This window comes from Leptodactylus fuscus, chromosome 7, assembly GCF_031893055.1.
Source record: "Leptodactylus fuscus isolate aLepFus1 chromosome 7, aLepFus1.hap2, whole genome shotgun sequence".
NCBI lineage: Eukaryota > Metazoa > Chordata > Amphibia > Anura > Leptodactylidae > Leptodactylus > Leptodactylus fuscus.
The window spans coordinates 25,000,070-25,072,158 of record NC_134271.1 but is presented as its reverse complement, the minus strand read 5'-3'; the positions used below and the strand labels follow the sequence as shown (position 1 = coordinate 25,072,158).

Below are 72,089 nucleotides of genomic sequence, written 5' to 3'. Positions count from 1 at the left end.
CACTATGCAATGTAATGGCGGTCGTTACAGTGTGGAGGTTGTGTACTTTCTGTATAGAGGTATATTTGGTCTATACATGATGTGTATTGTTTGGTATATTGTCTGTATAGCGGTAATAATTCTCCACAGTATGGCAGTACACACATAGCAGTTTCACAACTATATATATCTTTACAATTTTTTTTTGTATTCCTGATCTTTTGAGACTATATCAATGGCGATGGAAGTGCGGCCCTGACTACTGAAATGACTGAATATCATGGAGTTGGTATGTCAGGATATGGGGATCCCACTTTTAGTTTTGCCCAGGACCACACTTTGTCTAAAACCGGGCCTGCAATCACGTGGCATAGTGCACTGCAGCTCAAAGCTGAGAATGTTGTGGCAAGTTGTCTGGCATCTGCTCCTTATATACTGGATGTGGCTACCCATAATCCTTTGTGCTGGGCGGACATCATAGGAGACACCTCTTGTCACAGGTTTTGCAACGGAAGTTGTGCTTTTTTGAAGGTTTTTTGGTGACATTTTGCTTTAGAATTAGGGTTGAGCGATCAGGATCGGAAAAGATCGGATTCCGATTGGCAATCAAGTAAATTTCACAATTGCGATTGGTATTCCGATCCCGATCTTTTCCGGCGGGATCGAGGTCAGAGGTTATCTCAAGATCGGCTCAACCCTATTCATGTTGTGAAGTGGAGAGGGGTATAGTGTGGGAGAACCACTATTTTTCCCCAAGACTGTTGCAGTATGCACAGGCATTTAGCTTGTAGGTCCCGGACTGGAGTAAAGTTCGGGCCAGTCCTGCAGGGTAATCCATTCTAGGCTTGGAAACAGACCAGCAGAGCTCTGTAAGTAGCACAGGTGTGCTGGTTAGTCAGAGAGAGGAGAGAGACTGAAACACACACTCAACCAGTCTGGGAAAGCTCTGGCAAAAAGGACGCTGTTAAAGGGCCGGGTATGTGTACCCCTTGTTTACTTGTGAACCCTGTTTGTTAGGAAGTCAGGAGTAGGCTGACCCCCTGGTTAGTGAGGGAAGAACTCGTTTAGTAAGCCGCCGGACAGGCGTAGGTCTTTATTTTCATTTGTTTGTTTTGACATGCTGAGTTGCTGAGCAGCACTACCTGTACCTTTAAGCTTGTCTGCTGCAATAAAGACTGTTATTGGGAAAGAAACCAGAGCTTCTGTATCCCCCGTACATCACAATGTATATATCATTAATATGGTTGTGTGATCAGGATTGGGAAAGATCAGATCCCGATCGGCGACCAAGAAAATTTCACGATCGGGATTGGCTGGAAAATGATCAGAAATTGGATTTTAAAATCGATCCTGAAATCTCAAGATCAGCTCAACCCTATTTAGAATTGTCCCCCAAAAATTTCTGCCTCTGCTTCAATTTTTCAGGAAATTGGTCATCAAGGACTTGTAAAATTAAATTTTGAAGTTGATGAAGAAGCAAACTTTGTGCGGTTTTCACTATAGTTGTATTATGAAATATTTTTGAAACAAGAGCAAGTTTCAATATTTTATTAACAGATTCATGTATAGGAAACCTAATTACATAGGAATTTTTTTAAATGCCTTACTACTATGAGACTGAAAAACTTTTTTCTTTTTTCTTTTTTTTTTAACAAAAGCATTAGTTTTGGAATCGCTATAGTCTGAAACCCATAACTTTTTTTTATTTTTCCATGAATGGAGCTATGGGATGGCCTTTTTTTTTTGCGGGATAATGTAAAGTTCTCATTGGTCTCTTAGGATTCAAGCGACTTATTGATCGCTTTCTATTCTGTTTTTTGAAATATTGTAATAACATTATATGTCAGGTTGTTATGAATGTGGCAATACCAAATATATACAGTAGATAAGAGGTGACATATTATAAAAATAACAACAAATGTAACAATAACCATTATGAATGATAGATTGATACTATGGATAATAATATAACATAACAATAACAATAATAATAATTATATATATATATATATATATATATATATATATATATATATATATATATAGTAATATATAACATCCCAGCATATAGAAGTGACATATTAGTCTCCGGCACTTACAATGTTAATATTGTCCCACATAAAATCATTGACCTAAATTAATTCAGTCTCAGGATCATGAAAATATGGATCATCCAGACGATGCTCCAGATAATCCAGAATTTTAGGCTTGTTCTTATATTAGGAATATGTTCCGTATAATAGATACAGTTTTGCTATACAGTTTGCAGTACATACCTGTAGCTCTGGCTCTGGAGCTGTGTGAATAGTGAATACTGTAGATAATAGAATAACTCCACCGGACCTACAGGATAGCAGGAAATCTGACGAGAAGGTTGTTAACCACGTAAGTGTAGCAGGCAGATACCACAAGATCACTAGGTAGATAGATGACAGTATTTCCAGTTTGGAGAGTTGTATGGAGCTGTGCAAGTAGTTGGGCTTGTTCTTTCGCAATATGGTCACTAATAAAGGGAATGATTATAGGGTTCTGATGCAGCAGAGTTGTTTAGGTAACATGTACATGCAAGTCAAGAGGTTATGATAATTCAGTCGTAAAAAAAAATCACAGATACAAATGTGTGACTATATGTGCAAATCTGAGTTCAGTACATATACAGTAAGTGCAAAAATTTTGGGAAAAATCCTGGAAAGTAAGAATTTTTTGAAGAATGGAAATTGAGTTGAGTCTGCCAGTCACAAAAGCTCCCTGGTGCTTATTTCATATGGAGGCTTCAGGAGGACCACCATTTGAGCCCCTGTTTTCCTGGTCACTGAGGGTCTTAGCAGACAGGTGCCCAGTCATATTGCGCATATATATATATATATATATATATATATATATATATATATATCCTGAAACTAACCTGGTTGCTTAGAATTTTGGGTGTTGTTACCTCTTTAAGTGTATTATAATATTGTTGTAAGAGTACATGAGAACCGGCAGAATCCTTCATTATCAGACCCTGCCCATACACACTAAAGAATACCTGCCACATTGGTGAAACTCTTATTAAGGAAGACCTTTCACCTCTTGGGGCACATGTGGTGTAATATACGGCTAGAAAGCCGACAGTGCGCTGAATTAATCAGCTTTCACGTTCTGTGCCCCGGGTGAAGAGCTATCGGTGCCAGTACCATAGCTCTTCACTGCCAGAAGGGCGTTTCTGACAGCCAGTCAGGACTACCCTTCCTCACAGCAGTGTCTATTGCGCTGTACTGTGAGAGGGGGCGTTGCTTACCGCCCAGCGATGAAACCGCTCTCACAGTACAGCGCAATAGGCGGTACTCTGAGGAAGGGTGTGCCTGACTGACTGTTATAAATGCCCTTTTGACAGTGAAGAGCTACGGTACTGGCTCTTTGTGGCCGCTTACGCGAGCTCTTGTAGTAAGCGGCCACAAAAAAAATGGCCATGCGCAGGTGCAGTCAGCTCTTCCTGCTGGCAGAGCCAATTGCACATGCATAGAAAATTGAATGCCAGGCCGGAAGACAACACGTAAAGGCATAGACGCCCCCCAGTGCCGTTTGAGCGCTGGGGCCTGCCCTCAGTGCTGCGAGAGACGGAAAACGGAATATCTACCGAAAGGTGGCGCAGAGAAGACGTCTAAAGGTAGGAGAAGAATAGCCTTTCTTAAGGCTATTCCTACGTGTTAGTCAGAAAAAAGGGATTCTAATGATAGGACCCCTTTAACTAGTCTTTGCTCCAGTTTTCCACCAAGTTTGAGTGTGTAACAACAAAACTGACATTAAGCACTACCATTGTTGTGCATGTTACTGTACTGTCATTTGGAATCTATATGGTATACTGTATAGGGCATCAGTAGACGGTACTACTTCACAGAACACTGTCCTACATAAGACCACATTTCTGAAATATTACAAGTCTAAGTGCTGTGAATATAGAATATTACACGAGAATATTTATATTACGCTTCATGATGTTATAGCAGTAACCTCTGCCAAGGTTATAGTTATAGACTGTCCTGCCCTAGACAATCTGGATACACCTTTTATATACAGTATAAAACTTTTGTCAAAGCAGTGACGTGAGAATGTTTAGGTTGTATCACATATGGCACACGTCATTTCAGTAAGGGAGCGTTCACACTACCATCAGTGTCCGACAGGTAGTGTCCGCTGCTAATGTCCGTTCAAAATCTTGTGCGGACATTAGCAGCGGACAATAGCTGTGTCTGTGACATTTTTCATTCATTTAAATGGAGATTGGGTGCGTTGTTTTACAGTCCGTGCCTGTCCTTAAGTGTGCGTTCCTAAAGATGTCCGACTTTTCAAGCGGACAGAAAAACCCGACATGTAGGTTTTTTCAGCAGTACCTAAGAGTTCCCCACCTCTGTCTGCATAATCTCTGAGTGCTGCGTCTATCATTAGAAAAATTACTTTCATTCAATATTTAAATGAGGATTTTGAAGTCAAGGGGTTGGAGAACTAGATTATAAAGTCAAGATCTCCATGCCCCATTGCCCCCCTTCTGCCACACTGTAATACCCCCAGCTCTGGGCCGAATAGATCCTGAGCATGTGTAGTGGTTCTTAATCTCAGCACTGAATCCTGGTGTACATCTTTGGCTTCATTTCATCACTGTGTATGTGCTGGGGGACCAGTGGTGGGCTTGACTACCATTGGCCCTGGCCAGCTCCCTGTTGCTTTTTTATCTCTAGGTCATTACCTGCTGGACTCTGTAAAACCCCTTAAAGGGATCCTATCATACACAGTATTGTAGGCGGCCATTTTCTCGTGGCCTGTGGGCATGAGCAGTCTGCTCTGCTTGATGCCCGAGGCATAGAAGTCTGAAACCTGCACTGGAAGAAGAGGATGAAGAGGACGTTCCTGACGAAGATGGAGGCAGCACTGGTGAGAGTTCTCTGGCAGCATTAGGGACGTCCCCAGTTGTGTCTGAGTGCTGGGGCCCGCCCCCAGTGCTGCGAGAGAACTGATTTGCATACCGACAAGAACCGGGATTCCTACGGAACGGTGGCGCGGAGAAGACAACGAAAGGTAGGAGAAGAATAGCCTTTCGTAAGGCTATTCCAACATGTTACTAAGAAAATTGTATGTATGATAGGATCCCTTTAAGGCCTGGACCCCAAGGGTTGGAAATTGCAGCATGTCAATTATATCTAAGGAAACGCCGGCGGTTTGCCCATAGATTGCCCATAATTGTAACACAAAGTCCGTGGAAGATAACTCCCCAACTTTTCTGTTTAAAGCGCAGCGGGAAGAACCGCGATGTGTGATGTGTTGCCACCACAGTTTTTCTCGCAGTGCTTTACTGCTGTGGGGCATCCCATGGAGCCTGAATGTATGAAAAAAACTGTGCAGGTCTTCATTCTTGGGTCTCCCCAGAAGTGTAAAATTGTCCTGGTTCCTCTGTCTGCCACAGTGCTGGTTTCTAAGCCCACCTTTGTGAGTATTAAGGTTCTGGGTTTATTTCCTTTTATTTTAACATCTTCAACTTTCGTGTTTGACTCCTCATCTTCTAAACCCAGATGCATCTGGCTCAAACTAAACAGAGCAATTTACACTTGATAAAGGGCATGTGCGTGCCTGAAACGTATTGTGTATGTTATTCTGCCAATAAATTATCCGTACCTTAACTTACCTTGGAAGCGCGATTCTTGAATCCTCCCATCTTCACAGCTTGAGACTGGGATTGGTCCTTGACTTTAAAAAAAAATCTAAACTTATGAAAAAAAAAAAAATTCTTGGGCATCATCATATTCTGTAACTTTTCATACTTTTCTGTACATGGATGGATAAGGCATCCTTTTTGGGCCAAGATGTACTTTTTAGTTATACTATTTTGGGGAATATATGATGTTTTGATTGTTTTATTAAAACACATAGAAATATTTTTCCCATATGGAAAACCTGATTGTGGGGAAAAAAAATTTAAAAGAGCCAAACCACAATATATTGATTTACCACTCTGTGGCCTCCTCACAATGCTGCTACCTCTGCACTCTGCCACTGGGTGACTGTATTGGCTCCTCACGCTGCTGCAACATCCACACTGGACAGGTGACACAGCTTCTGCCTCCACGTTCTCACGCTGTTGGTCCTGCAATGTCCGTCTTCTCCTCCACTGTGTCCTCAGTCTCCACTGCAGGGACAACACCCAGTTCTCCTCCAGCACGCTGTTCTACACCTTATTTGTCTGGGCGAACACAGTCACACAAGGAAGGAACTCCTCCATTGTCTCAATCAAGAAATCAAAGACTGGCTTTCTCCAAGAGAACTTAAACACTATATGGCCCCATAAGGCTGAGCAACCTCCACATTCTGCCACTGGGTCACTGTATGGCCTCATAAGGCTATTGCAACCTCCACACGCTGCCACTGGGTCACTGTATGGCCGCATAAGACTTCTGCAATCTGCACATACTGCCACTGGGTCACTGTAGGGGCTCCTCACGTTAGTGCAACCTTCACACCCTGCTACTGGTTCACTGTATGGCCACTTGTACAATGCCAAGCACATCCTCCTTGAGTTGCAGTGGGAGAACAGCCTCCCAGAACATAGGCTGATATGCGATGCTTCCACCCATTGAAATTCAACCCTCCATAGGTTGGATTGACTATGTGAACAGAGAAAAATCAATAATCAATTTCTTGATGATTTAAGTAGACAGAGGTACTCCCATGTGTAGCTTTAACTTTATGGCCTCCTCGTGTTGCTGCCTCCTCCTCACTTGGAACTGCATGACCTTCTCATTGCTACTGCAACCTATACACTCTGCAACTGGGTCACTATATGGCCTAATAAGGCTGCTGCAATCTGCACACTCTACCACTGGGTCATTGTAGAGCCTTCTCACGACACTGCCGCCTCCCCACTCTGTCACTGTGTCACTGTATGGCCTCATAAGGCTGCTGCAACCTCCACACTGTGCCACTGGGTCACTGAATGACCTGATAAGGCTGCTGCAACCTCCACACTGTGGCACTGGGTCACTGTATGAGCTCATAAGGCTATTCCAACCTCCACACTCTGCCACTGGGTCACTGTATGGCCTCATAAGGCTACTGCCATCTCCACATTCTGCCACTGTCTAGGCTCATAAGGTTATTTCAACCTCCACACTATGTCACTGGGTCATTGTATGGCCCCAGCAGCCTCCATATTCTGCCATTGGGTCATTGTCTAGGCTCATAAAGCTGCTATAACCTCTACACCCTGCCACTGTATCCAAATAAGTGAGGTGTGCAGCGGTTCTGAGAGCGAAGCCTGTCAGGTGCGTGTCATGCTCACTCACTGTATTGTTTGACTACCACAGCGTACTCCTCGTGTGTTACGGCAAGGCTCAGTGTTCTACACCTCTATACAGGCTCTTTGCAGCCAGGAAATAGCTGCTTTTTAATGCCGCAAATCACTTCAGAAAGAATCAAATCTTTTTCTGAAATCCGGAATAGGGGCTGAATCAAATTTTCCAAAAACTCATCTCTTGTAGCTACACAGCCATTATAGAAACACCTTATTATACTTTACTGGTTTCGGGTATACATAAGTCACAGTATGAATCAGAAAATCTGTCTGCCAGTAATGCCTAGAATTGCACCGGAGGCCAAAAGTGAAATTAAGCAACCAGTTTTTAGTAACAACAGTATCAGACACGCCCTATCATAACATAACAAATAGGTGAGGACTTTATATTAAAAAAAATAATGTTTAAGCAAACATTATATATATATATATATATATATATATATATATATATATATATATACTGTAATTTCTTGTTGCAGCAGTAAAATAAATATTGTTCTGAGATTTATTACAAAGTACTTTGAATATTGTGGAATAAACTATAGTCCTCTCTCTACAATACAACCTCCTAATATAATGAAATAACCACAGGCGAGCGCATAGTTGGCAACAGTAGTATAATGGGAACAACAGATGATTTACACCATTATCCACTCAGCATTAAAGGGATCCTATCATTAGAAAATCACCTTTTAAACTAATGGCATGTTGGAATAGCCTTTGAAAAGGCTATTCTACTCTTACCTTTCATTCTTTTCTTCTCCCCGTCATTTTTGATAAAAGCTATGGTAATTACGATCATGGAGCACCAGGGGTGTTCTCTCTGTGCTCCGAGCACCCCCCACATCATAACTTTCCACCTCGCCTTAGCTCATTGTGTTCGCTCCCCTCTTCCTCTTCCCCGGTATCTTCTGCTTTTCGCAGTCATCGGACACAGCGCTGTAACAGACCGCTGAAAAATGGCGGCCCGGGCAGAGCGGACAACTCCCTTTAAAGGGGTTGGCAAAGGATTACAAAAAAGGGCTGTTTTAGCTGCATTCACAATATCATATTTGTAGTCCGTGGGGTTCTAGGATTGAAAGAATTTCCACTTGTCTAATGAGTCCATATTTGAGTTCTTTGGTTCCAACTACTGTGTCTTTGTGTGATGCAGAAAAGATAAGATAATCCTTTAATAGATAAGGTGAATGGATGGACTCTACATGCCTGGTTCCCATCGTGAAGCACTGAGTAGAAGGTGTGATGGTGTGGGGGTGCTTTGCTGGTGACTCTGTAGGGGATTTATTCAAAATTGACAATGACCCCAAACACCTCCAGGCTATGTAGGGGCTATTTGATCAAGAAGGGGAGTGATGGGGTGCTACGCCAGATGACCTGGCCTCCATGGGGTGAGCTGGACCGCAGAGTGAAGGCAAAAGGGCCAACAAGTGCTACACTGTTTCCCCAAAAATAAGTCATCCCCCGAAAGTAAGACATAGCAGAAGTTTTGTTGATTTTCCTAATATAAGGCACCCCGAAAGTAAGACATCCCCCAATAATAATAATCTTTCTGCGCAAAGATTGTATGAAGGAAAACATTGCACCTGGCTGAACATTGTGCGCGATGTTCCGTGTGCACAGGTATGCCGGTTGCTGCTGCTGCAATAAGTTGTATCCACTGTTCCTGCCGCTGTAGGATGACCTGGGAGATGCCCACTGTACATACACTAAGCATCTTATGCGGCAGGGGGTCCATGCTCCCAGCTCATCCCACAGCAGCAGGAACAGTGGATACTATGAATGGTATCACAGCAGAGGCAGCAGCCGGCTTTCCTGTGCACACGGAGCACCGCACACAGCATTCAGCCGACTGCAATGTTTTTCTTCATACAGTCTTTGCGCAGCAAACACATCTCAGCATAGCGCAGTGATGGCAGCAGCACACAAAAATAAAATAAGACATCCCCTGAAAATAAGACATAGGATATCTTTAGGACAAAAATTTAATATAACACTGTCTTATTTTCGGGGAAACACGGTAAGCATCTCTGGGAACTCCTTCAAGACTGTTGGACGACCATTTCCGGTGACTACCTCTTGAAGCTCATCAAGAGTGTGCAAAGCAGGAATCAAAGCAAAAGCTGGTTACTTTGAAAAGCCGAGAATATAAGACAGATTTTCAGTTGATTCACACTTTTTGTTAAGTATATCATTCCACATGTGATAATTCATAGTTTTGATGCCTTCAGTGTGAATCTACAATTGTCATAGACATGGAAATACAGAAAACTCATTGAATGAGAAGGTGTCCAAACTTTTGGTCTGTATTGTATGTATTATGTCTAATATATATATATATATATATATATATATATATATATATATATATATATATATGTATGTGTGTGTGTGTGTGTGTGAAAGTGTAAGCAAAAAGAGGGAAAATGTGTCTCTTTTTCCTGTTTTTTTAGTTACATATACACAGAACGCCATTATTCAATAATCAGAACTTTAATGCAAATCTTCAGCATAATATGTACAATAAATAAAAAAAAACAAACACAAGTTTAGCTTATTTTCATACGGGTACTGAAAACAATCTGGAAGTCATTATATCATACAATTTACACATGGAATCATAATTCACGGTGTTCATTGGAACAGAATACAACAGGAAAATACACCTTTGCCAGGACCTTGTGGCATCAAAAGGGTTAATGAGGCTAGACTGTTGTTGCTCAGTATGCGGGATCATAAACAATGGACCTTAGAAGGAGCACCAGGCAAAAAAATTGAGGTATTAAAGTGACCGAATTGAAAAACCAGGACATTATCCATCTGCAGGTTATAATACACTGTCACTTTTCTTTATATAGAATTGTCTGGTTTGACTTATTTCTTTACTCAAGTTGTAAGTCATGTTAGAGGGGATCTCTCACCGCCTCCACCGATTCCAGTTCTTAGCATCTGTTAATAGACTATTTTACATTCCAGAACAGTTGGAATTTTTTCTCTAGCCCACACCATTCCTGAGTAATCAATACTGTTTTGGTGCCTGATGTACTTCTTAGGCTCGGTACTGTCAAGTGGATGGTGTCAGGCAGCAGCAGCTAAGGGAGTGTGAACCAGAGATCCAACAAGAGACAGACAGCGCAGAATCACACCCTACCTGACACCGCCCTCTTGACAGTGCAGAGCCTAAATAGTATATCAGGCACCAAAACTAACAGCCCTAACAGAAGTATGATACACTGTGTACTGGAAACAGCCGGCCATTATCTTAAAATACTGATCAAGAAAGCCCCATTTATATTGTAAATTGAAGTTTCAATCCTCAAACCTCCCCTTTAATGCATGAGGCAGAAATACTATGTAGGTCTTCAGGTGAATGCGAAGGCACAAAGTGGAACAAAAAAACCTTAGATTTAAGGCCCCTCGTTATAGGGTTTTCTATTAGTATCAATGGCCACTTTCCCGACCAAAAAAAAAATCATATCGATAAAATGGACACTTTTGGTCACATTTTTGTTCAAAATGGAGTCCTAAGAACGAGATTGGTTTGGACATTAGTTTCCCTTCACATTCAGTGTAAGACCTTATATTCAGACGTTAATACTTTGTTGTTGTATCCGCATATAGATTAAAATAAGTGATCCATATGGCAGTGACATATTACCTTTCTGTTGTATTTTTACATTTTGCGTCATGTCACAACATGAACCTTTGCTCCCATATAAGACTCAGTTCACATCTGCATTTTAACAGAAGACATGACAGATTTGTCATATGACATGGGAAATCTATTCTTCACTTAAAGGGGTTGTTCAGCCCTGAATTGATTTGTGATCTGTAGGGGTGCACAGTAACTAAAACAGTAGTAATAAACCTTTACACATCATTGTATATGGCAGTGTCTACTTACTCTAAGATCCAGGGGTGCAGCTATTGGGGGTGCAGAGTTAGCAATCGCTACCAGGCCCTGGAGCCTCAGGGGGGCCCAAAGACCTCTCCACAACACAAGGAAATACTAGTATTATATATAGCACTTGGTAAGTGGGGGCCCCATTACATATTTGAAATTGGGGTCAGGAGCTTCAAGTTAAGACTCTGCTAAAACCTTATGGATCTGGATGAGCAAAACCATGTCATGGAATATGGAAAACTCTGGTAGAAATGAACAGCGCAAATGAAGCCCCAAAGCTGGGTTTATAGGCCTACATTGGGCTCATGGACACAAAAGTTCCAGGTCTTATGTAGAAGAGATAAAATAAGATAAAATGCAATAAAAAGTGAACACGTTTTGACATGAATAAGCAAATTTCAGTAAAAAAATAAAATAAAAAATGAAGCATTAGTCTCAGTTTTTGACTGAGGTTCCTTGGGCCTACCAAATAACATGATTTTGGGGCCCACCTTACAAAAACTGCTAGGAAATAGACTATAGTACTCTTCAAATTTGGGTGCCTTTTGCTGGACCATTATTGTGTTAGTGCCTGGGTACTCCGGTGGGCCAGTCCAACACCGGTCAGTCGTCTCACTGAAGAAGCTCAATATACATAAAACAATTAAAACACTGAAAATTTTTTGAAATATATAGGAAATATATGTAATTAATATATAGGGAAACCTTTGCAAATAAATAACATGTACAACATCCCTGCAAGGTTTACTCCAGCAGCATTGTTCATGCATATGGCTAATCTTAAAGGGACTCTCCCATATAAGACATTTATGGCATATCCAGAGGTGGGACCCACCCCCATCTCTATAATGAACCCCCACCACCACCTTCATGCACTGGCTCTTACCTGACTGTGACCTTGCTAAGAAAGCGGTCTTCAACTTATGAACACAGTAGTCCCCTGAGCTCCATAAGCGCAGAAAAAAACATGGACCAATGAGCTATATGGTTTCCATAACCCCTATTTGATAAGCTCAACCAGACTAACTGCTATGAGGTCTCTCATAGACCGCAGGAAATTCTGTTCTGTCTCACTCACTCAGTAGCAGCATGGCAGACGTTATTCAGCACTACAGAACAGAACTGAAGTGAGTGGAAGGTCTAGGGTGACATAGAAAGCTTACTATTAGCTGCAGCATCAGGTCTGTCCCTAGGTCTCCACTTTCCTCTTACTTGGCCCCTTATCTCTCTCCTCTCCATAGACTTCTATATGTAGTAACCTGACGGGAAACTATATGGACTCAATTCTGTAAATCAAGACAGATTTAGCAGAGTGTTATATGTGAGCGTGGGGGAAGGGGTAGAGAGAGCAATTTTGTCACTGCTCCTACTGCACGAACATGTACCCTGATCAAAATCCTGTATACTCACTGCTAGGGCACACCAAGACCATGACAAAATACATATATATAAATTGAAGCACATAATGTGCCCAAACATATATGCCACCTCTTGAAACAAGTGGGGAGTCAATGTAGCCATCTGAATGCAGCACAGTAGTGGGAGGCCTGCATTAGAGGTCATCCTCTCCCTGGTAAGTCCTCCTAGGGTGCCCCAATATCCATGACTGTTCTCAAAGTATAAAATGGTCCGAGTTTAGCAATGTTCCAGATCAAGAATGTTTTGTTGGGGGTCGCCCCAGCATCCTCTCTAGCTTTCAGGACGGGTTTGTGACTTCAGTGTGACATTACAGCCACCGGTACGGTAGACTGGTACATATTGCCTACCGCTGCACCCTCGGAGGACTTATCAGAGGGCCAGATTCATTAGTGTGCTATATAGACTCCCCACTTGGTGGCATATCTGTCAGAGTCGGGGTATGGAAAAATAGAGGAGTCAGAGTTGGTTTGGTTGGCCAAGTCCTGGTATTTTTGTTGGTTTGTGCTCTAGTGGAGAGTATATTGTCTTCTGATCAGGTTGTATACTTGTGTTGTAGGTGACATCAGCATTTGTTAAGGGTAACGGCTTTGTTCTACTGTGTTTTACATTGGCGAAAGTATAATACTAGGTAGTTCAAGTCACCCATGTAACATAAACTCCCATTAGTATTGTACCGTAAACCAGTACAGCCATCTATAGAAAACCTTCATTATTGTATGCGAAATATAAGACATTTCACCACTCGATAATCCTTTGTCACCATCTGAAGAGCTTCAAAACCCTTCCCTAAACGGATTTGTTGCAAGGGGACCATTCCTGAAGAGATGTCTTTGTGAAGACACAAAAGGGATTTTTCTACGCTCAATACGTTTATGGCAACAGGCAAAAATATACAGGCTGAATCTGGGCTATAAGAATGGACATAATACTAGGCTTCAGTTGCCAAGTGATAGGGTACCCGCAGTAAACGCTAGAATTCACAATATGCTTAGATGTGTGTTGTCATAAGAGGGTATAGGTGCTCAAAATTGGGAGGCTACCACCTTGCCAAAGCAAAAAAAGGGATTATTACTATTGTACTGGGGGCACAAAGGGAGCCATTATTGGGGTGGTATTATTGTGTGGGGTTTAAATGGGTCACTATTATTTGAAAGGGGGGAGAGAGATCCCATAAAAGTGAATGAACACCGGTCACACAATATTTCCTTCCATTCACTTTTCAATATTATCATTAATAGGTCTAGCCTTCATTTTACTAGGCTTCTCCTCGGCAGTCCCACAGACATGAATACGGGTATAGATTCCCCCCCAAAAGCATATGGGCTCGATGCCCCCTGCACCAATTATAGGAGATAACACAAGACCCTCATGATTAGTGAGGGTGTCATTAATCGGACCCCCACCAATAGGACAATTTATCATCTATGTTATGAAGGGCTTCTTTTTTTGTAACTATATAAAGGGTTAATTTTTCAAGGGATGATTTTTTTTTTCCCATGCAATACCTTTTCAGGGTATGTTTAATGTATAGAACAGCTTTTAGGGTATACACAGCGAAACCTGGCGTTGATTTTGAGATAGACTCCGCCTCCTATTGTTTTCAATGGGAGGTAGAGATCGAAGCAGGACACTGAAAAAGATAAGCATCCTACTCTTTCTTTCCGTGTATTCTGTGGCCGATTCAGTTACAGAGTCCACAGCACAAGAATCAACTACAGAAAGCTGTAACAGGTGCGTCTCGGTTCCCAGTCACAGGAAAGGGTAATGGAACAGGAATCTGAGACGGAGATCCATCTCAAAATCCTTCATTTTCAGCCCTGTGTCTAGATGCTATGATCTCCTCCATAGACAGCACAAGGAAAAAAAATAAGAAATTTTGATCCCGTGCTTCAGTCAAAGACATTATTAAGAAATACTGACCAATAGATCTGCGAATAAAGCTTGAGAAAACTTACTACTAACTGCAGCAGCATATTTGTGTATGTGCACGTGTGTGTTCTGCTCCTCTCCCGTTGGGTTCCCCACTACATAGGTAGATGGGACAAGATGGATTTAGCAGAGAATTCAGTGAAAGTGAAACGTTTAGAAGGGAGGGGGGGGGGAGGAGGCGAATAAGTATAGAAAGAAGTATTTTATCTACAAAGATAAATTACAAGATTTCTATTTGCTTCCACTATGGATTTATGCAACGTTTGTTGGCAGGTTAGAGGCCATTGGCATACAGTAAGAAAAGAGGGAAAAAGGAAATAGGATCATCATGTTTATTTCTCATAGATACATGGGAAAATTGGAGTTCACAGCAGCTGAGCCCCTTCTTCAGGCACCAACTAACATGTCAGACTTATGGTATAGAATACTTATATTAGGATTCTAATTCACGGAAGATTTTTCGGAATTTCATACGTCATTTTTTTACTTAGTAATACAAATTCATCATAAAATAAAGCAGACATGTCAACATAAAAGTTCTTCACATTGGGGCGTGACAACTGTATCCTTGTAGTCAATGACATGACATGTTGGTGTAAGGCCCCTTCCGGCCATTGCATGCAGGACTAGGTTGCTCATCCAGAGATCCATTTACCTCTTAGTATTGATACCGATTTTAGTACCATGATGATGAGAATGAAGTAAATCCAATGAGCGGCCAACAACAGTCATGTCATTAACCCTTTTGTTGGCATTAATACTACCTGTGGTATACACTGAGCACATCCAGAAGACAATACAATCCTGGATATGGAAATAGAACACCCAGGTCCGTCATGTTTGAGTCTTTACAGATGTCTCCATAGAAGGTTTGATGTCTTCTAATCTCTTCTAATACTTATCCACCTGGGTATCTGGCACTTGGCCGGAGGAGCGGAACGGGGGAACACATTCAGGTCAGGCTGTGACCTGCGATCCTAGCACAGGAAAAATACATATAAATAATATTAATAATAAAAAATAAATGTTAAATAATCTTTAAAAAATACATGAAGCAATATAAAAATACAAACATGTGGTAAGAAAGTGAAGATATTTTTGTTTAGCATAATTGTGTCCATAGAAGACCCATATTCACTCCTCTATGTCATGACCTGGGGACATATATACCAACAGTAGGATGCCCATAAGATAGGGCTGCACCTCTAATTCGGTGAGGTGAGGCAGCGGCCTCAGGCGGCACTCTGGAGGGGGCGGTAGCCAACTTTTTATTTATTTATTTTTCCCCCTGTATGATAATGGGTTCACATAATGGTTGCATATTTTGGCATTCAGTACAGAAAGAGCTTCACCCTTTTCACGATCTTTGGATTAATTCTGCCAAAAATACAGTTTTCATGGGAAGGGGAGTACTGCTCAAGATCTTGCCAGCCACAAATGGTTTACTTATTCCTACTCTTTTATGGCTTCCCCAGTATATATTATAGGATTATAAATTATATAGTAGTATATATTAGTATATTTTCTGTGGACAAATATTGAGCCGGATATATTCAATGTATTGAAGCCATAAAATAAGGGGAGTCTTACACCAGAGCCCTGGATATCAGCACAGCCCCACATATAGATAGGATAGGGTCACCTGAATCCAAAGAATGCTCCAAATAACTCATTTGCATATTGACAAAAATGGTGATAATTGCTGAAATAAGGCAGCAATTCACAAGGGAAAACACTGAATCAGGTGACCCTAACCTATCAATCTGTAGGGCTGGGTTGATATGCTGGGGGCTGGCGTTAGACTCCCTTTATTTTATGGCTTCAGTACATTGAAAAATCCGGCCCAACATTTGTCCATATACCTCCCTCATATGGCCAAATGAATCTACTACATCAAGGTTTACATTCACTACAAAGTAAACTAAGTGGACCATTCACCGCCTTCACCTTGTCTGTCTTTGTATCAATTAATTAATCAAAATTTTTTACTGCGTTCACCGCGTGGTATTCAACCAATAACTATGCAGGGGAGGTATTCGAGATGAGTGGTATACTCGCTCATCTCTAGTAAGGTCGTATAAGAGGACGTGTGTGATTGTAAACATCCCAGTCAATACGGGTAGCTGGCTGTTACTTTATGTCAGTTCACCATACGCTGTGTATGAGGACGTGTATGATGAGAAACATCCAAGTCAACACCGGTAACTGGCTGTAACTTGGTATCAATTCACCACACGGCCATCTATACTGAACAGGGACTAGCCAACATTTATATGTTGTAAAGTGCTAGATGCAACAATATTTCTAGAGTCCAGAACTGTGAAACAATGTTGCTTTTAGCTCTTGATATAAAACGACCTTCCACTTGCTCCTCCTTGTAGCTGCAAGCTAAACATGGCTAGGTTAAAGACATCCTATCTTTTAAACACATTTTTTTCTGAGTAACACATCAGAATAGCCTTAAGAAAGGTTATTCTTCTCCTACCTTTCGTTGTCTTCTCCACACCGCTGTTCTGTAGGAAACCCGTTTTATTGTTGGTATGCAAATGAGTTCTCTCACAGCACTGGGGGCGGGCCCCAGCGCTCAAACAGCACTGGGGGCGCCCCCAATGCTGCAAGAGAACTCTCTCTAGTGCTGCCTCCATCTTCTTCAGCAGCGTCCTCTTCAGCCTCTTCTTCCGGCGGTGGCTTGTAACTTCTAGCCCTCGGGCCTTGGGCAGAGCAGACTGCGCATGCCTACAGGCCATGAGAAAATGGCCGCTTGCATGGTATTGTAAGCGGCCATTTTCTCTTGGCCTGTGGGCATGCACAGTCTGCCCGAGGCCTAGAAGTCTGCAACCTGCGCCGGAAGAAGAGGATGAAGAGAACGTTGCTGACGAAGATGGAGGCGGCGCTGGAGAGAGTTCTCTCCTAGCATTGGGGACGCCCCCAGTGCTGTTTGAGTGCTGGGGCCCACCCCCAGTGCTGCGAGAGAACTCATTTGCATACCGACAAAAACCGGGATTCCTACGGAACCACAGCACGGAGAAGACAATGAAAAGTAGGAGAAGAATAGCCTTTCTTAAGGCTATTCCGACGTGTTACTTAGAAAAAAATGTGTTTGAAAGATAGGATCCCTTTAAACAGATATTAGATAGAATGTGGGTGTGTGAGGTCTGTGATAGCTGACTCACAGCCCCGTAATAGTAGTAATATCTCAGTTGCTTATAGAAATTAGTCTCAACACGTTTCCTTATATTTCATAATTAATCAGGAGACTATAAACAATTCCACCCCACTGAACCTAAATACGATGTGCAGTTACAACCGCAATTCCCCGGACCCTGGTGGTGGGTCCCGGTACTTGTAAGAGGCCTCTGTTGACTGGGATGTTTACAATCACACGCCCTCTTATACGACCTTACATCTTTAAGATTATCTCCTGTGCTGCTAGTGTTTTGCAATCTAGATTTTATTAAAGTAGGTGTGTAGTATCGACGCCTTGATTGTTATAGATACAAAAGGGGCCGTGCAATTGCCCTAGTTTTATTCAGATAAATAAAAGTTCTATTTTATCTACTTTTTTTTTTGGGGGGGGGGGATACTTCTTTGGCGTATATGATTTTGCCAATAACCCCAGATCCATTGTGTTTATATCATTGAAGGTATGCTTTAACTTTTTTAAACAAATATAATGCATTTTATATGTATTGTCAGAAGGCGACTGGTAAAATTCTGGAAGTTCGTTGTATCTCCCCCAGATTTCTCACTGATGGTGAGTGAGGTCACAACACAGACGTCTGTAACAAAAATTCAGCTGTGAGAAGGCCTTTTTATTAACCACTTCTTGTCCTACTAGGGAGGAGCCTTCAAACACAGGTGGGAGCTGAGCCTCATTAAAAGCCTATAAAAAGTTGAAAAATCGCTGATTGTAAAGATATTATCTCTTCTAAGTTCAGAATAGGTTCACTGACGTGAAAGCACTAGAAGAATAAATACTCATAAAACTTCACTTTTATTCTTTACTAATAAAATGTGTGTAAATCTAAAACCAATGGTAGATGGCGGGGGTGGGGTAGGAACCTATGTAATAACCAGCAAAGGAACTCTATGCTAAGTCCCTGCCTCCCTGTCCATATAAGACATGTCAAAACCAAACACAGCTCTAGTCTGATAAAGTAGTGAGCCAAGACACAAGGAAAATCCATGGACCACCTCTCCTGAGGCTACTGGCCTAACGCCACACCAACGGGGTCTGGTGATCCAGATGGCCACAAAAGACTGCGGACATGGAACTGACTTGGCTGCCCATGCACCTCAAGAATTACCCAACGCGTTTCTTCAAAAAGAGTCATCAGGGGCCGATATTGTACAATAAACGTGGGATAAACCCAGTGAAACAACACATAGGATAGGTGGCGTGACCGCAGCTGACCGCTCTGATGCTGGCGGTAGCGAACTCACTATGCAACCCACTATATAAGGAGGAGTCTCCACCCCCATCTTTACGTCATCGCCAATCAAGTCGCGCTCTCCGCCGCTCCCCCAGACGTGTGCAGACGGCTAAAAACAACCGCCGCGTCTCCACCAATCACTGTGGTTTACACCCATGTGTCACCTCGTCAGAGTCATAGCAGCCCGGCCTCTCATACTCCTAGAGCCGGAGCATGCACTACGAAGGCTCCCAGCCGAGGCGCATACAACACCATTATACTGTTGTTTACTAACAGGTCTGCACCCCAATAGATGACCGTGGTTCTAAATAAACCACACCCTTGGGTGTAAGCGCACGCTCCTCGCCCCTATAACATTAGATACTAGGCTATATAGAAATCCACCTGATAGACTGGCTACAATGTTAACCCTAAAAGATCATTACTAAAGGCTATACATGCCTACCTGTCTCCATTATATATACCCCATTTTAAGAACTGGCATAACCAACTCCTATATTATGTCAATACACATAGGTCTATGCAGGTAGATGTATTGTTAATGTTCACAATTACCGATACATCCCTTAAGTGGTGGTGCTACACATGTGAACCAGCACTCTTAGTTAATACCAATAGGCAAATACCCATCTGTATGATAGCTTAGCCTATGCAATACTTTCCATAACAGAATAAGGCAAGTATATCAAATAGATACATCAAAGGTTTATCATCCTATCGATGGAATCAATAACAAATATACCATTCCAGATACAATCATATATAGGGTATATATAGACCTTGTGGACATCAGTGTTCTCCAATCACTGAATGTCAAGCCTATAAAATAAGCATGCATAGCCAATAACGCTAAAATAAAAGGATTTGCACAATCCTATCATATTTAGAAACGGGGCTAAAGACAAATGTGGGTGAACAAGGGCGCAGATCTGTGTCACGGAGCCATCTAGTTGGAAATTAGAGCGTTTCTGATGGTGTCAGCCAGGAGAACGGCTAAACTGAAAGCAGCATGGTACAATATTGGAGACAAATCCTCTAACACATAAAGGGAAAAGTACAACAAAAGCCCCAACCATACTTATAAAACAAGACTACACCCATAGTCATAACAATTGCTGTGTGTTCAGTGTACGTACATCATGTCAACAGACAATGAGATCATACCCTCTAAATAACCATCCCTAATTATGAACCTGATTCATTGACCAAGGAGGGGATACAAGAGAGAACCTAAAAGTTGGTCCAAACCCTGTGAAACGGAGTAGGTGGAAAAAATGTTTTTAAAAGACGATGTCAAATAGCGAACACAAACCCCTGTGTTGGTCGTGTTCTCCTGAATTCAAATAAAACAGAAAAAATCAAGGGTTTCATTCAACCCATTTGGGTGAAGAGTGTCTAAAAGAACCCAGTAGAAAAATATTCCTTCAGCACAAGAGGTCTATAGTAAAACTTGACTTTTATTGGAAAAATATAAAAAATAGGTACCAGACATAGGAAAAAAGATGTAGAAAAACTTACATGGTCAATTCCAAGTATGCATGTATGGTTGAAGGTTACAATACTGTATTGCCATGAGTAAGGGACGGATGTCCCGAAACGCGTAGGCTTGTCTGTCTTCAACCATACATGCATACTTGGAATTGACCATGTAAGTTTTTCTACATCTTTTTTCCTATGTCTGGTACCTATTTTTTATATTTTTCCAATAAAAGTCAAGTTTTACTATAGAACTCTTGTGCTGAAGGAATATTTTTCTACTGGGTTCTTGCATTGTTCCACCCCAGCCGGGGGTGTATTTTTTCGTGCACTCTTGGTCTAGCTGATTCTCTTTAAGATTTATGGTGAGCTGTGGACTGTGTTTTTTCTTGTGCATTTGAAGAGTGTCTAGTCTATAGATCCATTGGACTTCTTTACGCAATATAAAATTGTCCCAATCCCCTCCACGCATGATATTTATGGACATGTCTTGCCACTGGGGTGTCTCGATCATTTGCAATATCGCAAATATGTTCCCCTATTCTCCTCCTGAACTGTCTGATCGTTTTACCAACGTACCCTTTCGGGCACAGGCAGCTCAGGAGGTAGACAACTCCCATGGTCAAACAATTAGCAAACTCTCGACATTGGAAGCTTTGTACTGTAGTCATGTTGGAGAAGGTTTTCGATGGATCTATAAACTCACAAGCTGAACAGCCTCCACATCTATGCGTACCGACTGGTTTTCCCCTACTTAGCCAAGTCTCTCTCGATATTTCCGGTTGTAAAAAACTATAGACCAATCAGTCCTTTAAGTTCTTTCCCCTCCTGTATGTTATAAGGGGTTTGGTACCCAAAACATCATTCAAGTCAGGATCTGATTGCAAGATTCTCCAGTGTTTTCTCTAGGTATTTAGGACCAATTTGTGATGACTGTCAAACGTCCCAATAATACGGAGATTATTATCACTGACTTTTTTCGGTTTTGGTACCAAAAGTGTTTTCCTATCTGTAAGTTTAGCTCTTTTATATGCTCCATTAATAGTTTCAGAAGGAAATCCTCTCTGTTGAAACCTCACAGCAAGTTCTTTAGATTGACAGACAAACTCCCTATCGGAAGAACAGTTCCTCTTTAGAACCTCTCCATAGAATCAGCACATCATCGATGTGCCTAAGCCATAGTTCTATATTGGATATCCACAGCTGACTATCTTCTTGTACAATATCGGCCCCTGATGACTCTTTTTGAAGAAACGCGTTGGGTAATTCTTAAGGTGCATGGGCAGCCAAGTCCATTCCATGTCCGTAGTAACCTCACAGCTTACAGTCTTTTGTGGCCATCTGGAGTATACCTGGATCACCAGACCCCGTTGGTGTGGCGTTAGGCCAGTAGCCTCGGGAGAGGTGGTCTAGGGATTTTCCTTGCATCTTGGCTCACTACTTCTTTATCAGACTAGAGCTGTGTTTGGTTTTGACATGTCGTATATGGACAGGGAGGCAGGGACTTAGCATAGAGTTCCTTTGCTGGTTATTACATAGGTTCCTACCCCACCCCCGCCATTAGACACAATGTGATCCTAATTTAGTAGTGGAATTTGCCAATTTTCACTAAACAACGATGTTATACAGTGATGTTATATTGTGACCGATCTACCATTGGTTTTAGATTTGCACACATTTGATTAGTAAAGAATAAAAGTGTTAAAAGTTTTATGAGTATTTATTCTTCTAGTCCTATAAAAAGTTGACAAGACCTCAGTCCTGGGCAGTTCCTGGAGCTGGGCTCTGTCCTAACACTGCAAACTGGTGAAAGACTGGTGTGCACTGCTGCCACTACTGTGCTCTGTGTTGGCCCTGTGGCTGGAGCAAGCCACATGTACAGTTAGGGTATTTGCTGTATAGTTAGTAGCTCAGACGAGCAGGATTTCTGTTATTGTTTAGCCTGAAGTATAATGTGCGTTTTTCTTACCATGGTCAGGATACAACACATTTGCAGTTCAGACACCCCTTCTCACTCTCATCAGGAGGATTGAGCTTCCGTAACTTATGCTGCCGGATCTCTCGCACTAATGTGTAAAAGGCGTCTTCTACTCCCTGTAAGATGCAGAAGACACAAAATGACACAACTACTTACTATTAGGTGCGGCAATTGTAAGGGCATATACTGTCTGCACTACCCACAGCAATGAACAGGAACTTCTGCATATGGTAACTGATAATGCACAACATAGCAAATACAGTGTAATGATATTCTAACCTGGGAAGGCAATATATAGAGGCCAAGACCATATTCTGTGTTATTCTAAGATCAGTGGAGAAATAGAACAAGGCAGTAAGAAATCTCATAGCTATTAAAGTGACCCTACACATTAGACTGAGTAGTCTGTGAGCGGCTTATCCTCTTCTCCCTATTGAAAACATGCACACTTGGCTGAACTGAGTGTGCATGTTCATTGGGGAGCTCAGGAGGAATAGCTGTACTCAAATCAGCATTCATCCAACAGCTATAATTTTCCAACAACGCAGATACATGTAAGCTCAACAACTCGGTAATAAGAAGCCCTCTAGTGGTAAATGATACACACTGCAATGTATTATACAGAAAATTAGGTTGAATGCACCACTTGTTGTGCTGCCAAACTGCAAGGTTAACAGAGCCTTAAAGTCACTGTTAAAGGGATCGATTTGGGACACTAAAGCATCCACGGGTCTTAACCAGAGCTTTAGTGTCCCAAATAGCCCCAAAGGTTCTGTTTAAAAGACAACAGATATTCATACTAGAGAGATGACATCTCATTGTTAATACAGCAAAATCCATCCTTCACTTACCTGCCTGGTTTTGGCAGATGTTTCAATGTAAGGAATGCCATAACTTCTGGCCAGGTCCTGAGCTTGTCGGGTCTCCACAGTTCTGGCTGGGAGGTCGCACTTGTTCCCCACCAACACCATAGGAACATCATCAGAGTCCTTCACCCGTTTTATTTGCTCCCTATGTAAAATATTGAAAATAACATATACAGTCCTATGAAAAAGTTTGGGCACCCCTATTAATCTTAATCATTTTTAGTTCTAAATATTTTGGTATTTGCAACAGCCATTTCAGTTTGATATATCTAATAACTGATGGACACAGTAATATTTCAGGATTGAAATGAGGTTTATTGTACTAACAGAAAATGCGCAATATGCATTAAACCAAAATTTGACCGGTGCAAAAGTATGGGCACCTCAACAGAAAAGTGACATTAATATTTAGTACATCCTCCTTTTGCAAAGATAACAGCCTCTAGTCGCTTCCTGTAGCTTTTAATCAGTTCCTGGATCCTGGATAAAGGTATTTTGGACAAACAATTCAAGTTCAGTTAAGTTAGATGGTCGCCGAGCATGGACAGCCCGCTTCAAATCATCCCACAGATGTTCAATGATATTCAGGTCTGGGGACTGGGATGGCCATTCCAGAACATTGTAATTGTTCCTCTGCATGAATGCCTGAGGATTTGGAGCGGTGTTTTGGATCATTGTCTTGCTGAAATATCCATCCCCGGCGTAACTTCAACTTCGTCACTGATTCTTGAACATTATTCTCAAGAATCTGCTGATACTGAGTGGAATCCATGCGACCCTCAACTTTAACAAGATTCCCGATGCCGGCATTGGCCACACAGCCCCAAAGCATGATGGAACCTCCACCAAATTTTACAGTGGGTAGCATGTGTTTTTCTTGGAATGCTGTTTCTTTTTGGACGCCATGCATAACGCCTTTTTTTTATAACCAAACAACTCAATTTTTGTTTCCAAAATGAAGCTACCTTGTCCAAATGTGCTTTTTCATACCTCAGGCAACTCTATTTGTGGCGTACGTGCAGAAACGGCTTCTTTCTCATCACTCTCCCATACAGCTTCTATTTGTGCAAAGTGCGCTGTATAGTTGACCGATGCACAGTGACACCATCTGCAGCAAGATGATGCTGCAGCTCTTTGGAGGTGGTCTGTGGATTGTCCTTGACTGTTCTCACCATTCTTCTTCTCTGCCTTTCTGATATTTTTCTTGGCCTGCCACTTCTGGGCTTAACAAGAACTGTCCCTGTGGTCTTCCATTTCCTTACTATGTTCCTCACAGTGGAAACTGACAGGTTAAATCTCTGAGACAGCTTTTTGTATCCTTCCGCTGAACAACTATGTTGAACAATCTTTGTTTTCAGATCATTTGAGAGTTGTTTTGAGTAGCCCATGATGCCACTCTTCAGAGGAGATTCAAATAGTAGAACAACTTGCAATTGGCCACCTTAAATACCTTTTCTTATGATTGGATACACCTGGCTATGAAGTTCAAAGCTCACTGAGGTTACAAAACCAATTTTGTGCTTCAGTAAGTCAGTAAAAAGTAGTTAGGAGTATTCAAATCAATAAAATGATAAGGGTGCCCATACTTTTGCACGGGTCAAATTTTGGTTTAATGCATATTGCGCATTTTCTGTTAGTACAATAAACCTCATTTCAATCCTGAAATATTACTGTGTCCATCAGTTATTAGATATATCAAACTGAAATGGCTGTTGCAAACACCAAAATATTTAGAACTAAAAATGATTAAGATTAATAGGGGTGCCCAAACTTTTTCATAGGACTGTATCAATGTTTAATGCTTACTTCATACTTATCCAAAGAAAGTAAGAAATCCTAAAGAAACAAATATAGGTAGAAAGTGCCTGTGTACAAGTACTTTATTGTCAACCAATACCGTCAGCAAGAGTGACATCAACTCAACACATACCAGCCCATGCCATTTGTACGGAATATTAAATGCTGCCATTAGGAAGTCCAGTTTGTCCCATTGGAAATAAGCCCTCATATAGTTATGTGAGCAGACAAATATAAGAGAAAGAGCTTTAAGAAGGTGGGGAAGGAAAAATTGGAAATTATTATTTTTCTCTGCAGTCATATGACGTCCAGATGTGTCCTTCCTTACCTTTCCTCTTGGCTGGACACTACAAGACGTGCATTGCACCCACTGACGGTTTTCTAACTATTGTAGTGAACTGGCTTCATGGGAAACTGGGGTCCTTAACCCTCCTTAGGCTTGGTTCACACTTGCATTCAGGTTTCCATTCTGTTTGTATCTTCCCATGGGTCTCCATTATACTCTGGGGTCTGAAAAGACCTCAGAGTATAATAATTGTTCATGGGTGGTTCACAATGGGGCATAATACTGTATGCAAGGGCTACTATGGGGCACAATACTGTGTGTAGGGGCCACTAGGGGACATAATACTGTGTGCAGGGGCCACTAGGGGACATAATACTGTATGCAAGGGCTACTATGGGGCATAATAGTGTATGCAGGGGTCACTATGGGGCATAATAGTGTGTGCACGGGCCACTAGGGGACATAATACTGTGTGCAGGGGCCACTATGGGGAATAATAGTGTGTGCAGGGGCCACTATGGGCATAATACTGTGTGCAGGGGCCACTATGGGCATAATACTGTGTGCAGGGGCCACTATGGGGGATAATACTGTGTGCAGGGGCCACTATGGGGGATAATAGTGTGTGCAGGGGCCACTATGGGCATAATACTGTGTGCAGGGGCCACTATGGGGGATAATACTGTGTGCAGGGGCCACTATGGGGGATAATAGTGTGTGCAGGGGCCACTTTGGGCATAATACTGTGTGCAGGGGCCACTATGGGGTATAATAGTGTGTGGAGGAATGCAGTTTGTGCGGGGAGGGGGGGGAGCCCACGTCAAATGTTCGCCTTGGGGCCCTGCCATTCCTAGTTACGCCACTGCAAGGAGGTTACTCTCAGTCAATAAAATCTAGCCCTAGTTTCAACAATTGAGAATAACCTCCTGTACCACATTTTCTAAAATAATCAAAACGGGCATACACAAGGGAGCAATTTCATAGTTAAACCCACTCCCTTGTTGAACCTGGTCGCCTCTCCAAATCGTCCTGGCATTGCCTTGTCGCCGCTGCTCTCATTTTCCTGTACGCCATTCCAACACGCAGGAAATGAATCTTTATTGGCAAACATTGGACAATGCAGGAACCAATAATTAAATTTCCTGGTTTTCGGCACTGCACAGAGGAAACAGAGCAGAGGCGACTGGGTAACGTCAGCACAGAGAGGCAGGGACTGGTGGAGGGGAGTAGCCATGTTAATTATTTTATCATGCTCCCCCTATAAGCGCCGGTAGTCTCCAGTAGACCAATGGCGGAGAAGAAGGACAACGTGATGAACTTTCTGCTAGGGATCCAGGGGTACATCGTTATCTTTGTTCTACGTTGGGTTGACTATCCCTCTCTCACACTTGGCAAATCCTGGCTACGTCCCTAACGCTTAGTCAGGGGATTTGGTAATTTCTAGAAATGTCGTGTATTGGTCACATACCTGTATTGGTGAATATCCTCAAAAGACTTGGTGTTGTTAATGGCAAATACACATAAAAACCCCTCTCCTGTTCTCATGTACTGGTCCCTCATTGCACTGTATTCCTCTTGACCTGCTGTGTCCAAGATGTCCAGCAAGCAAGTCTCTCCATCTATGACAACCTGTTTTCTGTAGGAATCCTGGAAAATAGAACGAAAAAAGTACAGGTTAGTAAAAACAATGAATCAAAAAAAGTTAAATATATAAGCTCACCAGATCCACGTAGCAGGGTGCACGATCCAATTTTTCCTGGACTTGAAGAAAAAGGGAATTCCAAAACCGCTTGTATAAAGATGAGATCCGCAACTCTTGCCCGCAGTAAAAATTAGCTTTTATTAACTCATATTAAAAACTGGTAAAGACACCATAACGTACAAGTGAGCAGAGTAAGGAAAAAACATAAAGGTGAAATAAAAAAAGCGCAGTGGCTACATATTAGGCTGACTGACGCGTTTCGAGACGCAAAATAGGTCTCTTAATCATAGTCTTGTGAATGCCATCCACAAGTGAAACCGGATACAACTTTTATAGACCGTATAGCACAACTGTGCTTAATTGAACTTCCTCTTTAAAGTAACCACGCTTACTATATATCGAAACATGGATAAAAGACCTAAACATTCAAAACATACAAAAAGAATATCTTGTTTTTGATAAGTACCAGTGTAAACTGCATACTAAACCACCATTGAAACGATATAGGAAAACGTGATACGGTTACTAATAGCTGAAATATATATAGATACAATAGTACATATATTCTATTTCAAACTTAGACATGTACAAAAACAATGAAATATATAAAGAATATCACAACCACTATAATCAAACCAAAACTAGCGACCTCTAATGATATATCATAATAAACTATCGACATATCTTAATGCCACTATCCCTCATTCATTGGTCTACAAAGTCACGTGACTAGACCAACCAATCACAGCTTATTTGGTCCTCAGAGATACGGCATCTAGTGTTTGCGAGTGGTAATACATTATCTAACTCCATTCATAAATTTGCAAAGTCACGTGACTCTAAAAAACCAATCATGGCATGTTAACAAAGTTACAATACAGGGATCGGTATTGTCAGCTGATAATGAGTGATTAAACTGAAGATACAGCTCAAGACTCACTTGTTACTAGGAATTATCTACTTGATGGTAAGTGTAATAATATATGTATATAGGGCATGCAGGCCCTTACTAAAATAAATTAAGATATATTAAATGTAGAAGATTCAGTATATGAATGGTGTCAAAACAACCCTGACAAAATGTAAAAATAAGAATCAATCAAACTGTAACATTAGCCCATTCAGTAAATCAAAGATAGATCTGATCTTAAATTCAGACCTTGCGGTTGGCGGCTACCAAACCGCAAGATCCACAGGGCTTCTCTTTTTAGTAGCTGTTCCTTATAATTACCACCCCTAGGGGATTCCTGAATCTTATCGATTCCCCAAAATTTAAATGTGGAAATTGACCCTTTATGTGCTGAGGAAAAATGTTTTGAAGCCCCCGACATACCTTCCAGGGTATTTTTACTGCTATCTTTGATATGCTCCATAATTCTGACCTTGAGTGGTCTCATTGTACACCCAATGTAATCTACTCTACACTCTGTACATCTAATGCAGTAAATAACCGCACTAGTGCAACAGTGCATGTGTGAATGGTACCTAACATTGTATTCTGTTGCCGAACTTAATAAACTAGTAACATTGCTAGTATATCTACAGGTTTTACATTTCAGATGTTTACATTTGTAAAAACCATTTGATAATTGTTCCTGAGAAGGTGATTTTTCATTTGTATGTAAAAAGCTTTGTGATAAAACATCCCCTATGGTAGAACCCCTTTTGGGAACAAAATGTATGCCCTTTTCCAGGATTTTGCCAGTGATGTTATCCGCTTCAAGGATAGGTAGATTCCTCTCAATAATACTTTTAATTTCCTTAAATTCGGGGCTATAAGCTGTAGAGAAGACAATTTTTTGTTGTTGTTGTTTATCCTTATTAACACCATGCTCGGTAAGCAAGGATTCTCTATCTCTAACCTCAACCAATTTCATTGCCCTGTCAATCATCCAATTAGGGTAATTTCTTAATTTTAATCGACTTGTAAGTTCCTGGGCTTGTTTAACGAAGTCTTCATCATTATTACATGCTCTTTTGGCACGTATCAATTCCCCCACGGGGATACTTCGGACGGTGGCACTAGGATGACAACTGTTGGCCCTCAGCAAACTATTACCTGCTGAAGGTTTTCTATACAGCTTCGTAACCACTTTACTTTCTTTCACCGAGCCCCTTAGATTAATGTCCAAAAAATTAATTTCCTCAGCTTGATGTTCAAATGTAAACTTTAAACCAAAATTGTTGCTATTAAGAAATTCGATAAAGCCTGGTATGGGCGCTACACTTCCGACCCACACGATAAGTAGGTCATCTATGTAGCGCCCATACCAGTGCAAATGATTCAAAAACGGATTATGAATTGAAAATAAGGATCGTTCTTCCCAGTAAGCTAAAAATAAATTCGCTAAAGATGGTGAAAAGGGGGCACCCATTGGGGCCCCTCGAATCTGTAAGTAAAAAATGTGATCAAAAATGAAAAAATTGTGGGTAAGTAAAAATTTAGTAACTGTAAGAATAAACTCATTGAAAACTTCGGTACAATTACTGTATTTATATAAATGAAATGCCAACGCTTCCAAAGCATCCCCGTGGGGTATACTTGGATACAGTGCCTGTACGTCACAAGTAATCCAAGAATAATGTTTATCCCACTTAAAGTTGTCAAAACATCTTAATATCTCTTTACTATCGCGTATATAACCCGAAGTACGATTAACTAGAGGTTGAAGGATTTTATCAAGCCATGAACCGAGACGCTCATTGATGGAATTTTTCCCTGAGATGATAGGGCGCAGCGGTACCGGTCTTTCTGTTTTGTGTATTTTTGGGAGCCCGTATAACGTGGCTACTGTAGGTGTAGTATTATATAAAAATCACAATCAGAGGCAGATTTTTTATATAATACTACACCTACAGTAGCCAAGTTATACGGGCTCCCAAAAATACACAAAACAGAAAGACCGGTACCGCTGCGCCCTATCATCTCAGGTAAAAATTCCATCAATGAGCGTCTCGGTTCATGGCTTGATAAAATCCTTCAACCTCTAGTTAATCGTACTTCGGGTTATATACGCGATAGTAAAGAGATATTAAGATGTTTTGACAACTTTAAGTGGGATAAACATTATTCTTGGATTACTTGTGACGTACAGGCACTGTATCCAAGTATACCCCACGGGGATGCTTTGGAAGCGTTGGCATTTCATTTATATAAATACAGTAATTGTACCGAAGTTTTCAATGAGTTTATTCTTACAGTTACTAAATTTTTACTTACCCACAATTTTTTCATTTTTGATCACATTTTTTACTTACAGATTCGAGGGGCCCCAATGGGTGCCCCCTTTTCACCATCTTTAGCGAATTTATTTTTAGCTTACTGGGAAGAACGATCCTTATTTTCAATTCATAATCCGTTTTTGAATCATTTGCACTGGTATGGGCGCTACATAGATGACCTACTTATCGTGTGGGTCGGAAGTGTAGCGCCCATACCAGGCTTTATCGAATTTCTTAATAGCAACAATTTTGGTTTAAAGTTTACATTTGAACATCAAGCTGAGGAAATTAATTTTTTGGACATTAATCTAAGGGGCTCGGTGAAACAAAGTAAAGTGGTTACGAAGCTGTATAGAAAACCTTCAGCAGGTAATAGTTTGCTGAGGGCCAACAGTTGTCATCCTAGTGCCACCGTCCGAAGTATCCCCGTGGGGGAATTGATACGTGCCAAAAGAGCATGTAATAATGATGAAGACTTCGTTAAACAAGCCCAGGAACTTACAAGTCGATTAAAATTAAGAAATTACCCTAATTGGATGATTGACAGGGCAATGAAATTGGTTGAGGTTAGAGATAGAGAATCCTTGCTTACCGAGCATGGTGTTAATAAGGATAAACAACAACAACAAAAAATTGTCTTCTCTACAGCTTATAGCCCCGAATTTAAGGAAATTAAAAGTATTATTGAGAGGAATCTACCTATCCTTGAAGCGGATAACATCACTGGCAAAATCCTGGAAAAGGGCATACATTTTGTTCCCAAAAGGGGTTCTACCATAGGGGATGTTTTATCACAAAGCTTTTTACATACAAATGAAAAATCACCTTCTCAGGAACAATTATCAAATGGTTTTTACAAATGTAAACATCTGAAATGTAAAACCTGTAGATATACTAGCAATGTTACTAGTTTATTAAGTTCGGCAACAGAATACAATGTTAGGTACCATTCACACATGCACTGTTGCACTAGTGCGGTTATTTACTGCATTAGATGTACAGAGTGTAGAGTAGATTACATTGGGTGTACAATGAGACCACTCAAGGTCAGAATTATGGAGCATATCAAAGATAGCAGTAAAAATACCCTGGAAGGTATGTCGGGGGCTTCAAAACATTTTTCCTCAGCACATAAAGGGTCAATTTCCACATTTAAATTTTGGGGAATCGATAAGATTCAGGAATCCCCTAGGGGTGGTAATTATAAGGAACAGCTACTAAAAAGAGAAGCCCTGTGGATCTTGCGGTTTGGTAGCCGCCAACCGCAAGGTCTGAATTTAAGATCAGATCTATCTTTGATTTACTGAATGGGCTAATGTTACAGTTTGATTGATTCTTATTTTTACATTTTGTCAGGGTTGTTTTGACACCATTCATATACTGAATCTTCTACATTTAATATATCTTAATTTATTTTAGTAAGGGCCTGCATGCCCTATATACATATATTATTACACTTACCATCAAGTAGATAATTCCTAGTAACAAGTGAGTCTTGAGCTGTATCTTCAGTTTAATCACTCATTATCAGCTGACAATACCGATCCCTGTATTGTAACTTTGTTAACATGCCATGATTGGTTTTTTAGAGTCACGTGACTTTGCAAATTTATGAATGGAGTTAGATAATGTATTACCACTCGCAAACACTAGATGCCGTATCTCTGAGGACCAAATAAGCTGTGATTGGTTGGTCTAGTCACGTGACTTTGTAGACCAATGAATGAGGGATAGTGGCATTAAGATATGTCGATAGTTTATTATGATATATCATTAGAGGTCGCTAGTTTTGGTTTGATTATAGTGGTTGTGATATTCTTTATATATTTCATTGTTTTTGTACATGTCTAAGTTTGAAATAGAATATATGTACTATTGTATCTATATATATTTCAGCTATTAGTAACCGTATCACGTTTTCCTATATCGTTTCAATGGTGGTTTAGTATGCAGTTTACACTGGTACTTATCAAAAACAAGATATTCTTTTTGTATGTTTTGAATGTTTAGGTCTTTTATCCATGTTTCGATATATAGTAAGCGTGGTTACTTTAAAGAGGAAGTTCAATTAAGCACAGTTGTGCTATACGGTCTATAAAAGTTGTATCCGGTTTCACTTGTGGATGGCATTCACAAGACTATGATTAAGAGACCTATTTTGCGTCTCGAAACGCGTCAGTCAGCCTAATATGTAGCCACTGCGCTTTTTTTATTTCACCTTTATGTTTTTTCCTTACTCTGCTCACTTGTACGTTATGGTGTCTTTACCAGTTTTTAATATGAGTTAATAAAAGCTAATTTTTACTGCGGGCAAGAGTTGCGGATCTCATCTTTATACAAGCGGTTTTAGTAAAAACAATACAAGTGGGCAGAATGTGCAACAAAGCTGGCAAGTGTGAACAAGCTCTGATATTAACAATCTGCAAAACATGACACCAGAGAACAGATACAGGATTACTAGTAGACAGCGACATCTAGTGGTAATTTCAGGTAGTGCAGTAATGTATGAGAACTGATGAAGCAATATACAGTATACAGCTTGCAGTGGCCTAACTACCGCAGAAGCAGCGGAGGCAGCTGCCACAGGGCCCGGGACATTATTGAACCCGGTGACAGCCGCTACCGCCACGGTTTTTTCTTTTTTCTTCATAAGCCGTATTATTATACTCAGAGGTCTTTGCACACCCCCAAGTATAATGTTCGGAGGCCCGGGAGACGTAAGAAACATAAAAAACTGTGTTACTTACCTCTCCAGGCAGGCTTCGGCCTAGTTGTCTGACGTCTTCGACGTCACATGAACCCGGCCTGCGTCCCGGGTCATGTGACGTCTGATGTCATTGAAGAAGGCCAACAGCAGTGGACTGCAGCGGAGCCGGGGGATGGGTAACAGTGTTTTTTTTATGTTTTTATTCCCCTGGGTCTCCGATTATTATAGTCTGGGGTCTGAAAAGACCCCAGAGTATAATAATTGTTTATGGGTGTCCATAGTGGGACATAATACTGTGTGCAGGGGCCACTGAGGGACATAATACTGTGTGCAAGGGCCACTGAGGGACATAATACTGTGTGCAGGGGCCACTGAGGGACATAATACTGTGTGCAGGGGCCACTGAGGCAGCGCCACACCTCCCATGAGGCGACCTGAAGCGACCGCTTCAGGCGGCGCTATGCCAGGGCCCCAGGGAGGGCGGCATTTTTGCTTACCTAAGCCAGTCCAGGACAAGCTGTCCTGGACTGGCTTAGCACCGAGCAGTGTATTGGGGAGGCCGCTGGAGCAGCGCTCCCCTCACGCTCAGGCAGAGAGCAGGTCCTCTCCCGCCTGCGAACGCTGCTAAGCCCCGCTTTCTGTCGTCCACCTCGGGCGGCGAAAAGGGCAGGTTCACCCCTGCACTGAGGGGCATAATACTGTGTGCAGGGGCCATTAACGGGCATAATACTGTGTGCAGGGGTCACTAAGGGACATAATACTGTGTGCAGGGGCCACTGAGGGACATAATACTGTGTGCAGGGGCCACTATGGGACAGAATAGAGTGCGCAGGAATGCGGAGGAGGGGGTTGGTTGAGGTCTTCGGCGTCAGTCGGGGGGGGAACATGTCAAAAGTTCACCACGGGGCCCCGCCATTCCTAGTTACACCACTGACAGATTGGTATATCTCTAAGCTCCATATTAGTAGTCAGTTGTGAAAAAGGCGTTTTCTGATTTTGTGTAAATCTTATTAATTCTTTATTCACTTTCTGATATACTTTGGATAAACATCCGCCGACTGTACAAATATCTGCCTGCATGTATTGAATGCGAACAATATTATATTTGGCCGTACACTTGTATCAGGAATATTACTGTACTGAGTACTGACCCGTACTGTCTGTATGGACAAGGACATACCGCTCTTCTAGGATAGGTCGTCCAAAGATCGGTAGGCAACTGGTGTCAGACCGATGCTGATCTTCAATGGTTGACCCATGACCTATAAATCTGGTAAACCCCTCTAAGAACTGAACATTAGATGGAAAACAAAAACCTACACAGCAAAGCCATGAGCCGCAGACAACAGGAACAGTCAGACTATTGAAACCGCTCTAGTGGTCAGTGTGAAAACAGGAATATTTCACATTAAAAAAAAAATAAAAAATTAAAACATCACTGAAAATGTGAAAAAATAAGATTATATAAAACACTGAATTAATGTCACTCCTTTATAAACCTGTTCTGTAGGCAAAGTCTGATCTGTTACTGCAGCATGGGAAAGATTATCTGGCAACTTTGTGATCTCTGCTTTCTCCATCAACCTCTTCCTGCAATATCATAAAACCTTCTGTCAGCAGAGAAAGTCTCTGTCTTTTCACTTACATGCTCTTACACTGAACCAGAAAATGTTCCCTTTTTAGAACCTCTGGTAGAGCGAGAGACGAGTTATAGGAGGATTAGGGTGTAATACATGGGGAAAAGTACCAAAAAATAAAAATGTAAGGATGTAGATAATGTAGAGATGGTGAAGAAGACGGCAAAGACATAAAATCCTGAGAACTGGGGTGTTTTACCCCCAGTCTGACCACAGCCATGCTGAATGTAGGCGTGTTACTTGCTTGATGAGATGAGTGCACACTCACATTCATGTCAATGCGAGCACCACAGATAGCAGAGTGCTCTACTTCAGCTATATCCATTAAAGTGAATGGAAGTGCAAGTTCCTAAATTTTCTGCAGTTGGCCTAGAAGTGCCCCAGCAAACTCAATGGGTTATAAAGCCTCCTATTGATTTCAATGTGTAGCGCGCGTAAGCCGGCACTCATTGAAGTCAATAGGATCTGTTTTGAAGCTCCTCGCTCTGACACGTGTTTACGTGTCTACATGAGCGGCGCGTTACTCCGTGGGAACGGAGCCTTATAGTCTATGGGGTCCATGTGGTTTCTTACCTCACCGCATTTTAATGCGTATAGGTTTCCATTCTGCGGGTCCCCAAGTGGACTCCCCAAACGTAATAATGAACGCAAATGTGAACCGGGCCTAAGCTATCTTTTCAAAGAACTGAGTGAACCCATGAATAAAATTGCATTTTTTGGAGTCTCACCTCAATGGTTGGGTCATACTCATCAACAAAGTGGTTCTGTATCAGCTGAATGGTTAAGGCACTTTTCCCAACACCTCCTGCTCCCACCACCACCAGCTTGTACTCTGTCATTGTCCAGAGCCCCCTGTAGAAAAATACACAAAGACATATCTTAATAGTGGTAATAAAACAAAAAGGAACATATTCCCCATTTACCAGCCCTATATACTGTGCACAGCATATCTAAGCTTTAAGATCACACGGTAACCTTACTACATACAAGGCACATTAGTTCCAATAGCAAACCAAGGGATTTTCAGATCTTTTATAGGAATGCAATAAGACTACACGCCATAGTTGAGGATTAATGGATAACACTTATTATCCCCCTCAATGGGTATACATTTAGGTGTAGTGGCCTTATAAGTTCACTTGGATTTGATGTGGTCATGCATCACCGTTATGGAACACCTTATAAACCTCATGTCAATCTCATAGGTTGTAGGATCCGTCTATGTAAGTTCACAATCCAAGCATTCCATTGCTTCTGCGAAACAGTCTCCGTAGACCTTTGTTCACCCCCATGAAAGAGGTCATTTCCTTACACACATTCTCCAAGGAGGAAGCTGGACCAGAAGTTTCCTCTCCAGCAGACATGCATGTGTAACACCACACTCCAAATGCAGACGTGAACCAGGTCTTAATCAGTTCGGATAAGAGTACTGTGAATTTGGCCTCCCTCAAAGGTTATAGTCACAGGACAGTAATGAGACATCTTGTTACAAGCTCTGACTGTATAGATCACATGACCATGGACCATGTATCCGTTGCAAACATCTTCAGGGGTCTTGAGGAATTGATGCCTTAATGGGCGGGAGCTGTTTTGGAAGCATTGGGGGGAGGGACAACATATTGTTATGACTATTTAGTATAAATATGTGGTCTATGTAAATAGTGATAGCATAAAATACATGGTATGTTTGGGACCACGTAATTGAGATCATAGCCTTAAAGAGGAACTTCCATTTTCTCGGACACACGCGGTTTTATATACCGCTAGAAAGCCGACAGTACACCAAACTAAGTGCACTGTCTGCTTTCCCTGTTATGTGCCCCGGGGCTGGAGATATTGGTGCCATTACCGATTTCTGCCCACTGTCAGGGGCGTTCCTGGTAGCCCTTGAACCGCCTAGGGAAAAGGGGCAGAGACTGTTGGGTGTTCTGTGGTTTTATGTAATGGCGGTTCAGACATCTTGGATCTCTCTCTTATACCTCACCTTCCCCCTCCCCCCTTTTTCCTCTCTTCACTTGGGTTTTTCGCGCCTTTTTGCGAGCAAGGGGGGCGTGGGGAAGGCGGAGTCGAGGGAGTTGTTAGAGGTGGAGCTAAACTCATAAATCATGGGTACGTAGGCGGAGCCAGCCACCTTCAGCCATATCGTGGTGGGAAGAACTCCCTCCCACCCTACCCATGCGGTTTTTGGTATTTTTGACTCTCTGTTGTTTTTTGTTTTTTCCTTTTGCTGTTTTTCTTTTCCTGTTTTGCAGATGTCACAGCGTGGCGGAAGTTACATGCCCCGCTCCAGGATGACATGAGCCCACATGTCCGATTGGTCGGCAGTGGGCGGGCTTTCGCCAGAAGTTTGGAGGAAGGGGCGGGTCAGGCAAGGGTCAAATGTTGATAATGCACTGTTCTTGTTGTTAAGTTATTATTAAATACACTGTGGCCAACCCAGCTTAACCACATAAAGGTCTCTTGTGTTAATTATTACAAAGGTGTCTGAAGAGGGGGTTTTCATAGTTGGTAATGTCCCAGCAGTCTTACAGTCTAGGAACGCCCCCCACCGACTATACTCATCCGTAGCCCTGTACATCAGAGGTGGCATTCCTTAACGCCCAGTGACGCTGAGCTGTGAAGAACGCCCCTCAGTCTATGGACAAGTACAGTCGGGGAGAGCGGTCCTCACAGCCCAGCTATATTGTCAGGAACACCCTTCTGACAGTGGGCAGACATCAGCGCCGTTATATCTCCAGGCCCGGGGCACATAATGGAACGCTGAATTCAGCGCACTGTCAGCTTTCTAGCGGTATATAAAACCGCATATGCAGGAGGACATGAAAGGTCCTCTTTAAGTTCCCTTTTACGATTAAAGGGGTTGGCCAGAATTTTTCAATGTATTGACTATTTCTGTGGCCTGTATAGTGACTGTGTGTTGTTCCTGCAACTCAGCTACCATTTACGTCAAGTGCACAGGTGTCTGCAGACACATTAACATGGATAAGAGTTACATCAACCTAAAGAGGTCCCACACATGTGGATCAGAAAATAAGTCACTAAAACCTCCATGTCCATGGCCAAGATCGTTCTCAAGACTGCCGATTCAGATCAGTCTGACATTGGACCCTAACAGAGATCTTTATGCGCTTCCTTAGATGGTGAAACGTTCAGTCCATCCGGTCCTGTAGCTACTGTATATATGATATACACAGAAGACAGTATTTGTAAGGGTTAATGAATGTTCTCACTAAGAAGCAGATCCTGAATTCCCTATGGCAATCCCATTTTGCTCCTACAAGTTTAACATTCCTGATGTATTGTAGAAGAAAGAAAACAGACAATCCTTTCTTTGTATTCCGCCTCTGTCTTGTGAATGTTGAAAAAATGTTACAGTAAGATGATGGGGAATTCTAAGGATGTTAGGAAAGGAAAACAAAGTAATCCTTTCATTTACACTGTATTGAAGTAGTCTGGATGAGAAATCCCATCCCCAGATATAGGCAAGATCTTCAGGAGCCAAGAATGAGAGAGGTTTATTATTACCGTAAGATGTTGTTATAAGCCAGGTTATCAGAAGGAGGCGTTGGAGGCTGAAGAAGTGGCGCGGGCTGGCGTCCTGTATTGTGGTGGCTACTGAGATTTCAGTGGGGAGGCTCCAATGTAAAAGGGATTAGGTCAATCCTTGTCGGAGGTCTTTAAAAGAGGAAAGGCCTTGCCAGACAAGTAGTTTCCTGCAGAATGGTGGAAGCCATTTAGATGAATGGTAGACCATGTAATATAAGGTTGTTTAAGGGCCCCTCCGCGCCGCTCATTTAGACCCGTACGCGCAAGCGCTTCAAAACACATGCCATTCACTTCAATGGGAGAGCGCTTAAAGCCGGCTTTACGTGCGCTCCCATTGAAGTGAACGGGATGTGTTTTGAAGCGCTAGCACCCATGGGGATGGAGGGATTTTTTTTTGTTTTATCCATTTTAGTGGGCACCATCTTCATCCAAAAATGTAAGAGTGTGTAACTACTCTATCATTAGTCACTGGATCTTAAAGGAGTTTTCCTATCAAATCATGTTATTCCCTATCCATAGGATAGGAGATACGTTTCAGATGGTTGTGGATCTCAATGCCCAGACCCCGACCAATCAGAAGAATGGGAGAGTTTCCTCCACCATTCTGGATGAAGTGGTGGTCAGGTAGCCTACGCACCGCTCCAGTTATCTCAATGGAAGTGCCAAACATAGAAGAATGCTGTACTTTATATGTTTCAGTGGGAGCACTGGAGATATCGTCTGACTACCGATCCATTCAGAATGGGGTACAAATGTCCTGATCAGTGGGGGGTTTGACCAGTCGCAATCTCACTGATCTGCAAGGTATCCCCTATTCCAGTGACGGGTGTCAGAGGTGGCACTTGGAGCCCTCTCTTTGGGCACCCATCCGTGGAACAGATTATACTGCGTGGGGGCCACCATGGAGCAAATTGTACTGTGTGGAGGTCATTGTGCAGCAGATTGTACTGTGTGGGGGCCACTGTGGAGCAGATTGTACTGTGTGGGGGCCACTGTGGAGCAGATTATACTGTGTGGGGGCCACTGTGGAGCATCATTTCCTAATATTTTATTCTGACCCTAACAAGTGCCATTTTGACACATGTAGAACGGGGACAGTAGATCTTGCAAAAAAATTAAATGAAACAAAGAAGGGTTGACACTAATATGACAAGGATTTCATCCGAGACATATTGTTTAGAAATACCAGGAGGTGACATGCAGTTTCCTCCAAGGTCAGGGGAGCTGACGCTGGTTGTATATCACATGCCATCAAACTGCAGCCCTGTCAGCAGTCGTTGTGCTCAGATTTCTCCTGACCGATCGAAGTATTTTCAATTAGAGGAGGCAGGGAATATAGGGCCACTGCAGCTAAAAATAACAGGCATGGGATTATTAAATGGCTTTGCCTGCCAAAGAGCGTATTGATTTGGAGAAAGGCTTCCATTAGTGGTGTCGGAGAAAATGCATCTGATGTTCTCATGTCTTTATTGTTCTAGCGCTCAGGCCTCCCGAAACCAGACTGACGCACCGACCAAAAGGCAGCAGATCAGCAACTGGAGGTTATTTACAAGGAGCCACAGAAACCAAATAGACATTTCTCATCACTGGTTGACTACGTGACCCTATACTCGGTATTTCCTTAAAGGGGTTGTCTGGAGGCCAGTAAATACAGAAATCATAAACACATGTCAATACTCTGGAGCCATTAACTGACCAAGGATGACGTCTATGTATACCCATGGACAGAGATGGATGGCTGCTCTTTTCTACATCCTATTGGTCTCTCTAGTAAACCTGTTCTGTCTCATCAGAAAATCATCATTAACATAAGAGTTAATGGGGAGGGGGGGACTGATCAAGACCGGTGAAGGTCACTCTTAATTCATGATCAAAGCAAGAAATTTCCGAAACTCAAAGGTTGACTTCCAAATAGGATGAGTTTATTGTGTCCACATTTAAAAGCATCCACCAAAACGTTTCAGTCCCATGGACCTTCATCGGTACATCGGATGTAAGGAGGTAAAAAGGAGTAGAGTGGAAGCCATGTCGAATGTTATGGAAATGGAGCCCGTTGATCCAACTTTTTTTAGTGAGAACGATCAATAAAATTTTACAGAATATGCAAAGCTATTTTAATGTTCAAGACGTTCCCACAGGGGTGCACTAAACGTATCCATCTAATGTGTATTGGGCCTTCCTGACTCTCCCTAAATGGGTATATGCCAGGAGAGATAAGGATCAAGTAGGTGGTTAAGAGGGAAAAGCTGAGTTGTTTTGTATATAGTTATGTGAATTGGAACTTGATTCCAAAGTAAAAAGCAGAAAAAAATTGTGACAGGACTCCTAGGAAAGATAGTGAGAGTCCTGCTTACCCCGGCAGTCATCCGTGGGCACACAATAGTACAGGGAGAGCTGTCAATCACGGTGTGTGGGCGGAGTCATCAGGACTCTCACTGTCTCTTCCAGGAGTCCTATCAGGATTTTCACTGATTTTACTCAGAAATTCGTCCCCAAATAGTATAAACCGATATGTCAAAGAACTCAAATTCTCTGCCTTCATCATGTCTAGGGAATGCGAATTGACCGGGCAGGTTTGCTTTAAACCAAGACAGTTAAAGAGAGGGAAAGTTATGGAAAAATATTAGATCAATACATTTTCTCTACTCTGCATGCATAATGGATAACAAGATAAAAGTGCCTGATGCTATAAACGGACTATAATCAAGTTTTAGACTCATAATAGGACATATAAGGTCCTTTTTTTCCTCAATGGTATATTATTTTAAAGGGTTTTTCCAATTTGTCCCCTATGTGTTAGGATAAGGGATAAGTGCCTTGTGTGTCAAACAGTGGGGACTCATAGCAATGCTCAGAACAGGGGTCCATGAGTGCCATGGGACTGAAGTGAAGCATAAACACTATTGCCCCATTTACATGGATCACTCAGGGACCCCCATTTTTGTGATCGCTCCAGTCCTCAGTTACTTGAACACCCCTACTTAGACACCTAAAGCCGGGTTCATGTGGGGTTTTTTGGTCCACATTTTGATGCGGAATCTGCCTCAGAATCCGATCCAAAAACCCCCATGTGAACCCAGCATTACCCTGTCTATAGGATATGGGAGAAATGTTATTGGTGGGAAAATCCTTTTAAATACTTAAATTATGCACAGTGTACCGTACTATGCTAGGGGTAGAGCAGCCATATGGAAAGATATCAGTAAGAAAATATTCCTGACCCATCTACAGCTACATAGAAAATATTTTTTTTCAAGACATTGCGTTAATGGCTAATTTGGATTAAACCAATCCTATGAGCCATTTCCGTGGGAGAGAACCATCACAAACCCTCAACACTTCTTGTCGCCTCCAGCTCAAGAACATCCACCGAATCCGCTCTTTCCTCACCCCAGAAACTACTAAGATGCTCGTCCAGGCCCTCATAATCTCCCGCTTAGACTACTGCAACACCCTTCTGCATGGACTCCCGGCAAACACCCTCGCCCCCCTCCAGTCCACCTTAAACTGTGCTGCTCGCTTAATCCACCTCACCCCCCCGATCTTCATCGGCTGCTCCCCTCTGCCAGTCCCTCCACTGGTTACCCATAGCCCAGCGAATTGAGTTCAAGCTACTAACGCTAACATACAAAGCCATCCACAACCTGTCCCCTCCATATATCTCTGACCTCATCTCCCGCTACCTGCCCACACGTAACCTCAGATCCTCCAACGACCTCCTACTCCGCTCTGCCCTCATCCGCTCCTCACACAACCGTCTCCAAGATTTCTCCCGTGCTTCCCCCATACTCTGGAACTCCTTACCACGACACATAAGACTGACCCCCACAATCACAGGATTCAAGAAGACCCTGAAGACTCACCTATTCAGGAAGGCCTACAACCTCCAATAACACTATCACCGCACCCCCATCTGTACAGTCTCCCCCTCTCATTCTGTCTCTACCCCCTTCCCTCATAGATTGTAAGCCCTCGCGGGCAGGGCCCTCTACCCCACTGTGCCAGCCGATCACTGTTAGTATGATATGTACCTGTATATTTTGTGAATTGTATGTAACCCCCAAATGTAAAGCACCATGGAATTAATGGTGCTATATAAATAAACAATAATAATAATAATAATAATAATAATAATCACATGAAATATTTAGTATGAAAAACCAGGAATATGTAAATTCCCACAGACTCCCCAGTGCATTGATATTTAGATGTTCATAACATTTTATATACGTTTGGCCATACCCAGGTCTTAAGTGTATGGGGATCACCAGATTTTTGGGGAGATTAGGGTCAGGCAGTTGGATCCCAACTGTGCAATGCTTTTGTTATTAGGTAGATAAGCCATTGTAAGAAGTCTCCCCATAGACAACACCTATGGCCTGTGAGCCTGTACATATCTAGGGGAATCAGGAGGATTGCTTGCGGCCATATCACGCATACGTGTGTATTTGGGGGATTAGGAGACATAGCTTTCAGCTGAGTATTAGACCAGATTTCTAAAGTGTATGGCCATTCTTAAGATAGATGCATACAAGGTGCAAATGGCATTTTTCACAGCTGTCTTGCACCCGAGGGGCACTTGTTTTCATGGATCCCCCATATATTTCAGTGTGTCTAGAGGGATCCCTGAAATCGACCGAAAGTAGGACATGACCTAGATTATGATGTCAGTGAAAAACGGACATCATACAGCCAGTTTTCCTGTGTCATGTGAATGTACTATTTACTATAACTTCTGTATATTATTTCCACAATTAGAAATACGACTGATCCTACAGTATATACATAGAAGGTTACTATTCAGTACACCACCATTGAAGGCACCACTGCTCCTTGCATTCAATTGGTAAGAACTAATCCTAACAGCAACCCAATATCCCTGTCCACTGCCCTGATCTTGTATTCTGGAGAGGTCAACACCTTAGATAACTGCTGGGACCCCCAGCGACTACAAGCTCCCCCGAGTGAATGAAGCAGTGGTGTGCATGCTTGGCCAACACTCCATTTAGTTCTATGAGACTACTGGGAGTTGCCGTCCCATAGAAGTATATGGAGTGGTGGCCACAAATGCACACTGTCACTTCACCAGTTCACATGGAGCATTCAGACGAACTTTTGTGCCTCTGTTCTCATTATCAGTGTGAATCCCAGTGTTGGGACCCCAGGAATCATTTTACCTTCTACCTTGTGGATATGGGATAAATGTTATTTATAAGAAAGCCCCATAATAACACTGAAAACCTATTGCACTAGTCTCATTACTAAATGCAACAGAGGAAAACAATGGCAGAAGGTCACTTTAGGGTACGTTCACACAGTCAAATTTTGCAGTGCTTTCCATTGGCAGTACGATCTGGTCAATGTAAAACACTGTTATTTGGCGGTATTATTTATATAATCATTCCTAAATAAAATGGGTGGTCTCAATATGTATTGGCAAGTGGCCAGTATAGACCTTGATCGGCCGATCACCTCAGGGTCACCATCTAACCAATACCTAAAACTGCAAAACAGCATAGCGTAATGAACCTCTATAAGAACAGTAATCTTGTAATAATCTGACTAGATCAGGATCAACAAATATCTTGATCATTCAATGGACTCGCACCAAGTTCTGTGTACTCACCCTTCCCGAAATGCCAATTAAGTTTCTCCACAAGGCCACAATGTGCAGTGCCGATCACCTATAATAAAATAAAAAATGTATATATAAAATTTGCAAATAATTAAAGGCAGTGAGGATATGTCAATGAATACTAGGTTCACATCTAGAGTCGGAGACTATGTCAAAAATTGCAGACAAAATAGAGAATTGCACTGAGCTATTAAGTCTGTTAAAACTATGGACACCATTATGGAAACCTGGACATGATGAGAGCTGTAGTTTTGCAGCAACTGAAGGTCCACAGGTTGGAAGAGATCACTGGAGAGGTACTAGGGGTTGTGCCACCAGAACCACCAATTTCAATGCACCTTTTTAGGGTTATGTAAAGGGAGCTTAAATACGGATGACCTATTGTCAATGTCAGATCGGTGAGGGTCTGACACCCACCGCCCCATAGACCAGTTGTTCGAAGAGATTGTATTGTTGGAACAAGAGCTGTGGCATAGCGCCCTACATTGTATAGTAGCCATGCTTGGCATACAGCTCAGTCTCCTTCACTTGAATGGGACTGAGCTTCAAACAGGTCATGTGACCGACAAACGTGGCGTCCCAGAAAACTCCTTCCTATGGCTCCACCAAGACATTCTAGAATCATATAATGAAACAATACAACACTATAAGATATACATTTCACCCTTCTTACGGTAAAGGAAGTCAACTCCCTGTATATGTGTTGTCTGGATTGCTTGCTCCTCAGTACTTATGTGACTGTATGAAGGTATATATATATAGAACATGCATTAGTATCCGTGTGTAGGCCACACGTGTATCAATGTCTCCAGAGTGTGTGATGGGAAGTGTAGCTGGGAAGCCCATTCCTTCCTCCCAGCCCCTCCTATTATTCCCAAGTGACTTCTTGTGTTTCCTGAGGTGGGCAGCCTTAACCCTTTCACTCATAAGTAGGGGCGATGCACAACAATTAAGCAATAGTAGGACTCATACCTCAGTCGAGCATCAGCCCTGTCAATTGTCTTCTTGAGATGTGTATCTTACCATTGTATTATGAGCAATACTCGGCAAAAAATAAGGTCAATGCACATAACACAAGCCTATATAACTCTATGCAATGTACAGTATATATATATATATATATATATATATATATATATATATATATATATATATGGATTCTGAGTTATTTCTGCACAGTTCTGTGTGTGCTTAGCTGCTTTATCAATGCACTGAATATATACATGTTCATATATGTGAATGTATTACATGACAGAATTGTAAAGCCAAAAATTCAGCACAGGAATCAAGCAACTAGGCTAGGTTTGCAAATGCGTTGGGTCAGATTCCATCAAAAATCATTTCTCTCCTTCGTTTTCGGTATAAAACACCTGGCGGACTCCATTTTAGTCTATGGCGTCCAAGGATAACAGCTTACATAGCAGATGGGCGCTCCATCTTTCGGGTCCCGAATCCAAACGACGGAGAGACAAACGCTAGTGTGAACCTATCGCTACAGTCATCTTGCCTGATTCCTCCATACATGTACATGCTCGGCCGAGTGTACGTGCTGGAACGCTGTCCTATTGAAATCTATGGGGCCACACTCAAGTACTTGACCTCACCACTACAGTTTGTGAGCAACATGGCAGTCCGGCGCTGACTTGGTAATAGTGATCTGCAGGGGTCCCGGATATTGGGATCTAATATTGATGGCTATCAGTTTTATAAACCAAATCATCCCTTTAAAGATATTGGGGCAGATTTATTAAGACTGGGGTATCGTAGGCCAGTCTTAAATAAGGCTCAAGGAGTTAGCTAATTATGAACAGGCTTCGGCCTACTGCAGTGTCTTCAAATGGCAGGGGTCCCGGTTGTCAGAACCCTACTGACCTGCAGTCGATGACCTATGCTAAGGATACGTCATCAGTTCTTGGGTCTGGAAACCTCCTTTAACACCTGAAGGAATCAGAACTAGTTACATGAAGCAGTTTGGAAACACAAGGAGTTGGCAAGTAGCAGGTTAAAGCTTCCTCCGCCAGCTTCCTTTTAGTTTGATGTCAAAAGACATTGGATATGTAACAGGGATACCAGTAAAGTCAATTGCTTAATACTTCCCCTTTCACAGCTCTTAAAGTCATTTCTCAAAACTGAACTCCACAGTTACTATGTTAGAGACCGCGCCATCATTTGTACGGTACAGTAAGACGTCTGCGGATAATGGTTATTCCATAAGATTTGAGGCCTCTGATGTAGAAATAATTCCTGTTTCGCTCCAGGCATTGGATGTACCTGCATAAGGCCTTATTCACATAAAACCTCATGTCTGGTTTTTTGGTGGACAGAAAACAATAGTCAAAAAAAAAAAAAAAAAAAATCTATTTTGACGGACATACAACCCCAACAGAAAACAATAGGTCCCCTTTTAATGAACATAAAAATATATTGCTATCTAGGTCATGTCAATCAAAAAACGGATCTGTAGATTGACTATCAGTTGTGTCGTGCCCATGATCTGTGAGAAAGTAGAGCATGTTCTATTTTTTTCACAAATCGGTCTATCAATGCACTCATTGAAGTGAATAGGTCAGTGAAAATGCAATCGCCACACGTAGCTCGCACCGATCGTGCGGTTATACACTTGGCGCAGTCACGTGACTGCGATGCACAACATTACTTTTTGAATCATCCATTTCTCATAGCTGAGAAATGGACACGGTCATGTGAATATAGCATAAGCCTACGGTCAGGTGTCACACCTCCGTCAATCGGATATCGTTGACACATCCTTAACATAGGTCATCAATATTTTTAGCGCAGAAAGTGTATATTTGAAGATATAATCATTTAACGAAGGGTTAATGGTTAACAAAAGTTAATGAAAATGAATGAATAAAAAAATAAATCTATGTCCCAGCAATATTTGGTGTGACCGCCCGTTAAAGGAAGAGTCCTGAAGTGATGAGTCCTAATCTCAACATCGTCCAGTCTGTCTGGGATGACATGAAGAGAGAGAAGGATTGGAGCAAGCCTACAACCACAGAAGATCTGTGTTTAGTTCTTCAAGATGGCGGGAACAACCTCCTTGGATAACTTATAAGACATTACTGTTACAGTCAATAATATTCATATAGTGTCCACAGTAATATATGGTGTAGTTCATGTATTGTTATCATTTTATTTGGTTTTATAAATGGGAACAATTTCCTGCAGTATGTGGGCGGACAGGGGCGTAGATATCGGGGGCGTAGAGGTAGCAAACGCTATCAGGCCCGGGAGCCTAAGGAGGACCAAAGGTCTCTACAATGTAAGACAATACCAGTAGTATAGATAGCCCCACAGTAAGTGGGGGGCCCCATTGCAAATTTTACACTGGGGCCCTGGGGCTTCAAGTTACACCTCTAATTGTGAACATATTTCTATGTCATTCAAGTATGACATGTGAATTCCTTTCTTGTAAATGTATAAATAAGTTGACAACTGGGCGCTACCGTTCAAGTTGACAATGATGCATTCACAGCGTAACAATATATAAGTGCTGACTGTGCCAGACTGTGTAGGATACAAGTTATTGACCAGTGTATTTGTAACTGCTGTCAATTTACTCATACATTTCCAGGAGGTGCAACAGAGGAGCAACATATAGCAAGCAAAAAAATAAATGCACCAGAATATCTATTTCATGGAGAGATATTCTACTGACATTGTCACATTGCTCTGGTCTATAGGTTGCTTCCGCAGTGTGTTCATATGAGATTACAGACTAGATGGCGAGGAGAAAGCTGCAGAACAAATAGGTTTGAACATGTTCAACTTTGTTCTTAAAAGCAGCAGAATTCAGCGACAAGGCAATTTGTTTGGTAAGAGTCATTAGAGACAAGTATGAAGAGCATTTACCCAGCTCATAACATTACTTAGTGCACAGTGAATGGGGAGATTTACATAAGCGCACAACAATGATCTTCATTCTTTTAACTCCCGCTAACATTAGAGACTAAAGGTGCAGGCACGTGGCGGAGCCGCATGTATGAGGCCTTACACATAGGTATAGGGCTCCTGTACAGGCTCCAGGGGTGGCTGTTTCTCTATAGCTCCTCTCAGCCAAATTGCACAAGGCCTAAGGCTACATTCACACTGAATTTGCAGCGTCTATTGTAGGCCTTGGTTAAAGGGATCTTATGATTAAAATGCAATTTTTTTGTGACTAACACGTAGGAATAGCCTTAAGAAAGGCATTTCTTCTCTTACACTTAGATGTCTTCTCCGCGCCACCGTTCCATAGAAATCCCGGTTTTCGTTGGTATGCAAATGAGTTCTCTTGCAGCACTGGGTCGTGCCCCAGCGCTCAAACAGCACTGGGATCGTCCCCAATGCTGCGAGAGAACTCTCCAGCGCCGCCTCCATCTTCCTCAGGAACGGCCTCTTCACGCGTCTTCTTCTGGCACTGGGGGTCAAACTTCTAGGCCTCGGGCTGAGCCGACTGTGCATGTCCACAGGCCACAAGAAAATGGCCGCTAATTTACGGTGTAAGCGGCCATTTTTCTTGTGGCCGCGGGCATGTGCAGTCGGCTCTTCCCAAGGCCTAAAAGTTTGACCCTCAGCGCCAGAAGAAGACGCATGAAGAGGCCGTTCCTGAAGAAGATGGAGGTGGCGCTGGAGAGTTCTCTCACAGCATTGGGGACGCCCCTAGTGCTGTTTGAGCACTGGGGCACAACCCAGTGCTGCGAGATAACTCATTTGCATACCGACGAAAATCGGGATTTCTATGGAACGGCGGCACGGAGAAGACATCTAAAGGTAGGAGCCTTTCTTAAGGCTATTCCTACGTGTTAGTCACAAAAAATTGCGTTTTAATAATAGGATCCCTTTAAGTGCTCCATTTACCTGGTGGAAGCCAAAACAAAAATAACGCCATTTTGGGCTCTGTTGGCCTGGTATACGTTGGAATACCTTTTTTTTTTTCCGGAGGGCAATCTGCAAAATAAATCATCTTTTTGGTTTACACTTTCTTAACAAGGAAACTGATGGCCCACATGCAGTAATACAGTGGCATATGTCTGCTGTATCCACCAGGAAACCCTTCCAAATGTCTCAGACCCCCATCTACATAACTCAGATCCCTCCCTTTTCTACTGAGCTGCAGGACGACAACGCTGCCGCTATACAGTGTACTAAGCCGTCTCCTGTATAGGGTCCGGCTACTGGAACAACTAATCGGTGCAGGGTCCAGGTGTCGGACCCCTACCTATTTGATACTGACAAGATCATCAGTATCAAAACAGCCTCTCGTCCTACAATACATAGAGTGAAATCTACAGTACAATGCTCAACAAATTTTACGTTCTAAACCATGGAGTTGCTAAATATGCAAAATGTGAAGGTACACCAAGATAATGACTGAGAAGAGAGTCCTGATAAGTGACAGTCACAGTTTCGAAGGCAGAAGAGCAGAGAAGTATCATTGTCACCGCTGTACTCCCACATGCTCATCAAGGAGACTGTACTGTACTACTCTCAGTATGTGTGGAAAAAACCCATCCAGCTACAAGTCTAAATGCAAGATGTCCCAAAATGCCCCATGGTCTCCAAAGTCTGGATGCCATGAAAATATCCAGGAAGCAATGTTACCCCACACACTGCCAGGTTTGCTTAAAGGAGTTTTACATTACGTCAGAGTAGGTCATCAATATGTGACTGGTGAGTGTCTGACACCCAGGACCCCCACAAATCAGCTGGTTGAAGAGACTGGCTTCTTCAAACATCCGATCACTGGGTGTCCCAGATATTGGATCACATATTGATGACTTATCCAAAGCACTTGTAAGTGTTCCCATTGCATTTTGCTCTTTTCTGCTTCTGCAATGGAATCACATACTGCGTTTTCATCTTACGCTATAGAAGTCAAAGGGAAAAAGAAAAATGCTTTGCTCACCATCACTGAGCCCCAGTCAGATATTGATGACCTAAGCAAAAGATAGGTCATTAGTATTTAACTCTTAGAAAACCCTTCAAAGGTCTTCTCTGGAACGTTTATATTGATGTCTAGCACCACCATGATCAGCTGATTGAACAGCCCATACATTCAGTTGACTGGTTGGGATACTTGGCTTTGTACAGTACATGGGCCCCTTGTTATCCATTATATTATTATAGAAAAGCATAGAACATCTCTTTATGTCTGTAACAACCTATCAATAATACAAACACAATTTTCATCCAACTTTTTCATATGGACACGCAATGGTTCCCATTATAATTAACGCGGTCCATCAGGCTCTATATGTGTCTGCTGTTGGAACGGTCTGCTTGTTCAGGTCTTCAGATGGACCAGAACAATGGATAGCCCAATGATAGAGTGAAGCTATCATGTGTAGGGAGCCTTTCAACTCTCAATAGGAGATATTTGGGTAGAGAAGGACTGGGCAACTGGATCTCACCATGGCTGATCCTTCCGTTCTCAGACATAAGCAGTGGCTTTCACTCTGCCCTTCCAGAACTTACTGTACACATTTGGTCAAGCTGAGCATGCATGTGTATAGTGGGTTGGGAGGGAAGCCTGGTAAACCATATATAAACTCTCCTTTGCTGTAGAGATACAGTGATGACATCAGCCAAAAACCTAATAATGGATCCTGTTATCTGCATAGGATAGAAAGGAAGACCTGTGGGGCTGCATCTGATGCTCTCTATAGCAATGCCTGACCACCCCACTGCTAATAAGCATGCAAAACGGTATAAAGCCATTTTACTACATGCAGTCACCATTACATCCAAGGTTTACGTTGTCTGGCTAGTATTGATTCCATTATGGAGCATTTACCAAATGCATCATGTGAAATGAATGAGACCTACAGTGTAATATCACTACGTAGCAGAATACATCCATGACCTGGGTTGAAAGAAAAACCATATGATTATTAAATCAGTGACTAAAGTAGGATTTCTACCAGTAGAAGGGTTATTCCCAACTTGATAATAATATGCCAAAATAGGAATAACCGTCCACAAGTCCTGACTACCAGGATGGCACACAAAGAAACAAGTAACGCACAGCTATGCTGTCTCTGTAACTCCCACATAGGTAAATAGGAGCTGTGAGAAGGTGACAGCAAGGGTGCTAGAATCTCGCTATATCTCTCCCAGGTTTTTAACCTATGTGTGGTCCAGGGCAGGTCTTGACTAGGCCTCAGCTCCAGGTGTGAGTCCTTGGGCCAGAAAAAAGCTGCAGATTCTGCACTCCAATACAGATCCAGTAAGTGAGAGGAGGCGTCTGGGTCTGTCCTGTAACCGTGAGGCCAGGGAGACAATATCATGCTTGTTTGTATGGCTGTTAGTAAGCCACACTTATAGTTAGGTTATCATTTCTGTTTAGTTAGTTGCTCAGACGAGCAGGATATTGTTTTGTTTTTGCCTGAAGTCAAGGCTGTATTTTATTTTCTATTTTTGTGCCTGAAGTCAAGGTTTATTTATTTTCCTGTTTTTTTCTAAATAAACCTGTTTGCTGTATATTTTGTATCCCTGTCTTTGACTGTTTGGGTCCGCACTTGTGCTTCTACCGCGCTAACTCCTACAGAGCCTATGGAACAGTACAGCAGAGCAGTGTCTCTTACTTGTTTCTGTACATCTGGCATTGGTGGTTGGGACCGATCAGCGGTTTTTCCCGCAGTTCTTTTTGACTGCGGCCCGCTATGTGGGCATTAGCCTTAAAGGGTTTTATCCAGAATTTATAACTGATCATCTATTCTTCAGATAGGTCATCAATTAAAGTTCAGCAGGGGTCCGACACCCTGGTCCCCCAGATGATCAACTGTTTCAAGAAGCTGCAGCTTTTGAGGGAGCACTACTGCCTCTTCACTACTGCTTTGCATTGCAACTCAGTCCATTCACTTGAATAGGACTAAGCTTATAACAGACCATGTGACGACGAAACGTGACATCACATGGTCTGGGAACCCGAAGCTGTGTACAGGAAATGACACTGCGAGCAGGTGTTGGATCCCAAGGATCGCCCATTTATGACCTAAGAATAGAGGTCAATTTAGTAAACAATCCTGTATAACCCCTGTAATATCTTATGGGGTTCATCCAATTTCCAGTCCAACCTTCATTTCTGTAAAATGCCCACCATGTTCTCAGACTACTCCATGTATGCTGTTCTTCGGTGGTCTGAGACGATCCTCCTTGCTTCATCGTAGACCAAAGGGGAGTGTCCCAGACTACCACGGCACAGTGTACACATCACAATCTAAAAGGATAACAACGTTACCAAAAAGATTAAAGAGCGGGGCACTGGCTTGTGTCATGCATTTATTGTGACGTTTTTATAGTCATCTGGAGAGCCGCTTTAACTAGCAATTCTTCAGTAAAATGGAAGAATGAATAAAGCATAGCGAGGAGCCTGTGGTAAGAAATTCCTGAGATATAATAAGTAACAGCCATGTAACAGTTTTTATGAGATATTTCACATTTCTCTATTCCTAGAAATCTATTAGCACTTCAGCTCTTCAGTGTTAAGATGAGTCCATGAGCCAAATGGTTGTGACAATGAAGATCTCCAGTATTCACTGCCGACACCTAACACATCGGTGTAACACCAATTAATGAGCAATCCTGGATCCCTCCAAAAATACCCCCCTCATGTTCACATTTTACCTCTCTATGTATCCTTTATTACATTGCCTTTCAGACTGCGTATAGAAGTTGCAAGTCATCATTTTGTAACTTACGCTGAACTTATAGGATGGGACAACAGGAAAGATATGTTTTAAGGGCTATGTACCAAGGACAAGAAGAGGATTCCCCAGGATTCGTCGAGGGACCACGCTTAAACAAGGTGGTTGAATCAGTGGAAAATCTTTATTCGAGTTGCAACACAGATTATGTTTTAAGGGCTGGCCTACTACAGTACACTAGGCTAAGGATACGCAGCGATTTTGGCCAGACTCCCGCAGCACGATCAAAGATTGCACTGTCACCCTGTGACTCCTCCAGTTATTTTAGTACCATTGCTACCAAGCAATGTTCAACTTTTTTTACAACTAAAAGTGGCGATCACAAAAACCTCAGGGTCGAAATGCAAGTGCATTCACCTGAAGAGTCATGACCAAAGTCAATAGGTAGCCCTAGCCTTAGACCCAGGGGTCTGGCAGAGAATATCCTAAATTGGAGTCAATTAGTTAAGTGGTGTTCAAACATTTTTATTTTTTTTTTAATGTAGATTGTGAGCCCCACATAGAGCTCACAATGTACACTTTTCCCTATCAGTATGTCTTTGGAGTATGGGATGGAAATCCATGCAAACACGGTGAGAACATACAAACTCCTTGCAGATGGTTTTTTGCCCTTGGCGGGATTTGAACACCAGGACTCGAGTGCTGCAAGGCTGCAGTGCTAACCACTGAGCCACCGTGTGCCCGTAGTGGCGTTCAAACTTGCACCCCTGTCTGCCCTTTGGGTTTCCGTCGGAATCCCTGGAAAAACTGCAGAGGGGATGGCTTACCCGCAGTCAGTTTAAAAACCCATTCATTTGAATGGGTTCTTAAAGCAATCCGCTGGTGTCCATATGCAGCCTCTCTGCGGTGAAACAGGTTTTTTTTGCACAGACACAAAGTCCTGCATGTCCGACTCCATTTGGGTTGGAAAACCCCTTTCAAGAGATTGTCCCATAAAGGTAATTTAAAATCCATCTATAATATAAGTGATCAATGCCTGATCAATGGAGGGCCCACTGATCAATAAAATGGGGATCCGCTTGACCACTAGAGTTTGAATGGAACAGTGGTCACATAGTCACCCTAACATTCCTCTCAATTTCTATGGGGTTAAACAAGTACCGATCAAAGTCTTATATCATTGATCACATGTTGCATCCCGAACAATGAACTATGTAAACGAGCCTTAAAGGGGTTGTCTAGGTTAAAAAAAAAAAAAACTAAATAAAAGAATAAATATTTACCTGTCCATTCCTCCGCCGATCTAGCACTGGCTCTCTGATGGTTCCCTCTGTTTACATGGAGATAACACGTGACCACCACTACCAGTCCTGTGCCCTAATATTAGCATTGTAGCTGACTGATGGAGCCATGATGCCAGTATTAGGACATGACCAGGGGAATGGACAGTCAAGATGCAAAAAGTATGACAGAAGAGACCATGTCTGCATCAGTTACATACGGACGTTGTTGTGATTCCGCCAATAGGAAATGCAAGTCGCCAAAAAACAGATTTCAAATAACCCATCCAGTATCTGCTGTCAATATCAGCAACAGTGTCTAGAGGAAATATAATTAATTCAGCTTATAGTTATAGGGTAGAACATTCTAAAACATTGCCCGGAAGTTTGGTGTTTGGTTAAGTTTCTTCTCTATGCGAAAAGTAATAACGGGGGGCATCGAGCATAAGAAAGGATAAGGTAGTAAATAGTTAAATATATATATACATATGTATTGGTGTAGGAATAGAGTGACAACCATCAAGGCCAACATTTCAGCTCCTACAAGGATTGTCAATCTGCTTTCCAAGACTCCTGATTGGCAAAAACCATTAGTGACACACTTTCCCTCCACTCCCCATATTACTACATATCTAGTCAACTCTGTATTTCAGGAATCCAGTTAAGCTGAATGACAATCCACGTGGGTGGCAACACGGATTGTCATCAAGCTTCTTCAAAAACATATGTAGGGCCATGTTCACATCTACATCGGAACCTCCGTTTCAAGGTTTCCGCGCAGAGTTTTTCCGAAATCCCCCACGAAAATGTCCTACAATCCTGACTTCTTCATCCAGTGAGGTCTGTGAAATCATAGTCAATGGGGTCCCTCGGGATCCCTTGTCCTCCATCACTAAATGGACCATTTTTTCAGTTCTTCTGGTCCTATGAAGGACCGGAGGGATGAAGGGAAGGATGCAGATGTGAACGCGCCCTAACCAAGAAAACCTTGATGGGAGAGATCAGTGAAAGATCCCCCCCCCCCAATTTAGGTGAAATATTGTTTAGCAATTGTTGATAGGATTCTTATCTTACTTCTGCTATCTTCATTTGGACATTTCAGATGAATATAAGGGAATTGCAAAGGTACCTGGCAGAACAGGTCAACAAGTTATAGACTGGTGGGTGAAATATCCATCGCTAGTCATCTGATGGGTGATCGTATATATACAGTATACACAAACATAATATATGGAAATCATTGGTTTAGGAAATATATAGACATTGGTTCAGGCATCCCTATATTATACGTAAATTGGGGTAACATCAGGGCATTGGATGTATATTAACATTGAAGCACATTCCATAGGAGTCAATATATAGCAATTCTATGGGGGTAATACATGAGCACATATGGGGCGGGGGTAAGGGGGCTATATCTCTTCCAAAACCCACAACGCCCATGCACTTTCATTATGAGAGACAGCTAGTAAGGTCACACTAGGACTGTATGAGCTCATTCATGCAGATCTGCTGTCTAGAGGTGCAGTACCCAGCTGATACATCCCTATACATCCCTATACATTGTATCACACAATGTAAACAACTAAATATTATCATCGCAACACAATTGCCATTTATCAGCAGCCCCCATCCAGATGATCTCAGGCGCCCACAGCAGCCACAGATGTCAGCCACTCACCAGAGGTTTCTTGCAGGGACCCCACCAAATAGAGGAGAAGCATCCAGCTCTTGGCACAGGGGATCTGCCTTGAAAAGTTTCAGCAATGCAAAAGTGGTATGTCCACAGCAGTCAGCAGGATCTCTTATCCCACCCTGTGAGATCCCATGTGAAGAGGGCTGCAGATGAATGGGGAATCTGGGCGTTGCTGTCTATGCAGCTGCTGCAGCATTGACTGCTCTCTGCTCTGGAACAATGTGTGCTGCCCACGCCCAGGGAGCTGCTGGATGAGCCGCCCATTGGGGGGAGGCTATCATCAGGTGCATCAGAGCTGGTATTGGGTGAGGGGGTGGATAAGTACAGGAAGACCCCGCCTGCCTCAAGCTAATGATATTTAGTGAGCAGGAGCCTGCTGCATCCTGGTGACAACTGCAGGGTAGAGAGCAAGGCTAAATAGCTGAGGGTCTGCAAGCAGATCATGAAAGAGCAGGCTATAGACAAGGTATGCTGTAGTAAGCAGTGCTCAGGGTAGGGGGTAGGCTGTAACCTAGGAATGGTCCTAGTCATCTGAACGAAAGAGGCTATAAATAAGAAGCATGTACTCAGGGTAGGGAGCAGACTGTAAACAGTGTAAGGTGCAGGCTATAAATAAGGTGATGGAGCAGGTTGTGGTCAGGGTAGGGAGCAGTCTGTAAACAGTGTAAGATGATGAAGCAGGCTGTAGTCAGGGTAGGGAGCAGTTTGTAAACAAGGTATGGTCCTAGTCATCTGAAGGAAAGAGACTATAAATAAGAAGCATGTAGTCAGGGTAGGGAGCAGACTATAAACAGTGTAAGGTGCAGGCTATAATTAAGGTAATGGAGCAGGCTGTAGTCAGGGTAGGGAGCAGTCTGTAAACAAGGTATGGTTCTAGTCAATTGAAGGAGGCAGGCTACAAATAAATCTGTACTCAGTTTAGGGAGTAGACTGTAAACAATATAAGAAAGGGATGGAGTGAGATGTAGTCAGTGTAGGGAGCAGACTGTAACCAATGTAAGGTGCAGGCTATAAATAAGGTGATGGAGCAGGTTGTAGTCAGGGTAGGGAGCAGTCTGTAAACAAGGTATGGTCCTAGTCATCTGAAGGAGGCAGGCTACAAATAAGAAGCCTGAACTCAGGGTAGGGAGCAGACTGCAAACAATATAAGAAAGGAATGAAGTAAGATGTAGTCCGTGTAGGGAGCAGACTGTAACCAATGTAAGGTGAAGGCTATAAAGGTGATGGAGCAGGTTGTAGTCAGGGTAGGGAGAAGTCTGTAAACAAGGTATGGTCCTAGTCATTTGAAAGAGGCAGGCTATAAATAAGAAGCCTGTACTCAGTGTAGGGAGCAGACTGTAAACAATGTAAGATGAAGGTTATAAATAAGGTGATGGAGCAGGTTGTAAACAAGGTATGGTCCTAGTCATCTGAAGGAGGCAGGTTATAAATAAGGAAATGAAGTAGCCTGTACTCGGGGTAGGGAGCATACTGTTAATAATGTGAGAAAGAGATGGAGTAAGATGTAGGGAGCATGCTGTAAACAATGTAAGAAAGGGATGGAGTAGGATGTAGTTAGTGTAGGGAGCAGACTGTAAACAATCTAAGGTGCAGCCTATTAATAATGGAGATGAAGCGTGCCATACCCAGGGTAGGGAGCAGACTGTAAACAATTGAAAAAAGGATGGACTAGGCTATAAAAAAAATGTAAGGTACAGACTATAAATAAAAAAAGGGATGGAGTCATGGTAGAGAGAAGAATATAAGCAAGGTACGGTCCTAGTCATCTGAATGGTGCAGGCTATAAATGAGAAGGGAATGGAGTAGGATGTACTTGCTGTAGGGAACAGGCAATGAATAAAGTATGGTGCATGCTAAAAGTAAGAGGAGACTGGAGTAGACTATACTCTGCAGGGAGCAAACTATAAATAATACAGGCTATAAATACTAAGGGATGGTGTATACAGTAATGAGGGTAGGGAGCAGTCTATTAGTAATGCATGGTGCAACCTATAAATTTACGGGGTAGGCTGTAAATAAGAAGGGACTAAAGCAGACTGTTAGAGGCAGACTACAAGTAAGAAGGGACTGAGGTAGACAGTGATGAAGGTAGGGAGCGAGCTATAAACAATATATGGTGCAGGCTATAAACGATATATGGTGCAGGCTATAAATAATTGGGCCTTAGACTAGATGTAATCAAATTAGGGAGCAGGTTATCGCGAAGAGGTAGAAATAGCCTATCATTTAGTTAAGGGGCAGGATATAACAGGGTATAGTGCAGGGTATAAGCGCCGAGAGCAGGCTGGACTCAGGGTAGGGAGCAGATTATACGTAAGAAGAGAATGGAGCAAACTAGATGCTGTGTATGGAGTGATTTATGTCACTGTTCTATTCATCTGAATGGCAATTTCAGAAATCCATAAGCATGCCCCATTTATATGAATGGGACTTATTTTCAGTCAAAAAGGCTTACTATAAATAGAGGATGGAGCAAGCGGCGAGCAGAGTAGGACGGGATACACTATTAGCAAGGTATTCAGCACATGAAGGCTAAGTTCACATCTGCATTGGAGGCTCAGTCACCAATCCATTAAAATTTGCAGATAAAAGGACATAAGGATACCATTATATTCAGGGGGATCTTTTGGGTATTGGTGTTATTTCAGTCTGTAGCCGCTATTTTCTTTGTTCTGCTTCTATAATGGACCTGAACAATGGAAGTTGCAGTGCCAATATGAACATACCCTAAGCAAGATCTCTTCACATTGCCATAAAGATGAAGGGCTTTTCTGGAGGAATTTTTTTTTTTTTTTTTAAAAAGGACCATAATGGGTAAAATAAATGAAATGAGCATTTTTTGACTTGCTGGTTGTAGCTGCTTAGTCTGCTCAGCCAATCATTGAGCTCATTGGGGGATGTCAGATACTGATCTGATATTGATGGAAACCCCCATTGAAGCTGAGGCCTCACGTTGCAGAAAAGCTGTTTTTTTTCCGGCAAATGTTGCTGGGTTAAAGAGGTTAAAAGAAGTTCTTATAATTCTCCCTTTCTAATAGCTTTGGCTAAAAAAACAAACAAAAAAACGCAGCATAATCTGCAACAAATAAATGCTGCTTTTCCGTAATGTGTAGTCTCATCCTTAAGGAGGTCGCTATAGTGACTGCATGCAGAAAGATATGCAAAAGGTGGGGTTTCTGGATGCTCTTAGATGCGCCCTGTGTATATGCTGTATATAAGGAAGATATTGAGCAGGGTAATGTAATATAGTAGCTCAGGTTGTTGCCTAGTCTGGAGCATACAATGGGCAGTGTATAGAGTAGGTTGCAAGCAGGCTGCATGTGTGTAAGAGTATTAGAAGGTGGTTGGGGATTCCTCTTTAAAGGGGCTCTATCATTTGGAAATGGTGCTTTTACATGGTGATATGCCTGAATAGCCTTTAAAGGGATCCTATCATTAAAACTCATTTTTTTCTGGGTACCACTTACGAATAGCTTTAAGAAGGGCTATTCTTCTCCTACCTTTAGATGTCTTCTCCAGACCGCCGTTTGGTATATATTCTGGTTTTCGGTGGTATGCAAATGAGTTCTCTCGCAGCACTGGGGGCGGGCTAGTACATACTGTAAACCTGGGCACTCTGAAAATGTGTCAAAATTATTATAGTGACTTATACTGCATGAAGAATATGGCGTATCTTCACGTTGTCTATTCTAAGTTTCCCAAAAAGCAACGCTGGAAACGCATTGGGATTTTCCCTGCAGCTCTTTTCAAAGAAAATCCACAGAGTTTATCTCTGCAGACTTTCTGCTTCCATTACACCAATGCAGAAACCACTGCTGTTTCTATAAGTATAATTGACATGCTCTGATTTACAAAAACGCTATGGTTTTAGAAATCGCAGCATTTCCACTGCGGGTATTTTACTGCAATGTGTGGATGGGATTCACTAGATTGGCAGGCATTTCTGTCGTGGTATGGCTGCGAGGGGGGGAACTTCAGCCTCAAAGTTATGTCTTAAAGAGGAGGACCTTTCATCAGATCGGGCACATGCAGTTCTATATACTGCTGGAAAGCTGACAGTGCGCTGAATTCAGCACACTATCGGCTTTCCCGATCTGTGCCCGGTGTAAAGCGCTATCGGTCCCGGTACCGTAGGGCTTTACAGTCAGAAGGGCGTTTCTGACACTTAGTCAGGAACGTCCTTCTGTCTCGCAGCGCCTATCGCGCAGTGCTTTGGAGCGGGGAGGAACGCCCCCTCCCGCTCCTGATAATGCTCGTCTATGGACAAGCTGTGTGAGCAGAGGGAGGGAGCGTTCCTCCCCGCTCCACAGCACAGCGCGATAGGCGCCGCGAGGCAGAAGGACGTTCCTGGCTGTCAGAAACGCCCTTCTGACACTAAAGCGCTACGGTCCCGGGACCGATAGCGCTTTACACCGGGCACAGATCGGGAAAGCTGACAGTGCGCTGAATTCAGCGCACTGTCAGCTTTCCAGCAGTATATAAAACTGCATGTGGCCGATCTGATGAAAGGTCCTCTTTAAGTTCCATTGATTTACTCCTCTCAGTGAACACATTGTATATCTACTGTGAAATTAAAAGCGTTTCAGCAGCGAAAACGCAATTAAAAAAAACCTATGTAGCATTTTTCCTGCATCCTGTGTTACATGTCACATGAGGAAAAATTTTACAAACCTCAGACTTGGTTCACATCTGCGTCCCACTTGGGGACCCCCCAAACGAAAACCTTATCCGCTTAAAAAAAGTGGTTATTAAGAAACCCGCAGACCCCATAGTCTATAAAGGGGTTTGCGTGATTTCCGCCCGAAAAGGGTGAAAATTGTGGAGAGAAAAGCACAGCTTGCAACGCTTTTCTCTCCACAACTTTCATGCGGAAATGGGAACGTAAACCCCGGATGTAATGCAAGTGATCGTGTGAACCTAGTTCTTGGTTTTTTTTAGCCTCGTGCGGGTGAGATTTATTAAAATCTCATCCGCCATACTGAAAATGTAAAATGTTGCTTTTTACTGCAATTGTTTCCTCAGCGACAGAATTCCAGCAAAAGAGCAGCTGCTTTTATACTTTCAACTAGTCGTTTTTTGGGGGGGCTTTTTTTTTTTTTTTTTTTTTTCTTTAAACCCGCCGACACAGGAGAATGAAAGAAACCGAACTGAATACAATAAGATAAGACGTATCCTTCGCCTTCTTCCCCATGCAATTAATGAAATCTCTTTATACTTTGAGACAGGAGGGGTTAATATTTTCTGCTTCCTTGCACAACCAAAGCCACAAAGCGACCTGCTCTCCAATTACCTTAGGGCATGAATGTTTAGTTATGCTAATTCCAGCTTTTTATTTGCCTGTTGCCTTGTAACAGTAGCCCTTAGCAACATGGCCTAGTAATGCAGCAAAGCCTTGGAGCTTCTTGGCGAGCTGAAAAAGTGACTGCACGTCCTACAGTGCTGAGGTAAGAGATGAAGGGGGGATAGGCCGAGGGCGACGCCAGACGGACGCACGTAGCAGAGATGGGTTTGTGATTTGGAAGAGCTCACACAGTACATTGCATTCGGTTTACGACTCTGGGGTATTGTACAATGCAGCACCTAGAGGGTTACAGAACCAGCTCTGCTTCATACCAGGGGCTTTTCAATAGAAAATACTTCCTACCTCCATATTAGTTCTCACTTTCGTATTTTTACGCTGTTTTATAGGTAATTTTTGTGTTATTTTTCGTCAATTATGTAATGGTAATATTTAGGATGTGGGTCCTTCACCTATGTGTTGGTATTCTGTGGGGGTAAAATCAGTATCACAGCTATGGCGAGCACTGGGACCGGTATTGTTGTGAAGTATTTAATACAATGGAAGTGAACGGTTTTTGGAAAGCCGCATTCGTATACGGAAGTGCAAATCTGTGCAGGTTTTTAGAAAATCTGCACGTCCTAGGTACTCTATAATTCCAGATTTTCGCCACAGTTTGGTATGCACAGGGTGAAATCAATGGCAAATGTGCAACCAAATCAGTATACGTTGGAAAAATTCACGTAAAATGGAGGCCTCATGTACATGTCCATACTTTTCATCCGCAATTGCATATCAAAGTACGGTCACATGCGTTTGTATGGACCCATACGATACGCACAGCCATAGTTTTTGGGCCATAGTGAAGAGGCATAAAATATGGAAAAGGTTCTACCCGTGTTCGCATTTGCGGCTTAGTCCATTCATTTCAATGTATGAGTCTGTGAAATTCACAATAACAATCCGTGTACTGACCTGTACACTGACCACGGCTGTGTGCATGTAGCCTAAAAAGTGTCTGGAAATTTACCACATGTATCCATCTCACGCCTGGGGATGGGGGATGTTGTCTTTTGTTTACATGACGATTCGAGTTACACAGCGACATGTGTGACATGACATGATCCGCAGCACGGTATCTAATGATTGTCGTTAGTCACGTTGCAAACCACAAACCTACATGACTATATCATAGCAGGCTCAAATAATTCAACAACATTGGACTTGTCTTTGGACTTCTGGTCGCAGGATATAAGTTGCGTGACCACAATTATAGACTGTATTTGACATGTCTGTAATATGACTGTGTTTTACAATCAAATAGCTATAAAAAAAAAAAAAAATCATGTGGCAGCAAGTCGGAAGTATGGATTGAAATGTTGTTTAGCAAATGTTCGCGGTTCGGCAGGATTATTTGTTTGGGACAAACTTGTTCACATGCGGAAACGCAGCTTTTTTTGTTGCAGATTTTGTTCCGCTTTTTTGAGCCAAAGCCAGGAGTAGATTGAGCAGAAGGTATAAGCATAAGGGGGAGTTCACACGGTGTAAAGTGGCGCGCAATCTGGCACGCATACGCATGTCAGCAGTTTGCGCGCTCAAAAAGATCCCATTGATTTCAATGGGAGTTACGATTGTATATGAAGCGGAATTTTGCGCCCGTAATTTAGCGGCATTCAGTTACGGCATCCCACTCCTGATTAGGCCCGGCTGAATGGGCCTAATCAGGAGGGAGTCTTGAGCTGTGGACGCCACGGCTGACTCAGCCACAGAATCCGCGTGAAGAAAGAGCATGTTGCTTTTTTTCCCCGCTAGCTGAAAAAAAATCACTAGCGGGAAAAAACTGCTAGAGGCTCCCACTGAAATAAATCAGAGACTTTTTTGCAGGCAGATTTTGAGGCAGATTCCGTGTCAAAATCCGCCTGCAAAAAACTGTGTGTGAACATACCCTAAGGCTGGGTTCAGATGGAGTTTTTTGGACCGGATTTTGAAGCGGAGGCCACTTGAGAATCCGGTCCAAAAAAATGGTGCTGTGCTTACAATGCACAAATGAATGGGCCTAGTCCAGAGGTGGATGTCCGCGGTTGAATCAGAAATGACCGGCTCCCATTGAAGTAAAGGGGAGGCAGTTGTTTGGTCAGGATTTTGACTCGGATTCCATGTAAAAATCCTGACCAAAAAAACCCCATGTGAACCCGGCCTAAGAGCTTCCTATATACAGTCCTATGAAAAAGTTTGGGCACCCCTATTAATCTTAATCATTTTTAGTTCTAAATATTTTGGTGTTTATAACAGCCATTTCAGTTTGATATATCTAATAACTGATGGACACAGTAATATTTCAGGATTGAAATGAGGTTTATTGTACTGACAGAAAATGTGCAATATGCATTAAACCAAAATTTGACCGGTGCAAAAGTATGGGCACCTCAACAGAAAAGTGACATTAATATTTAGTAGATCCTCCTTTTGCAAAGATAACAGCCTCTAGTCGCTTCCTGTAGCTTTTAATCAGTTCCTGGATCCTGGATAAAGGTATTTTGGACAAACAATTCAAGTTAAGTTAGATGGTCGCCGAGCATGGACAGCCCGCTTCAAATCATCCCACAGATGTTCAATGATATTCAGGTCTGGGGACTGGGATGGCCATTCCAGAACATTGTAATTGTTCCTCTGCATGAATGCCTGAGGATTTGGAGCGGTGTTTTGGATCATTGTCTTGCTGAAATATCCATCCCCGGCGTAACTTCAACTTCGTCACTGATTCTTGAACATTATTCTCAAGAATCTGCTGATACTGAGTGGAATCCATGCGACTCTCAACTTTAACAAGATTCCCGATGCCGGCATTGGCCACACAGCCCCAAAGCATGATGGAACCTCCACCAAATTTTACAGTGGGTAGCATGTGTTTTTCTTGGAATGCTGTTTCTTTTTGGACGCCATGCATAACGCCTTTTTTTTATAACCAAACAACTCAATTTTTGTTTCCAAAATGAAGCTGCCTTGTCCAAATGTGCTTTTTCATACCTCAGGCAACTCTATTTGTGGCGTACGTGCAGAAACGGCTTCTTTCTCATCACTCTCCCATACAGCTTCTATTTGTGCAAAGTGCGCTGTATAGTTGACCGATGCACAGTGACACCATCTGCAGCAAGATGATGCTGCAGCTCTTTGGAGGTGGTCTGTGGATTGTCCTTGACTGTTCTCACCATTCTTCTTCTCTGCCTTTCTGATATTTTTCTTGGCCTGCCACTTCTGGGCTTAACAAGAACTGTCCCTGTGGTCTTCCATTTCCTTACTATGTTCCTCACAGTGGAAACTGACAGGTTAAATCTCTGAGACAACTTTTTGTATCCTTCCCCTGAACAACTATGTTGAACAATCTTTGTTTTCAGATCATTTGAGAGTTGTTTTGAGTAGCCCATGATGCCACTCTTCAGAGGAGATTCAAATAGGAGATCAACTTGCAATTGGCCACCTTAAATACCTTTTCTTATGATTGGATACATCTGGCTATGAAGTTCAAAGCTCACTGAGGTTACAAAACCAATTTTGTGCTTCAGTAAGTCAGTAAAAAGTAGTTAGGGGAATTCAAATCAATAAAATGATAAGGGTGCCCATACTTTTGCACCGGTCAAATTTTGGTTTAATGCATATTGCACATTTTCTGTTAGTACAATAAACCTCATTTCAATCCTGAAATATTACTGTGTCCATCAGTTATTAGATATATCAAACTGAAATGGCTGTTGCAAACACCAAAATATTTAGAACAAAAAATGATTAAGATTAATAGGGGTGCCCAAACTTTTTCATAGGACTGTATTTCCCATTTCTTTTGTACCCATTCTTGGCTTTGGCTCAAAAAACTGCAACAAATTCTGCACCAAATAAAAGCTGTGTTTCCGCAATGTGGGGCCTCAACCTAAACCTTTTTTTTCTCCAGATAGAGGGGATTTTACATAGAAAGCTTTTCCCATATTTCTTGTATGGGCCATTTGTATATTTATACAGGGTTATCATGTTTCCCCTTAAAAGCCTCTTCTCCAGACTAAACAGATTTAACTCCTTCAGTCTCTCCTTATAACTGACGTTCCCAGGGCCCCTTATTAGTTTTGTGGCCCTCCATTGCTCCTTTTCCAGCTCTAGGACATCCTTTCTATGACGTAGTGCCCAGAACTGAACTGCATAATCCAGATGGGGCCGCACCAATGACTCATAAACTGGTAATATTACATCCCTATCCAGTGAGTCCATATCCCTTATAATGCAAGATAATATCCTGCTGGCCTTAGAAGCAGCTGACTGACATTGTGCTGTTATATAATCTATGATCTACAAGTACACCCAGGGCCTTCTCCACCAGTGACTCTCCTGGTTTAATTAATGCTACATGTGGATTATTTTTATCCATGTGCATAACTTTATATTTATCCACATTTATCCTCATTTGCCATGTGGATGACCAAATACTCAGCCTGTCCAAGTCTGCTTGTAACCTATGTACATCCTCCATATACTGCACTGGACCACATAGCTTGTGTCATCTGTATATATGCAGTCAGTGGCATAACTAGGAATGCGGGGCCCCGTGGCGAACTTTTGATATGGCCCCCGCCAAAAGGGGTACATGTGTGTGTTACATGCAGATTGTGGAGGAATCCACATCACCCTCTTTGCTCACACACAGCCTGCACACCCATGTACCCCTCTTGCTGACAGTCTGCACCCCCCCATTCCCTTCTCTTGCTCACAGCCTGCACACCCATGTACCCCTCTTCCTCACAGATAGCCTACAACCCATTCCCCCCCATTGTACACTGACCTGTACACTTTGGTTAGCTCCGCACACACAATACTTTGATTCTATCTTAGTTAAAGGACCTTTGATGATGTCATGTCACAGGTCCTGTAACCTACTAGGATAGATGCTGGCACAGGGCTTGGGACAGCGGGCAGTAGATAGAAGTTTCTCCTGTCTGCTGTCATTACGCAAGTCCTGGGAGGCAGGGACCCGGACAGCAGGCGGCCCCTGCTTGGGTACAGTAGTGAAGCCAGCAATCCTGGCTTCACTACTGTTAAAAGAAGGACTGTGGAGGAGAAAGCTCCTCTCCACTCCGCATCCATCTTCAGGCAGCCCTCGGCGCTGCAGTAAATAGGGCCCGTTACTCCAGCAGGTAACTGCCTATTTTTTTTAAAAAAATATGCAGCAGTAGCAGCTGCCACCGGGCCCCCTAATTTCCCACGGCCTGTGGCAGTGCTACCCTGGTAGTTACGCCCCTGTATACAGTACTACTACTCCCATCCTCTATAGACTGCACTGTAGTACAAAGCTTGTGTCATCTGTATGTATACAGTACTACTACTCCCATCCTCTATGGACTGCACTGTACTGTATATTGTAACCTTGTGAAACACATTCGCCTGTTTCCATAACTCCCCACCCAGTGGTCGGGAGAAGCCATGTACAGTATCTCCATCTCCGCCATGTCTCTGGCCAAGATGGATGGAAATGCCCCTTTAAGTTACACCTCAGAGCCAATGTTAATCTGAAGTGCAGAGGAGTAAAGAAATGGCCTTAGTTCTCAGCATTCAGAGAAGAAGGTGGGGGTGTTAGGAGGGTACGCTGCCTTTTTATTTTGTGGAAATTCGCCATACGCTTGGCCTCTAATGATAATTTCTTTCACGCTTTGTCATTTACATTTGTATTTCGCTTTTATTCCAGAATAAAACAGAGAACAGGACAGGAACAAGACATTACCATCTGAAAGCACATAAGAGAGATTTATTGTAACCACTGAGTGGAGGGAAATGAATGCAGCAGCGATGTGAAAAACATCTGCACTGATCAGGTTTTCTTGCTGGTAAGTAGAAGATGTGACTGAGACATTTCCTGCTCAAGCTTACTGCAGAATTCAGTCAAATCTAAAATCCCAGCAACGTACGGGGCTGTGCAATAGTAAGAAGGCTTTCTATTTTTAAAAGCATTCCTACTTTGCAGCATTATTGACACACCCGCCTTAAACTTTTGCACAGTATTGTGGCTATACTGACGATGGAATCCATGCAAATGTATGCGATACTATTCTTGAAACCATGTTGATATGTAACAAACCCCACTGAGAATTGGTAAGTCCATTGGGCGCCATTGGGTGAAATGCATCATGCTAGTACCTGTCCTGTACCTATGTTGGGTAGCTGCACCCATGTCTGTTTCCTGTTTCTACAAAACACTGCAGATCTCAGAATAACTATATGGCTGCCAGATCTTAGGCTGTAAGGATGATGTCACCAGAGTTCCTGAAAACTGCTACAACTGCTGCTGATAACACTGGGGAAGGTAATGGGGGGCATGGTGACCCAGAGAGATGGGGCGACTATAGTATGTTCATATGAATCAGATTATTTGAGGCGTAGAGGGGGCATTTTTACAGAAGAGGTAGGACAGAAGAACGGTAGGGTCAGGATATTGATGAATTTGAGGTCACATGGTTGTTCTCAATAGTATCTGTAGGCAGCAAAGAGAGAGACATCCTGTTTACACAGAAACCCATGCTGGAAAAAAAGAGGTCACACTATGATCATGTGACTTATTGAAGAAGGTGAAAGGAAGAAAGGCACTGTTAATAGATAAATATTACTACAAAATAAAAAAAACTCCCCACAGTATCCTTTTTAATATTATTGTATGAACAACACCATAGTCTGCCAGGAGCAGGACAGATACTTCGCACTCCTTGTTTTGTCAGGTTGTTTGTTTGTGGTATCACAATGATTGTCACTTAAAGGGGCTCTATCATCAAAATTACGCCCTACGAGCCCCACCTATGCCTGAATAGCCTCTAAAAAGACTATTCAGGCACCGCTAATGGTATTTTAAAAGCACCCCCCCCTTTTAAACTAATACCCTAAAAACTAATATTCAAATCATGCTTACCCGTGCACGGTGGACAGTTCGTGCACTGGTGGACATCATCTTCGGTCCCACCTTCCTCTGGTGTCTTCTTCCAGAGACGTCCTCCTGGGCTCTTTCTTCCATGCCTTCATCTTCTTTTCTTCTGGCGGGTTGTGTTTAAATCCCGCGTGTGCGCAGTATCCCTCCCTCCGGTGCGCTACTGCGCATGCTCCGCCGCCATTTTTGCCAATGGAAGTTCGCAACGGTAGTGCGCATACGCAGTATGCTCGCATAGTTCTAAGGGGAACTGAGCATACTGAGTTTAATGCCCCAAACAGTCTAACGTCCCCTAAATGCTCCTTAGAGTGCAGATTCAGTTGAAGTTCGATTATGGCACCCACCAAGTGATCATATGCCAAGTGATCTACTTGATGCATTTGTTGTAAAAGGAAAATCTTCATATTTCAATGTATTATTGTTATTATTTACATGGTCGCTTTGAGTTTAGGTTGAGCTCATATGATAGCCGATATGATCACCATAAAAAGTCAAATCACTTTATACACCTGAAATGATGTTTATGTGCTAAAAATTGCTTCAACGTGTTACCCACTTGCTGTCTCCCATCGGTCTAACTTGCTTTCTTCTTCCTTTTATCACGTGGAATTGGTCTGTAGCAGCAAAGAAACTGAGAATTATGGCAGCTGTAAGGGCTTGGCTTTTATAGTCACAAGCACTGCTCCCCTTCTCTGAGCCCTCCTTATTCAGAACATAGAGTGTTCCCTCTACTAATAACCCTTTCATATCTACTGTCCAAAGCCATCTAAAATATGCTGCCACAACTACTCTGTGTGTCCTAGACACATTTTACTGGCATGACTATTACTACTGTCTATACATGTGTGAGGGCAGGGAGATAATGCAGCAACGCTATGCACACGGCTACATACATGAGCTGCTATAGACAGTAGTAAGACAGTATAGTACAGACAGTAGTAATAGTAAATCCAATGCAGAGATGGATTGGCACATTTTCTTCCAGGCTCACTGTCAGACTAATCCATTAGAGTATCAGAGAATCTTCTGGTGAGACCAAGCTCTAAGGCTACATGCACACGACAATAGTGTCTCTGCTGTCCACAAGTCTGATCCGCAAAAAACATGTCAACATGTCATCCACAATTCTGGACCCATAAAATGACATGTATAAATCCAAATATAGGACATGCTTCAAAAGGCCTGGTTCACCTCTGCGTTCGGGCCATTCCGTTTCCCTCTCCGCATGAAAAATACGGAAAGAAAAGTCCTCCAAGAAGTACTGTTCTCTCTGCACTTTTTGTGCGGAAACCGAGCAGAAACCACACGGACCCCATTATAGTCCATGGGGTCTGTGGGTTTCCTTAAGTAACTGCTTTTTTATGCAGATTAGAATTCCGTTCAGGGGATACACAAATGGAAACCCAGATGTGAACCGGGCTGAGTTACAGACCCCTTCTATGGTCCAGTCACACATCCACAAAAATTGCGGACATGTCTATGGGCCCATGGACATTGCAGATAAAATTACGGTTGTGTGCACAGGGCTTAGCACAATAATGGTTGAGTAAAACACCCTCAAATTTATAGGGTACTTTGTTCTATTTCCTATGGATTGTTGGTGGGTTGGCCCCAGAATCATTTTATCCGGTGGGCCCAAGTAACCCCACGCTCCAGACTGCATGTATAGGGCACACAGGAGAATACACAGATAGAATATGAATACTGGCTAGAATAGGGAGAAGGTAAAGGTTAATATTAGAGGTACAGTAATACTGCGCCTCTCGTTGGCCAATGCATGTTCAGTACATGATGGTAAGTTGGGGGCTGAAAGTCCCAGCGCTTATTTAGATGGCAGACTTCTCATACATCATTCAACTATGGAGAAGACAGCTAGAGGTGCAACGGGGAAAGGTATAAGTAAAAACATGAATGCAATGAGTAGCAAGTAAGCAACAGATACTCTCTAAGAGATTTCCCATCGAGGAGACATTTGTCGGTCCATTCTACCCATTTGCAAACCTAATGGTCCATAATGAACGTTGTACTCCCCATGCCAGCGGAGGGGACAAGGAATCAGTCTGCAAGTGTATCCGTAATACAGGAGGTGTCTATGCTAGTGTAGTCTAGAGTAACCCCTGGCATCGTTTCCTCTTTATGTACTACTGTATTTCTCGAAATTCTTTAATCTTTTCTTTTCGGCTTCTAAATGAGGAATTTACAATAACTGTAATCCACAGTGCAGGAATAGCACAGTCAATATCACTTGACCAACGTGTTAGCCCAATACATTTTTTACTGTAAATGCACCACTTAGTTCTTTCACAATTGTGATTTCCATATGAAGGTCCAGTTTTTATGCCACCCTCCATTATCTGCCACTTTATAATATTCTGTAGTTGGATATATTGTTTCTGGCTATGTCCGACAGTCCTTAAAAGAAACCGGTCATGTTGAACATGCATCTTCATATGCAGGCAGTGTGTATCTGCCGTATTTATTGGCTGAACCTCACAAGTTTCGTCCAATTCCAACCAAACATGTCCCAAATGCAGCTACTAGTATTATACTATGGGGTCTCTTCAGACCCCAGAATATAATGAGCATAGGCCCAGGGGAGATGAGTAAACATAAAAAATAGTGTTACTCACCTCTTCAGGTGTCTGGAGCTGGTCTTCGTACCTATTCTAGTCTCAGAGACTTCATGAATGACAATGACATAATGATACAGATGCAACCCACGTGACCACTGAGGCATAACAAAGTGTTGACATTAGGCAGGAAGAGGCCCCAAGACCAGTTTGGAGCCCAGGGGAGGTGAGTGACACTATCTGTTATGTTTAATCACATCCCTTGGGCCTCCGCTGAAGAGACCCCAAGAATAATAATGACTATAATGAATGAATATAATGAATAATACGGGCCACTATGGGGGATTATACTTTGTGGAGGGGCCACTAGGGGGATTATACTTTGTGGAGGGGCCATTATGGAATACTATACTGTGTTGATGGGCTACTATGAGACATACTGTGTGGACAGGCCACTATGGTATGTAAGGGCTGCTATGGGCCATTGTACTGTATAGAGGCCTCTATTTATATTGTGTGAAGGGGACGTGACCAAATGAGCTATGGCAGCAGACAATGGATGGGTGAGTGTTTTTTTTATGTTACACCCAGGGATGAATCTAGAGTCTCTGCTGCTTGAGTTGAAATATAGTAAGACACCCCCCCCCCCCCAAAAAAAAAAAAAAAAAAAAAAGATACCTAACCCAGCTATCTTTTGTTGTGCAATGGGTTCTCCCCTAATTTTTATTGTAGGACATGCCCCCTATTTTCAGATCCAAAAATACCCTTATTTGCCCTCACATAGTATATGATGCCCTCTTTTACCCCCCCCCCCACATGTTATATATGGCCCCCATATGGTTTATGACCTCATTTTTATGGCCCCCAAACAGTATGACACCCTGTCTTTGGCCCCCACACTGTATATGACCCCCTTTTTTATGGCTCCCACACACTATATGGCCGCCTTATTTCTTGGGCCCCGCACAGTGATAGGTTAGTCTGCTACCTACTGTATAATTCTATTTGGGGGTACAAAGGATAACGTGGGTTTCTTGTACCTCTGAATGAACGGGGTGGCCAATTGGAAGTGTGTGACCACTCTATGGGAGTGCCAGAGGTAGCCAAGTACATCACTTAGCTATCTTCATCAATCTCAATGCCTTGCCATTCAGACTGTTCTCGTGATTCGTGAAGGTCCCAGCAGTCAGACCCCCACTAACAGCGAGTTATCCCTATCATGTGCATATCGAGTAACCTATATTAACCAGAATACCCCTTTAAGAGAATACCCGTTGTCTGCAAAGATGACGCAGGCTGCATTGGTGCATACTCATTTTTCATTGCTCTTATGGATATCCTAAGTGTTTACGGAATATCAGGAAATGATATTGGGATACGCGCCAATAAAGTGCGAACATATAGTAATGAGCTATTTTATCTAGAAGCTAACAGGGTGAAGTAATTGTGTAAATTTATATATGAAGTCACAAATTGAAAGTGAATATATTAGTTAAATACTTTGGCACCAGTTTCCTATTCCCAGTGTTGACTAAAGACTGAGATCCTGCAACCCGCGCCTTTTACTGCTGCATCAATAAATGAGGTCATAGCTGACACATCCATTTAACTGTTTAAATGGGCTGCAGACAAAGGTGCAGGCGCTGGCAGGGTGCGGACTGGATAATGGGAAGCACCAAAATACTTGCTCATTTATTAATGTGATTTATTGGCTACTGCATAGCCAAGCACTTTAGTATACCATAATGCAGTACCTTTCAGGGATAAACGGACTGCAAAAAAGCCAAATGTAAATGTCATAACCCTCTTAGAGACATCAATACTG

General features: G+C 42.5%; 1 protein-coding gene across 1 annotated transcript; it reads right to left on the bottom strand.

Moving 5' to 3' along the window:
- Nucleotides 1–14,796: 14,796 nt before the first annotated feature.
- On the bottom strand, nucleotides 14,797–55,695 carry HRAS (HRas proto-oncogene, GTPase). The gene is made up of 7 exons (XM_075281417.1): nucleotides 55,450–55,695; nucleotides 43,829–43,886; nucleotides 35,385–35,508; nucleotides 26,857–27,035; nucleotides 23,291–23,450; nucleotides 22,431–22,555; nucleotides 14,797–15,529 (listed from the first exon to the last, which is right to left on the bottom strand). The coding sequence occupies exons 3-6, from the start codon at nucleotides 35,493–35,495 to the stop codon at nucleotides 22,436–22,438; spliced, it is 570 nt and encodes a 189-aa protein (XP_075137518.1). The 5' UTR covers nucleotides 35,496–35,508; nucleotides 43,829–43,886; nucleotides 55,450–55,695; the 3' UTR covers nucleotides 14,797–15,529; nucleotides 22,431–22,435.
- Between the last annotated feature and the right edge of the window lie 16,394 nt (nucleotides 55,696–72,089).

Excerpts from the sequence above, each read along its gene's own strand:
- HRAS (XM_075281417.1), bottom strand. The coding sequence starts at position 35,495 with ATGACAGAGTACAAGCTGGTGGTGGTGGGAGCAGGAGGTGTTGGGAAA. Across the intron at positions 27,036-35,384 it reads AGTATGACCCAACCATTGAG|GATTCCTACAGAAAACAGGT; the intron begins GTGAGACTCCAA and ends TCTATTTTCCAG. Across the intron at positions 23,451-26,856 it reads GAGGATATTCACCAATACAG|GGAGCAAATAAAACGGGTGA; the intron begins GTATGTGACCAA and ends TATTTTACATAG.